A 56177-nucleotide genomic window follows, 5' to 3' on the forward strand; every position below is an offset into this window, starting at 1 on the left:
CATCTGCTTATGGTTACTTTATTTCATTATGATTCAGAGTTTCGCAAAATATATTTTTTAAGGAATTAATTTGTATTTTTGTCTGCATTTATTCTTTTAAAAGTCAAATAGCTCTAGAAGGGGAAAGAGTCTGGGGAGGGATGTTTTCACATTAATATTCAGACTTCGACTCAGTCTCCTGAAAGTCTATTTGCCCCTCTACCTCTTCACACATACCATCCCCTCTCCGACTTTTCCAGAAAAGATACAACTCCCTTTCTCCTATGAGGGTGGGGTGGATGGGCACCATGGATATAATTGCTCCATATGTAGACTCAGTTGTTCACCTCTTTATTCACCCACATCCCCTGCACCTCCCAGACTTCCACAGCGTCTCGTGTTTGTATTCTGAGCTTCTCAGGATTCTGCTTCTACTTTGCCAAATCCCTAACCATCCCTCTACCTGCTGTTTCTCTTCATATCTTGGGCTTCTGCACCACATACATTTACTGCTATAGTGGCCATGAGAAGGCTCTTCTTGTATCTCCCACTGCTGGGAGTGAGATTGATCCAGGGCGTGGTGGTCACCACTGAACACTGTTTTGACCAAGTGTTGTCCTGCTGGGGTCCACGGCCTCCTCTCTCTCCTGGGTATGGAGTCCTCTCTTGTTGCACACTGGGGCCTAGGAATTTATTTTTGGTGGCCGCCTTGAGCCCACACAATTCTACAGCTGTGCAGTAATCAGTGGCAAAGAAGGAAGGTTGCCTCGCTCCTTTCTGCATTCAGGCCAATGGGTTTCAAAGCAGAGTTACTTGGACCTAGTGGTTTAAGTTTAGAAGAACAGATCTTTCTTTGCCTTTCTTTTTTTTTTTTTTTTTTTTTTTACGGTACGCGGGCCTCTCACTGTTGCGGCCTCTTCCGTCGCGGAGCACAGGCTCCGGACGCGCAGGCTCAGCGACCATGGCTCACGGGCCCAGCCGCTCCGCGGCATGTGGGATCTTCCCGGACCGGGGCTCAAACCCGTGTCCCCTGCATTGGCAGGTGGATTCCTAACCACTGTGCCACCAGGGAAGTCCCTGAATGTCCTTCTTATATCTGCTGTTTCTTAAGTAATTTTAATTCAAAATAATCGATGGGCCAAAGTGGCATATTTTGGGGCTGCCTGCAATCTTTATATCACCCAAGACATTCCACACTCACTCTCTTCTTTTTCACATGGGATAAAGTCCAAACTCCTTGGACTTCATTTAGGGCCCTTCGCTATCTGGCTTCACCCCACTTTTTCAGATGAATCTCCTACTCTTCCTCTATGCGAACTCTACACTGACAGAATTGACTGCTCATAGACTCTCAATGTGCCTTACTCATTTTGTGGTCATACCTAGCTCAGAGTTTTCCTCTTTTCCCACTCCAAATGTTCTCTCTCATCTCCCTAGGTCAAGCTTAAGGCTGTTCTCTCAGAGCATCCTCAGTCTATTCCAATTCAGAGGTCCAGCTCTCTGTGAAGCATTTGATAGCATTTATGGTTGTAGCTTTCAGTTGAGAATTATACAGAGTCTTGCACTATTTCATGTATAGTGATACCTCAAAAAACAAATTCTCGGCTGACATAGATCTATTCTTCTGAGCACAGATCCAGCTAGAGGGAAGCTGCGGGATTCCTTGGTGCTAATTAGTAGTAGTAATAGGTGAGGAGGAACAGGTAGTGATAGGTGAGGAGGCGCTGTCTTGGATCTTGGAGAAAGGCCAGAACTGGCTCCTGTAACTCTGCAGAGCCAGCGCTTCCTGGGGCCTGGGCAGCCCTGGCACTGAGCCTAGGGAGCTGCTGTGTGGGCTCCACCTCTGTACAGCCCGTGGTCTCCAGTGGAGTTCTACGTCAAGAGAAGTTTCCGTTCTTTAGACTCACCTTAACCCTGGGGTCTTTGCACAGCTGCTTTCTCTGCTTGGAAGCCCCAGCACCCAAATTTTACCCTGGCTGCTCTTTTCGTTAGGGTCCCTGCCCGAATACTCCCACTTCATCCCTTTCAGATCTCAATTAACCTCATCCCAATACTCTTTACTGCATCATTCTGTTTTTCTTTTATTTCTCATAGCACTTATCTGAAATTACCAACTCTATTTAATTCTTTACTTGCTTATTGTCTGCTCCATGAGTTTACAGTGACCCTTTCAGTCTTGTTAATTCCTGAATTCCCAGCACTTAGAACAGCACTGGCATAGAGTAGGTGCTGAATACATTGTTTATGAAATGAGTGAATAAACTGCGGAAGGACCTTCGGGCAGTTTCCTACACTTGAGTAAAGAGAGTTGTAGCTCTTTCTTGGAAGATAGGGAGAGGAGGTTGTGAGTCACATGACTCCAACCAGTGCCCTGAACTCTGTCTTTTCTCATCCAGCATCCAGATTTCGAGAGAGAACCATATCCATGGCTACCAGGGCCCAGGCCACCTGCTGATCTTCTAGTTACCCCACTGCATGAGCTCATCCAATCAGATACCCCCTACAAAGTCCAAGGGAACTTAGGTCAGCTGGCCATAGTCATTGAAGGTGCTTCCTTAACTGCATTTGGGTGTGTAAACTCCAGGCTGGCAAGCTACCATGCTGGAACAGTGGTTCCTGAGTGAGTTTCATCTTTTTACAGTCTAATTTTCATATTTTTATTTTTGACTCTTTCATCTTTCTCATTGAAGTGTATCATGTAAAATGCACGAATATTAAGTGAAATTTTTACATCCGTACATGCCTAACCACCACCCAGACCAAGATGTATTCAGCATCCCCACAGGTTCTGTCATACTCACTCCAAGTGCTATCCCCCAAGGGTAACCTGACCTAGATCCCCATGGATTATTTTTGCCTTTTTTGGGAATGTTGTATAAAAGGAATTAAACAGCAAGTGTTTCATTTTTAAAAAGTGGTCATCTAACCTGACACTGAATGAATAGAAGTGGCCTAGAGCATTTGCAATCTGCCTCAGTCTGCAGCAGTGTGACTCCGGCAGTGCAGGGTTTGAATCATGATTCACTCCCTGTATAACCTAGAGCAGAGCTTATTTAAACTTTTTGACCCTTGGTTTCTTCATCTAGAAGATGGAGAGAATAATCATTCCTACGTTGGAAAGTGCTTGTTAGGATGATAATTATATGTAAAGTGCCTCACTGCAGTACCTGGAACATAGTGAGTGCCTGATAAATGTGTGTTGAATATATATTCTTGGCTATAGTCGGCATTCATTAAATATAGATTCAAAGACTCTATTAGCCATATTCCTGTTTGTAGTATGGATTTCTCTTGCCTTCTGTGAACTACCTTACACCTCCAGGACTTCAGTTTAGGTACCTTTTTTTTTTGCCCAGCGGCTTTCCGGATCTTTGTTCCCTGACCAGGGATTGAACCCAGCCCTGGCAGCGAAAGTGCCGAGTCTTAACCACTGGACCGCCAGGGAATTTCCCAGGACTTCAGTTTAGGAATGTGTGTGGGTGTGTGGCCAAGGACTTCTGCAAAGACTTTTCTTCGCACTTTCCGGCATTAAACGTTATGACTTTGGCTTCCTTCCTTCGGATTTTGTTAGCCAGAGTCAAATACCAGAGTAGGGGGTGGGGGGCAAGGATCCTTTCTCGGAAAATGGGCCAGAAGTGTTGATCTTTTTCAGACATTTCACTTTATTACAAGAAACATTTATGGAGCAAGTGCAAAGCTCCGTGCTTGTCATTCATGTTTTATTCGTTCCCTCACTCACTCACAAGTCAAATCCAATCTTCGCTGCATCTCACTTTCGTGGCATCGGTTCAGGATGAGGGGCGGTCCCTTTAAGGCCCTGGAAAGGGTCTCGGTGTTGGTTTCGGCGGGGAGGCCACGCCCCATCACGTGCGCGTGGTCTCAGCGGGGCGGGGCAGGCGTCTCTTTGCTGCCGTCACTTCCGTTTCTCTGTCAGTAGCGAGCGGGCGAGCTGGAGGCAGTTCGGCTATCGGAGCGGAGCGTGAGTGCGCGGACCCCGCCCCCACCCCCTCGAAATCGCCCTCGTTCGGCCCTCACCTTGCCAGCCTGGCCGCTGCGCGCCTGCAGCCCCGGTCCGTCTCATCGACGACGGCCGCGGGAAATGGCGGCGCTGCCTGATCTCCCCCCATGCTTCCTCGGCCTTCCCGGACCCCTCCTCATCCCCGACCCCGCGCCCCACGCGCTTCAGGCCTCTCGGCCCCCGAAGCTGGCCCCCGGGAACGGCCCAGGGGCGGCGGGGGAGGCGGCGCCGGGCGGGGGCGAGGAGCCGCGGGAAGGGGGCCGGGGCGCCCCCGGGACAATGCAGCGGCGGCCCGGGCGGGGGCGCGTGCGGGGCCTGCGTTTACCCAAGGTCTCTCCGGGGTCCTCATCCCTGCCGCCAGGAGCGGGGACCCGGTCAGAGAAAGGCAGGCGGTGCGGCGGGGGCGACTGGCGCTGGGGTAGTGAATGGCTGTTTGCTGGGGGGCAGTGAGCTCTTCGAGGGAAGAAAATGGCGCTTGGTGCAAGTCCCTCCTCTCCCACGCCGTCTCCTCCGCATTTCGCCGCCTCCCACGCCCCCTCCGACCGACCTGTCTCCCACCGCCCAAGGCGTTGTCAGCCCCGGGGTTCTGGCGGCTGCCTGGCGTCGCGCGGCCCCCTTCCTCCGTTTTGGTGCTTATCACCCTCGTGTTGTACCGAATTCGCGTGCCTTTTAGTCCTAGTTTATTTTCACCTCTTGTTTTCTAATCCCTCCTTCCCCATGCCTTCATCAGAGATCGGAGATTTTTAAGTTGTGTTTTGTATATATTCCACACCAGCGCTGTTAGTAGCGCCTCGCCAGAATTGCGAGCCTGCCGCCCCCGCCCCCGCTTTTTTCCCCTTGAACGGTAAAGGCTCATTAAGTAAAAGTGAAAATATATTTTGTTACAAGTTCAAACAAGCTGGCTTTAGTTACCGTTACCTTGTTTTCGTGTCGGATGGACGTATTTGGGTTAAACACGAGGTGGTTCTTTGAAATGATCTTAGGCCCCCCAGGAACCTTTCATGAACAGATGGTATAGTTATGCCTGACCGTTTCAAAGTGAAAAACAGGGTACGTTCAGTTGGATTACCTTTAAAAAAAATGCTTCTTGGCATTATTAGCTAGCATGAAAAACAACTAAATTGATTTTGGAGATAAGGTTGGAAAGCGGAGCAGTAACAGGATTAATGTGTAAAACGTGGCTATAAATGTTGCTTGCTCCCCTCTGAATTTACTACTATCGGCATCAAGAAAGTGCCAGATAAAATCAACATGGCTGGCTTGGGCATGGTTTGAGCTTTTTGAAGTTAGTGGCTAGGCTAGGGATGGCCCATTTCTTTTACCTTGACTTCCTGTTTCGGGATGCATTCAGTGCCCTTGTTAATGGCAAGTTTAGTCGAGATCTGGATTATTTATGGGTTTTTTGAAGTCTTTTTCTCCGCTTTTTTCAGCAAACATTATAGTGTATGTTGTGTATATTGGATCCTTTAGGGCATACAGAAGTTAATAGGACTCAAGTCTCTTCTGAGATGGAGGTGGAGAGAGCAAAAGATACTTGTTTTGAAAATAAGCATTTTACCACTTGGTATTATAAGTGCTTTGAAAAGAGGTACAGCGTGAAAGTCCTTGAATTTTGGGAAACATAGAAGCACAAGACTCTGCCTTGCCCTCAGGCACTCTGTAGACATCCACAGGGAAAGCAAGGTACTGGCCTATGTACCTCTGTCTGGGGGGACCTGGGGAACTAGGGTCATAGTAGGAGTTGGAGGAAAGGTTTTGCCCCTCCCATAAGCAGATTCTTCAAATTTTAGTTGTATTCCAGAGTAGAAAATCAGTGTAAAATGTAAATGAACTGTGGATTATGTATAACTTTGATTCAGTACTTGCTCCTTTGATTGGCATGGTCAAAAAGCCAAAAAAATTAAGAACATATACAAAATATGAAAAATAGGATTATAATGGTAAAATTAATTAAATATCGACATCTGTATAGTACAGTTGTTCACCATGCTGTGTGTAAGTTGATATCAGTTCTGGCAGTGAATAATTGTACATAAGTCTCCTCAGTGGCAAGTATAAAGCAGTACTGAGAATTAATTCATATTTCTTCTTGGTTTTAACAGGGATTGCTGTCAGTTGCCTTTTTGCAGTTTACCCTAAACATAAACATCTAACCCTGCTAAAATGAAGTATAAAAAAACCCCATTGACTTTGAGAAAGAGAGAGGTGTAGGAGTATGAGATGTGTATGACATTTAGTTCTTCTTGCTGGGTTCAGAACTCTTCACTTTGCATGTTATTTTCAACTTGGAAGAGCATAGATTAAGAGCATAACTTCTGTGCTCAGTGTAACAAGTCCAGTACCAAAAATGGTAGAAAGAACTGTGGAACTTCTTGAATCTTTGATTGGGGGAGAGTTAATTTGAAGGTAGTAGAGCAAATTATGAATTATTTACATAATGTATTTTTCTTTCAGAATGCCGAAGTCAAAGGAACTTGTTTCTTCAAGCTCTTCTGGCAGTGATTCTGACAGTGAAGTTGACAAAAAGGTGATATACACCATGTGATTTTTGTGATACTTAATTCAGCAGTATTGCCCACATCCAGTTCTGAAGGACTGCACAGCATATCAGAATCTTAAAATGAGAGCCTGGATGGATGTTTCTGAAAGTGCAGATGGCCCCTCAACCACTTGACTAAAGTGCCTAGGGTGCTTGTTGTGCACTCACACGCCAAGCCCCGAAGTCAGACTTGAGCAAGTCTTCTGACATTAACAAGCTTCCTGTTGTGGCTTTTTAGGACTCTAAGGCTTCCTAGGGGAATAGCACTAGATTTAGGCCAAAGCCACTATTTGCCATTATTTAGTAATCTTCCTAATCTGTAGGTATTCTGTGTAGTTGTTGAGCCAAGTTATCCGAAATCCTTGAAAGCAGATGTCAGTTTGACAGTCTTCTCAGCTTTGTTGTTTATCTAGCCTTCAAGGATTACATAAAATTTGGCTTGGTACATTTTAAATTAGAATGTTACTTACTCTGGTCCCCTCCTTTTAATTAAATCAGCACCCAGCAAAGCTAACATGAAAGTACCCATTTTGATAGAAGAGGCTTTTTCTGCGTTAGGTGATAATTGTGCTATAAGCTTAACTGTGTATTCTGCTTAACTGAGCATCTCACACTGTAGTCAGGGCTTCTTCCACGCAGAATTGTCCTTTATCTCCTAAAACCTTACATAGTTGTGTCTCTGAGCTCAGTTAGCAGTGTTAGTTAAAAGAAAAGAGAGCTTATATGAGAGTCTTGGAGGAGATGGACTTTTATAGGAAAGTACATAGTATAATATCACCTGGAAGGTTGAACAAAAACTTCGAAGAGCATGCATGGCTATATTCAAGAAGGGAATGTCTCTTATTAGTTTTTTAACTTGCACATAGTATAGCATTTGAATACATTGATTTAACAAGTTTTTTATTGAGCTTTTATGTGCCAGGTATGTGCCATTCCACAAGGACTATATAGACCCTGATAAAAAGAATAATTGCTTTCTGCTTATTGAGCTGAGGTAATTTTTGCTATTTATCCCAAATAATACTGTTAATCCTGTAAGGACTTATGTTAAATGAATCCAGTCTTTCAGTTTGTGTACGTAAATACATACATTATATCAGTATTTTACCTAGCATCACATAATTTGGTAAAACATTAATAGTTTATATACCTTCCACTGAGGAACATGACTGCCCTCTACTGTTTGGATTGGGAACTCTACTGGATTTCATGGACTGTTGGCTCGTTTTTTAAATAAATAAATAAAATTAATTAATTAATTTGGTTGCACCGGGTCTTAGTTGTGGCAGGTGGGCTCCTTAGTTGTGGTTCCAGGGCTTCTTAGTTGCAGCATGTATGCAGGATCTGGTTCCCTGACCAGGGATGAAACCCAGGCCCCCTGCATTGGGAGCGCAGAGTCTTATCCACTGCGCCACCAGAGAAGTCCCTGTTAGCTCATTTTGAGAATGAAGCTATATGAAAAACTTTTAGAGTAATGCTGCTTTTAAAACATTGTTTTGATTTTGAATGCTAGTGTAACACATTACTGTTTATCTTAAGTGATTTTTTTATGATGAGGAAGTTTTGTGATGAGTTGTTGACCTCTGGTGCCCAGTACAAAATACCTTTCTTAGCTTTGCCTACTCATAAACTTGCTAAGACAACTTAAGTCCTTTTTGGAATAGGCAGGCATAAATAATCATAAGTTGGTTGTATTCTTCCTAATTAGTACATTTTCTTTGTAAAAATAAGTAACTGACTAATTTACTAGAGTGGTTTCCAAAAGTTTAAGTTTATTCAAAAGCAGCAGCCCCCATACCTCCATCTTTTTTCTCTCCCAAAGGAATTTTATGAGGGATCCCAGTCTATAAATAACTGCTTCTCTGCTGAATACCACTCTAATGCCTGAAGTATCTTTTGGGTTTCTGAGAGCAGTTTGAAAACACTGCACTAGATAGCAGTGCTAGGTTAGTTTCATAGTTCTGTTGTCAAGTGAAACTTGCTTGTGTATATATTTATGATTTTTTTATTAATAAATGGAGTGTTTTGATCCTTTAAGTCTTGAAAAGTAATGGAATCTTTTGAACCTGAGATGTGTTTTGTTCTTATGCAGATTTTAACCATATTCTTGTTTTTCTTTCAAGTTAAAGAGGAAAAAGCAAGTTGCTCCAGAAAAACCTGTAAAAAAGCAAAAGACTGGTGAAACTTCAAGAGCCCTGTCATCTTCTAAGCAGAGCAGCAGCAGCAGAGATGATAACATGTTTCAGGTAAAGTGGGTTATTTCCTTAGTTCCAGAGGAATTATTACCTGGCTTGATCTAAAGAATGTTAAAAGTACCTTACTCTGATAATGCATAATAATCTTTTATGTATGTTACAATTCTCTTGACTAAGGATATTCCTTGAAATATAAGAACAAGTTAGTAGAAATGAAAGCAATTTATATGATGCTAGATGATTGTTAAAATCTAGAATTCTATAGTTTTGCTGTATTTAAAACAATGGGAATTTAAAAGTTAGAGAAATGCAAAAAAAGATTGAGAACTGCACGTTTAGAGAGCAGCTTGGAGGAGATAGGTCTAGTATTTGGCTGTGAAGTATGGATAGGATGTTACTGGAGGGGAAACAGCAGTATGACCTGCCCAGTTTTGGCTTGATAACAGAAAGGGTGAATAGGTTTACTAAAATGGGCCCTCAGTTTATTTGTTGTGGGGATTAAGGTTGAGTAGTGAGGTAAAGTGAGGGAAGTTCATTAGAGGGCTTTGATGAAATTACTCAGGACTGGCATAGCTTCTTTCCTTGGGTTTCTTATCTTCTTTTAGGGAGACTTGTTATTGGCATCATGGTACAAGAAGGATATATGGGAGAGGCAGTGGGGATAAATTATGTGAGGTGGTAAGGGCTTAGGTGGTTTTCCCAGAAGATGAAATAGTGATGATTAAGATCGCTGGTGAGGAAGAATGGACTAGAGGAATGAAGCAAGCAATGAAGACTGGTTTTAAATTTGAGAGACAATAGAGATGAAGGTTTCATTGATAGATAAGAGGAAAATAAGTTAGTTTTAATGGCAGAGGTGGTTAAGTTTGGCCTTTTGGATCTGATTGTAAGTGTGATAAAGAGTCTCTGCTTTAGAACCTAGAAGGCTTAGTTGGGAACTGTTCATGTGGGTCATTAGTATGGTTGACTGAAACCTTCCACTAAAGTAAGTATAAACCAGAGGGAGAAGAAGAGGTGACTGAGGACATGCCTTGTGATATTCAGGATGGAAGGAAAAAAGGATATAGGTTAGAGAAGGTGAAGGAAAATAGGAAGAGTACAGTAATGGGAGCAAGAAAAAAATAAGTGCTTTGTGGGAGCATAAACAAGGTAAGTGTTTCAAGGAGACATTAGTATTAGTCGAAGTCAGAAGGTTGGACAAAATGAAACTGCAAACATTTACTTGACTAGAAAGTAAGGCTTGTGTGTGTGTGCACTTTTTTTTTTAAAGCTTACTGATGTCCTTGAAAGACAGTACCAGGATTAATGTGAGAATGGGAAAATAGAAGTTTTACTCAGTTTTGTCTTGTTACAACTCTAGATAAAGAAATAGACACATGCTAGCTATGCTTAATACTGTATTGAACATTGGAGATGTACTAAGTAGATTTTCAGGCGCACTGATCATACAAAAAATGGTAAGGATAAGGAGATGATACGTTAGCTTGAGTGTAGTAGTCTTTCACTCGGAGTATGTATATTGAATCATGTTATAAATCTTAAATATATACATTTTTTAATTAAAAATTATGTAAAAAAAGTGACAAAATGCAGATGGATTTTTATGGGTTTTGGTCTTCTGAATATTTTAGAGGAACTAGGAGCAGATTAGATTAATTTGACAGAGAATGTGCAGATGCCTTGAAGTGCGAAAGAGCTTGGATTGTGCAGGAATTATGAAGCCCTTGTGCCTGGAGCCTAGAAGGTTGGCTGAGAGTGTAGGTAGGAGGTCTAGTTGATGAGGAAGGTGAAGGCCAGATCTTTCAGGGCTTTCCTGTTGGGAGACCAGTTTTAGGAGTTTTAGTTTTATTCTAAGTGCAGTGGGAAGCTATTTTAAGGGGCAGAATGAAATGTAAAATCTGCAAGAAAGTATCCCTTCCTTTCATAGACTTTCCTCCTATATAGAATGAAGGACTGCTTTGGAATATTTCAACTTAATGTTTGTACTAAAGGTAAAAACTTTCAAGTATTTGCTTGGCAGTTATCTTGGGCTTTTCTCTGATCAATTCTGTTCACTGTATGCCTGCTTGTACTTGGATAATAGAGCATCTGTGGTCTATTAATGGATTTCATCTTGTCTCCCTTACTCCTGATTGTACAGATAAAGAAACTAGGGCCCACATTTAGAGATTTTATTCTATTAGAGCAGTTTTGGGAAAGCAGTTCTTTTTTTATAGGGAGGTTATCTCACCAAAAGAAGTGAGTTCAGTTCTTAAGCCCTCATTTGGGAGGTTCCCAAGCCTCAAAGGCTGTTAGACTCCTCACCCTTTTGAAAGTGCCTTTAGGAGGATCATATAGGCCTGATTTTCAGAGTGACTTTTCACGGACCTAGTGAATATATTGGTTATGTAATTTAAAATGAGGATTTCATTTTTATTAGTAATAATGGTTTGATAATTTAGGAAAGACAGGTGAAGGATGGGGTTTTTGGAAGGAAAATCAGTTATGCTCATTGTGTTCTGTAAAGTTTTAAAAAAATCTATTTATTTAATTAAAAAAATAGAGATATATATTTCCTATATTTTTCATTTACCAAGAAAATGCCTTGAAGACAGCTCCCAGAGTGGAACTTTTTTAGACATTGCTAGTATCTTTAAGGACCTGGGTTATCAGGTATACTTTACCAAAGACAAATCAAATCTAAATTAAAGTTGTTTGAGTATTGCTTAGCAGCCATAAGACAGGGTTTTTTTTTTTTCTTTAACCTAAATACCCATCTCTTGAGAATAGAACTGGAGGAAATGATCTTAAATTTTGGTAAAGCAATGTGGATCAAACATAAGCAGCTCTCTAAATGTAAAATTTGAAGAGAATTGTGCCCAAGGAAAGTCACTATGCTAATCTTTTAAGCTGTAGAATGATTTGGGCAGATTCCTGAGTAGAGAGGGGATACTACTAGATGCTTGCTTTTGTCTGGTTTCTTCAGCTCTGAATTTTGAGAATTTGGTTCCGAAGGGATATAATTTACCTGAGATGACTTATGTGATGTGGATTGGAGAACTGTCTTGTAATTACTTAGTACCTGTGTCTTAAAAGGTCAGAATGATTGAGGCAGGGGACTTTGATCCCTATTCTTCTTCAGAGGGATCCCTATTCGTCTTCAAAATTCAGCACAAAGGATCAGTAATACTGCTTTAGTTGATTTGATGATTTTAAGGATAAACCTGTTACTTTTTTTTTTTTTTTTTTAAACCTGTTACTTTTAAATTATGTTATTACAGAGCCAGGTGTTCTTAACCTGGGGGTTTATTTTGGGAGTCCATGAAATTAATTTTTTTTTTGGATTTTTTTGTATTGAAGGGATTATTTATAACCATCAGTACCCCAAAGGGGACAGGAAATCAAAAAAATTTAAGAATCACTCTTCTGTATGACGTACATATTATTTTTCTCTTGTTAATCTCCAGATTATGTGTGTGTGAAAATACATGCATTCTGTTGTGTCATTGTTTTCTCCTATGACATGTAAGTGCAGTGATCTTTATTCTTTCTACTTTTAATTATATCTATACTACTACCTCCTCATTTTTCTGTGATAGTATTTTGGTTTTTTTTTTTTTTTTTTTTGGTAAGAATTTGTCAGCTTTATTTCTCCTCAAGGAAGAGGTGACTATTGGGCAAGTTCTTTTCTTTTTTTAAAAATAAACTTTATTGAGATATAATCCATATACAATAAAATGCACACATTTAAAGCATAATTTGGTGAGCTGTAAAAAACGTACATGCTTTTTAAAATTTTATTTTTGTTTTAATTTTTATTGGAATATGGTTGATTTACAGTGTTGTGTTAGTTTCTGCTGTACAGCAAAGTGGATCAGTTGTACATATACATATATCCACTCTTTTTATTGGGTTGGCCAAGAAGTTCTTTCGGGGTTTTCCTAACATCTTACAGAAAAACCCGAACGAACTTTTTGGCCAGCCCAAATAGATTCTGTTCCCCTATAGGTCATTACAGACTACTGAGTAGAGTTCCCTGTGCTATACAGTAGGGTCTTATTAGTTATCTATTTTATATATAGTAGTGTGTATATGTCAATCCCAATCTCCCAATTTATCCCTTCCCTCCCTCCCCCCCACTTGGTAACCATAAGTTTGTTTTCTACATCTGTGACTCTATTTCTGTTTCGTAAATATGTTCATTCGTACCATTTTTTTAGATTCCACATATAAGCAGTATCATATGATATTTGTCTTTCTCTAAACGTACATGCTTTTGTAGTGAGGCCGTTTCCATCACCTTGGAAAGTTCCCTCTAGACCTCCCTTTATAGTCTATTCCCTTTCTCCAGGTAAGCACTGATGTAATTTCTGTCCCTAGAGATTTATTTTGCCTTTTCTAGAGCCTCATATAAATGGAATCATACAGTCTGTATTGTTTTGTGTCTGACATCCTTTGCTCACCATAATGTTTTGAGATCATTCCTTGTTTCAAGTATCAGTGGTTTGTTCTTTTTTATTGCTGATTGGTATTCCATTGTATGATTGTACTACAGTTCGTTTATCCATTCATTTTAGGTGGACATTTGGGTTGTTTCTAGTTTGGGGATATTAGGAATAAAGCTGCTGTGAATATTCTTGTACAAGTCTTTTTGTGGACATTTTCGCCTTTTGGGTAAACACCAGATGTATTTGCTGGGTCATAGGCCAAGTGTATGTTTAACTTTAAGAAGCTGTCAGACTTTTCCAAAGTAGCTGTACCATTTTACAGACCCACCAGCAGTGTATGAGATTCCAGTTGCTGCACATCGTCACTGGGTATTACCAGTCTTAAAAATTTTATCCACTTTAATTAATGGATGTGTAGTTTTACTTTGTATTTCCCTAATGTCTGATATTTTTGTTTGAAGATTCTGTTCAGATCTTTTGCATATTAAAAGGTTGTTTGATTTATTGAATTTGAGGGATTTTAAAAAAATAGTTTAAATACAAGTCCTTTGTCAGATACAAGTATTGTGAATATTTTCTGAGTCTGTGGTTTACTTATTTTATTTAAGTATCTTTAAAAAGCTTTGATTTTGAAAATGTCCATTTTCATCAATTTTTCGCTTTTTTGGTTAATGCTTTTTGTTTCCTGTTTAAGATATAGTTCTCTACCCCAATGCCAAAAACAAATATTTTGCCAGTGTTTTTTTTGCTACACTTTTTATAGTTTTAACTTTCATGTTTAGGTCTCTAATCCATGTAGAATTAGTTTCTTCTGTGTATAATGTGAGATAGGGGTTGAGACTCATTTTTCACCCCTGTACAGATAATCGAGTTATTCCAGTACCATTTGTTCAAAAGACTATTCTTTTCCTGTTGAATCACCTTGGATCTTTAAAGAAAATCAGTAAATATACAAAATATTTATCTATTTCTAAACTCTGTTGTAGTCCATTGATCTCTATGTCTGTCTTTAGTACCACACTTTCTTAATTATGATTTTATGGTGAGTCTTGAAATCAGGTAGTGTAAGCCCTTTAACACTGTTCTTCACTTTCAGAATTATTTTTGCTATTCTATGTATTTTGTATTTTCATACACATTTTATAATCAGCTTGTCAATTTTTATCAAAAAGTCTACTGGGATTTTGATTGGGATTGGGTAAATCTGAAGATCAATTTGGGAAGAGTCGGAACTTGACAATATTGAAGTTCCTGTTCATGAATATAGTATCTCTGTCCATTTATTTAGATCTTTTTTGATTTCTCTGTTTTGTGATTCTTCTGGTATGTCTTTTGCTAAATTTATTCCTAAGTATTTTGTGTTTTGATTCTATCGCAAATGTATTTTCTTTTTTTTTGATTTATTTTATTTTTTTTAACATCTTTATTGGAGTATAGTTGCTTTACAATGGTGTGTGAGTTTCTGCTGTATAATAAAGTCAACCAGCTATACATATATCCCCATATCTCCTCCCCCTTGCGTCTCCCTCTCTCCCACCCTCCCAATCCCACCCCTGTAGGTGGTTACAGAGCACTGAGCTGCTTTCCACTAGCTATCTGTTTTACATTTGGTAGTATATATAAATCCATGCCACTCTCACTTCGTCCCAGCTTACCCTTCCCCCTCCCTGTGTCCTCAAGTCCATTCTCTATGTCTACGTCTTTATTCCTGTCCTGCCCCTAGGTTCTTCAGAACCACTTTTTTAAAATGTGTTGTTTCTTAACTTCATTTTCCAGTTGTTCATTGCTAAACAATATGTACGATATTACATAATGTATGTAAGTATACATATAATATATATTCTATATTTTATATATTTACATGTTATATATGTATTTTTTAGGACTTCTTAGATTTCTCTGTTGATGATGATTTTTGTTTTTACATCATCCTTTTCATTCTTTTTCTTGCTTTATTGCTAGTATTTCCAGTACAATATTGAAAAGAAGTGGTGAGAGCAGACATCCTTGCTTTATTCCCGATGTTAGGGGCAAAGTATCCTTCTGACTCTTCTTTTTCCTCTAGTGCCTCTATTGCTTAAACTCTGGAATGAATGTGCATACTGTGGATTTGGTGCTTTGGGCTGGGAGAATGAAAAGTCATGGGATAAACGTGGTGCCGTTTTCTGTAGGGCCCATCTTTATTTGAAAATTCACGTTAAAGCTTTTTATGCTAAAATGAACACTGGAGAAAAAAATTTAAAAAAAATAAAGTGAACACTGAATATATTAAGGGACAGTATACAAAAGAAAACGCACAGTAAGTTTTTGGTTACAATAAGGGGTTCAGATGTTGGTAGAGCAGCATCGGTCTGCGTCCTCAGGCTTCCCGTCCTTTCACCCCCACAGTTCTTTGGTGCTGGTGTTCCCTGAATCATTATTGCCAGATTTTAAGAGAGTCAGTTTATTGACCTATAACTTTTCCCTACTTTGTATAATTTCTTATTTATAATAGTCAAACACAAATTATTTGAAGAGTGATTAGGGACTTCAAATTGTAAATTCACAAAGTTTTAAGTATGTGGATGGTCAGTCACGTTTGGGAGAAAGAACATGCCTCTTTTTAAGTTCATCTGTAGCAAACAAACATTTATACACACGTCATTGAAATTGTGGGTGAGGAAGCTTGTTAGAAGTTTCTAGGGATCGAGGGTAGAAGTGAAGCTAGCTAACAATGTGTTGTGTTAACTGTATTGTACCATGCTTTTTACATAAAATAACTGAGTACTTGTTATTACTAATTTAAGACTGATAAAATGCCGTTCATATACTTACACTGTTTTTTAAAAAAAGGTTGCTTTCAGTCTTGATCTTTAACTTTTTTTCTAGTGAAATTTTAAAGTTGTAACCCTGTTTTTCTGCTTCTGGTTTTCTTTTTTTCTTTTTTGTCCATAGTTCAGGGACCTATAAAGGCTTCAGAATTCTCTTCCTGGCTTTTCAAGTCCTTTTCAGTATAGCTCCATCTATTCAGCCTTTTGAATCTCATCAGTATTGTATCTTTCTGCTTTCCTTGGTCTATGTCATCACTTTTTTCTCCCTTTTGCTTAATTAATGGCCTGTCATTTTTCAAGGTCAAATTCCACCACCCGAAGTCTCTTGCACTACTCAAGCCCACACTGAATGCTTACTTGACTTACCTAATCAGTATTACTCTAGTAGGTTTTCAGTGTATTTTAATTTTATCTATTCATCTGTCACATGGGCTTACCTTAAAAACCAAAATGAAACAATGTTCAGTTCAGTGCTGTAGGTGCCTAAGATACTTAAAAATCTGTCAGGTATTAAATCAGTGTTATAAATCACTATTGGGAGTTTCACTGTGATAATTATTTTGGTCTTATTTATTTAGTTCATCCATTAAAACAGTTTGCTCGGAACCCAGAATGACAGGCACTAGGGGACACAAAGGACTGTAAAAAATAAGCCGTTAAAAATGACAGTAAGATCACTGGTGACTTTAGCATAGGCATTGGGAGTTTAATCAATGGAAACAGCAATTCTTGCCTTTCAAAGATTAGCAATAAAGGGAGGAAGGAAACATGAGGAAAGTTATACAATGCTGATTAGGGAAAATGCCTTATAGAAAGAGGAGAATGAGCATGTTTGGAAATGGTAGATAAGAAACCAACAGAAAGGGAAAGAATGTACAGTTGACCCTCAAATAATGCAGGTTTGAACTGCCTGGGTCCACTTATACACAGATATTTTTCAATACTAAATACTGCATGGTTTGTGGTTGGTTAATCCTCGGACGTGGAGGGCCGAGGTATAAATTATACTTGAATTAACCTCTGAGTTGTTCAGGGGTCAGCTGTATACGCAAGAAATGGGATACAAAAGGTAAAGAACTTAAGAATTGATGAAGATGTGGGTAAGTACTGAGAAGAGAGATTTGAAGGCACTTAACCATACCTGATGGACTGTATTTTCTCCATAAAGCATGAGGCATACCAAGCAAATAGGGGGCACACCAGTGGGATGAGAAATTTGAGAACGAAAATGAACAAGACCTGAGACAAGAAAAAGCAGCCTGAGAGGACATAGGCAAGATGGAAGCCATAAATGTGTACTTGTATCAGCACAACTGTCCTTCTACTATAGCAATACTTGATATCCCAATAAAAGGGATTATTTAATCATTAAGGGACCCAGGTTTATAGGGAAAGCAACTTTTACATGATGATATGTTTCAAGCACAACATCACAGCTAGTATTTAAGTCAGGAAGATTGAAGAGTAGGTTTAAAGTGAGTCAGATAGGTAGAGGTAGAGGTTCAGATATACTGGAAAGTGCTTATAGACACTTGGTTGAGTAAGCCTTTTCCTTCCCTGTGCAATCTGTAGTTTGCATTAACAGCAGTAGAAGGTTTTTGAAAAATAGTTTTCTGTGGACAGTTTTAAGTTCTCAGTTTGCGACTGTAAGTGGAGTGTATTAAAGATGTTATTTGAAATGAATGTCTAAAAGGAAAAGCCATCTCATGTTACTGTTGACTGGAACTTTGGATTCTTATATTCAGAATGGTTGCTAAAGCAATGTAGCTAGCTGAGTCTATGGATTCCTACGGTTGTGGTTTGTGCAAGATTTTGCTTTGTAATGATCTTTATGGTAAAAAAAAAACACTTAACATAAAACTTATCATCATAACCATTTTTAAGCATACAGTAATATTACGTATGTTCACTTTATTGTGAAACAGAGCTCCAGAATATTTTCATCTTGTAAAACTGTTACATAACAACTCCCCTTTTCTCCCGATCTCCCCCCAGCCCCTGGTAATCATTCTACTTTCTCTCTTAATCTGACTATTCTAGGTACCTCGTATTTTTTTTTTAAAGCATATGAAATTTTAAAAAATTTATCTATTTTTTGGCTGCGTTGGGTCTTTGTTGCTGAGCGGGGGCTTTCTCTAGTTGCGGCGAGTGGAGGCTACTCTTTGTTGCAGTGTGTGGACTTCTCACTGCATTGGCTTCTCTTGGTGCAAAGCACAGGATCTAGGCACACGGGCTTCAGTAGTTGCAGCACGTGGGCCCTAGAACACATGGGCTTCAGTAGTTGCAGTGTGTGGGCTCAGTAGTTGTGGCGCAAGGGCTTAGTTGCTCCGTGGCATGTGGGATCTTCCTGGACCAGGGATCAAACCCATGTCCCCTGCATTGGCAGGTGGATTCTTGACCACTGGGCCACCAGGGAAGTCCCTAGGTACCTCATATTAAGTACTGGAATCATCCAGTATGTATCTTTTTGTGATGAGCTTATTTCACATAGCATAATGTCCTCAAGGTTCATCCTTGTTGTAAATAGCACGTGACAGAATTTCCTGCTTTTTTAAAGCTGAATAATACTTTGTTATGTATGTCCCAATTTAATGTAAAAGTGATTGGAAACGTGAGATGGGCTTTTTTCATCTTTTTAGAAAGATCTTAACAGTGATAGTTCCTTTGGTGTAGTTTTGATATTGAAAATAGTAATTATTTTTATGATTAAAAGTAGTGTGTGTGCAGCAAGTGTGAATATAAATATGGATGCCATTGTTGAACATCTTTTTATGTTTTGTTTCTTTTGCAGATTGGGAAAATGAGGTATGTCAGTGTTCGGGACTTTAAAGGGAAAGTCTTAATTGATATTAGAGAATACTGGATGGATCCAGAAGGTGAAATGAAACCAGGAAGGAAAGGTAAGATTTAATTTCCTGAATTTGGTCCTAATGTTGGGACTAAATTTAAAATTATCTAAGCTTGAAATTGTTTGGACTTTATTTGAAATTGAAATAATGTTGATGGTGCATAGGGCATGGGAGATCCTCCTTGAGTTGATTCTCTTTATCTTCTGTAGCCTTTTTTGTTTTTTTTTGTTTTTTTTTTGGCTACACTGTGCGGCATGCAGGATCTTAGTTCCCTGACCAGGGATGGAACCTGTGCCCCCTACAGTGGAAGTGCAGAGTCTTAACCACTGGACCACCAGGGAAGTCCCTGTAGCCTTTTTGGACAAGACACTTAACTTATTTTAATGAAATGTCTTAAATAAAAGCTTGTTGAAATATCTCCCTCCCTCCCCCCAATAATACCCCTAATATCACTTCAGTTGGCTGCTAATTTACTTGAATATACCTTTAAAAAGATTACATCAATTCTGAAGTAGAATGGGGGCACTGGGAAGGTGTAAAATCAGGAATGGAAAATCGTGGTTTACAGTGTTTCCTTTTGGTTCATCTCCAAACAGATATTCTTTAGGGTGGTATCCTTTAAGTGGGTCTTTGTCCTCCTTCCATTTTTGCTTCATCCAGTCCCAAGCATGTCATCATCACAGAAGCATGCTTTATTCATTCACCAAATAGCTACAGAACATTTGTGTACCAACAGAAATTCATATATTTGGCTGGTTAGCTGCTTTAGATGGATCCTTAGTTAATGAAAAAAATGCCTCCTTACTTTCTTCTACTCTGCCTGCATGTCATTTTGAAAAGTACCACTTGTTTGCTTCATGTAATTTTTGACTGTATTAAACTTAACTTTTATATGCTTTCGTACCCTTTTCTTCTTCAGGCTACTTCTGGATTGATCATTCAAGTTGTCCCAGTGTAGCCAATGCCAGATTTCTTTTCTTTTTCCTGCAAACATTTACTAAAATGATTTGATTAGCCCTTCCTAAGTATTGCCCTAATATATTCTCCTCTTTCCTCTCAACTTCATGGCCTCCCAGCAGTTTTCTGAGAAATTCATTAATCTTCCAATTCTAGTTTATTTCTGTGCTTATAAGGGTCAGGCATTAGAACATTGTAAGTTTAAAGCACAAAGTACTTTCTGTTCATACTTTTATGTCTTAAATAGGAACATGTCATTAGCTAATGTTTTAAATGTTTATGTGTCTGGTGATAGGCTGAGATTTTATTCACATTAGCTAATTTAATTATTCACAACAACCCTTTGAGTTATAAGCAGCATTCTACTGATGAGGAAACTGAGGTTTAGAGGTAATTAATTTTTTAAAGGCCATAGAGTTAGTGACAGTGAGGCTGGGATTTGAACCCTGGCAGCATGACTCCAAAGTGCACTCTTTTTTTTTTTAAGCAGAGGTCTTAGAAGCCCGTATGATTTAAATTTATTTCTTTATCTATTTATGGCCGTGTTGGGTCTTCCCTTCTGTGCGAGGGCTTTCTCTAGTTGTGGCAAGCGGGGGCCACTCTTCATCGCGGTGCACGGGCCTCTCACTATCGCGGCCTCTCTTGTTGCGGAGCACAGGCTCCAGATGCCTAGGCTCGGTAATTGTGGCTCACGGGCCCAGTTGCTCCGCGGCATGTGAGATCTTCCCAGACCAGGGCTCGAACCCACGTCCCCTGCATTGGCAGGCAGACTCTCAACCACTGCACCACCAGGGAAACCCCAGAGTGCACTCTTAACCAGTATGCACAGTCTAAGAAGTCCTCTTTGGATCGTGTCTCGGGGATTTTTCCAAAGTGAAGTGAGTGCTTCTGGAAGAGCTCAGCACAGTCATTCATGCTGAGTTCCTGTGGAAATTTTGAGCAAATGTTGGAAACAACTGGTGTAGAAATGGGGTGTCACATACCGAATCTGGGTCTGGCCACATAGCCTGCTAGTTTGCAAGCACTTGTGAGATAAATCTTCAAATCATCATTTGCGCTCACTGGGTATAATAGGCATTATGCAGGATGCAGTGTTGAAAGTAAAACTGGGTGTAAGATTTACCTGCTAAGGTAATTGTGATGAATGTGTAATTAACAAACGTAAGGGATTTGATTCTTAATGTACTATTGTGCCATTCAAAATGACAATTTAGATAAAACAGTATTTTATTTGGAAGTATGAAAATCCTCAAGAGAGCTTAAGTAGATATTCAATTTTTGATTTTTAAACTTTTTTTTTAGGTATTTCTTTAAATCCTGAGCAGTGGAGCCAGCTGAAGGAACAGATTTCTGACATTGATGATGCAGTAAGAAAACTGTAAAATCAGAGCAATGTAAAACCTGTACTGTTTTAGTTGTTTTAATCTGTCTTTTTACATTGGCTTTTGTTTTCTAAACATTGTTTTCCAAGCTATTGTATATTTGGATTGCAGAACAATTTGTAAGATGAATACTTCTTTTTAAATGCGCATTATTAAAAATGTTCTGAGTGAAGCTAATTGTCAGTTTTATTAAGGAGGATTGCTTTTGTGTCCACCACCTAGTGTAAAATAAAATCAAGTAATACAATCTTAACTGTTGTGGCCTTCTTTGATCAGAAAAGTTGGTACTATTTAAGGCCAAAAGTAACAGTTTATCGACCTTTTAGTTTCAACTCAGCTTTTACGTTCAAAAGGATTAGCATCGCATTGAATTTAGAAAATTTGTGAAATTCATGGTTAATCTGTTTCCTTCTAGTCAAATATCTGGAGTTGTTTGATTTTTTTTCTTTTCCCCCCACCCCAATGATATTTCACTTTCCCCTTTTTTTCTTCACTTCATTTTCCTTTTAATAACTTGTTATGTTCAGTTTTCGTTTCGCTTTTTGCTTTTTCTTGAGTATATTATGCTAATTTGGAAAGTCTGAAACTGTCAAAATGTTACTTATCTCAATAAGGTACTTGTAAGTAAAATATTATATGAGAACTACAATCACTAATTCTACTGTATTAAATATTAGGAGATATAGTTTGATAAACAACATGGCTTGTATGAAAACTCCGAGCAAGTAAATGTATGTATGTCATTACCTGTAGTGTTCTGTGTAGTTGTTATCTTATTGCTTAGTCTGCAGAAAATAATGACTTAGATGTCTGATTTGCTTTCACTTATTAAACATATTCACCATGGGATGATGTCTATAAAATCAGATATTGTTAAATTAGACTAGGATTTAATAAAAATTGTGAAAGCTTACTGGCCTAACATTTTATTTTATAACATTGAGTATGGATTATATATAGCCTGAGATGTCACTGACCTTAACTGTCGTAGATAATGTGGTCAGTTTTTAGGGGAAAGAGCACAAAGAGCACATACTTGTGTTTTTTAGCCTTTGCTTCAGTAGACTTGGTTCTTTTGCAGTTCATGTATGGGACTGTGGCATTCTAGACTTAATGTTACTAAGTTTTAGCAGGCACTCTGAAGTGATTTTCATTGAACCATAATGATGAAGTAGACATAGGTTGAGGCACAGATTTCAGGGGCTTTGCAGCAATAAATAGGACATGGTGTGCCTTAGGAGAAGAATGTAAAGAAACTATAACTGAAATTACAAAAGGTGGCCGTGAAGAGGAAGGAATTCTCTTCACACTAAATGATAACACATGATATCTTGATCACATTGATAGGACACAGTTCTAGATAGAATAGTGAAAAGAAAGGTTTAAAGACATGTAAAAAATTCTTGCTGACATTTGGTAGCTAATCTCAAATGGTTGCTACCATATCAGAGAGTTGCACTATTATAACAAGTTTGATTACTATGTCTAAAACATTTTATAGCAGAGTTGTCAAGGACTTGATTTCGAAACCATCTGCCAGACCACAGAGTTATCAGTTTTTTTTCTGGCAGCTGTTCTAAGTGTTTCTTTTACATTTTTAAGATTTTTAAAAAGTGTTTTTTTAGCAGTAACCCTAATATGTGCATAATTGGGGAAATAAATCCTCTTTTCTGGTATTTTAGCCTTCATCACATAATAGATACTAAAGTGTTCAGAATACGTATTTTAGACAAATCATACTTGTTTGAAAACTTTCCCCTTATTTGGGAACATATTAACTGAATTGGGTAGATTTGTAAAGTATTCCTTATTGTATGTACAGAAAGGGTAGTTAGAACACAGAACTCTGATTTTGGTGTAGATGAAGAGGGAGTAATGGGTAAATTTCCTAGGTTTATGTGAAATTACAAGGTGTATGCATTTTGAAACAATATGCTAATACAGAGATGTGCTGCAATCTGTTACCTAGGCATTTTCTAGCTGTTTAGTATTATGTCATTCAAACTTTGAAATAAGGAGTGTTTCTCTGGCAGACTTTGGTAATGTTCTTGGTTAATTCATTTCAGTACATTACTGGATATGTAATATACAGAAATTATTAATCTTGTGTGTGTGTAGAAAAGGATGAGAACTGGGTTAAAAGAAGAGACTTTTTAAAATAACTTGTGCTGGAAAGAAAAGATAGGGTATATTGTTTTCTATTTAAACTTTACCTTCTTGGTAAGATTTCTTCCAGGAAGAAAGTGTGACATTTTCAGGCAATGGTTTCTTAGCCTGGTAATGCCAAAATGAATTTAATTCACGCCAGCCCACGAATCTGTGCAGTAGCAGGGCCTTTCTAGTGGATTTTTGTCTTTTTAAAGTACAAGCAGCATTTGACCAATTTCTAATGCTCTTGGCGTTTAAAGAACAACCACTAAAGAAAAACTCATAATTTTATTCTTTTTTATTTTGCTTCATAAATGCTTAAGAACTTCTTTTGAAAGAAGAGTATTCCTACCTCATTAGCTAGTCAAGATGCTGTGATGGTCAGCCTATTCTTCATAATGTGTTTAGGAAAAAAGACAGGAAAAGTAAGTACGTTCTGGCTTGGCTATTGAGGGGAAAAGAGAAAGAACTGAGTATTAATTATTTACATGTTCCTGATGGCGGTATGTTAGAAGAGAACTATAAAAGTTTGAAATTTTAAAAAAGTGCTGATATTTAGGTATCTCTCCTTAAATTCTTTGCAACTCACTTTTTATGGAAAACCCAGTGAAACACTCAAAAGTTTTTGCTTTTTTTCTTTAAAGTGGTGTTTTTCCAGATAAACTCTAGGGGTAAACATTCACATAGTAACAAATATGTAATTCTGTAATTGTGGAATACCTGTCTGCTTTGTTTGGTACATCTTCCATGGAGATGTCAATGAATATACTGCATCTGTGAATATTTTAAATGTTGAAATAAAAACAAGAAATGTGCCCTGTGTGTCATCCCAGTTTCACAAACCCAAAGATGAATCGCTAAGTTATCTGTTGAATGGGTTTTATTAACAAATAGGATACCTTTCTTTGTGAATGCTTTGGAATGTGAATTAGCCTTTGAGTGTTAAATCTTCTGAGGACCTCTGGGACTGGGTGCTGTGGCCTCATTTTTTTCATCTACTTGATCCAAATGAAAAAATGCAGAGATTAAGCTGTACGTGGCCTCTTTTACTTTACCTGTATGAGTGCTTTGTGGTCTGATTATTCCTTGTTAAAATTAATGTATAAAGTCTCTATTTTTCCCTTCTTGATTAGTAGTTTTGCTTATTAGTTAATATTGAGATCTATCATTGTTTAAATTTCTATTTAGGGAAATTTACACAGGGATAGAGAGATCCATGGAAGGTTACTTATAACTCTTGTTTTGTTTCACTTTGAATTTTAGTGAAAGATATTGACTTAAAAATCTAGTCAAGAAGAAAATAGAACTGGAATTTATACAGTTAATCACTGACTTTTCCAATTTTGTTGTATGGTTCAAAGGAGTTAAGGGATGGAAAAGGAGTTTGAAAAGTGTGAAACATTAAAAAAATTATGTGAAATTATTTACTATATAACATTTTATTCAAGACTTATGGCCATCTGTGTCAAAGATCTTGCTACACAGGCATTCCCCTCTTCCCCCACTCACTTCGTGTAAATTCATCACAGAGTTCAGACCTTCCCAGACCTCCTTTTACAGCCATTTAGTCCTGGACTAACAACGACTTCCTGTTTCTGCCTAAAGTGAAGCACTCCTCTTATTTCACTCTTTGGCTCTTGATAGAGTTTAAATAGTGTATCTTTCTGCTAGATAACTTATTTTAGCATGGAAATGATTTAGGCCGCTTCCTTTTTCTAAACTCTGCTAGAAAAAAAAAAGCACTTATCTTGAATCTCAACAGTTGGATACTAAAACCTACCTTGGTAACAGAATGCTGTATGCAAGGGGCTTCTCCTACCAGCCAAGCCAGAACTTAACTAAAATTGTGTGTGTTTTGGAAAGTGGTGTGAAGTTCCAGTTTGGCCCTCTTCTAATAAGCCCAGTGTACTGCTAGCTCCCGCTCTGGCTTTGTTTCTCAAATGAGTTATTGCAAGAATGATACAGAGAATTCCCATATATCCCTTCACCCAGAGATTCCATTCAGATTTTGCCAATTGCTCCAGTAATGTCTTTATAACAAAAAGCTTCCAACCAATTTCGTTGTTAGTCTTCACTCTGACACAGTTCTTCACTTTTTCCCTTGCTTTCACAACACTGACGTTTCTGGTGTCTTGGAGGTTCGAAGGTCACGAGCGATGTTGACAAGGGTGGACAAGGCCTAGAAGCTGGTTGACTGTGGAGTTGGAGACTTAGCTGGGTTGTGAATGAAAAGTGGGATGGCAGCTGTGGAAGCATGTGGGATCAAGGGCGGGTGTCTGATTGAAAGAAACACAGTGTGCGCAACATCTGTGACATGCAGAGTTGGCTGCGTTCAGTACATGTTTAAATTGACCTTTGATGTCAGCTACAATTTCAATCACTTCCCACTTTTGTTTTCTGGTGACTTTTTCTAAGTGCCACCTGAACTGTGAGTACTTTTAATAATTTTTTTTCAACATTTAATTGGAGTATAATTGCTTTACAATGTGTTAGTTTCTGCTTTATAACAAAGTGAATCAGTTATATGTATGCATATATCCCCATATCCCCTCCCTCTTGCATCTCCCTCCCACCCTCCCTATTCCACCCCTCTAGGTGGTCATAAAGGACCGAGCTGATCTCCCTGTGTTATGCAGCTGCTTCCTGCTAGCTATATATGTCAGTGCTACTCTCTCACTTCGTCCCAGCTTACCCTTCCCCCTCCCCATGCCCTCAAGTCCACTCTCTACATCTGCGTCTTTATTCCTGTCCTGCCCCTGGGTTCATGAGAACCTTTTTTAGATGCCATATATGTATTAGCATACGGTATTTGTTTTTCTTTCTGACTTATTTCACTCTGTATGACAGACTCTGGGTCCATCCACCTCACTACAAATAATTCAGTTTCTTTTCTTTTTATGGCTGAGTAATATTCCATTGTATATATATATGCCACATCTTCTTTATCCATTCATCTGTCGATGGACAGTTAGGTTGCTTCCATGTCCTGGGTATTGTAAATAGTGCTGCAAAAGACATTGTGGTACATGACTCTTCTTGAATTATGGTTTTCTCAGGGCGTATGCCCAGTAGTGGGATTGCTGGGTCATGTGGTAGTTCTATTTATAGTTTTTTAAGGAACCTCCATACTGTTCTCCATAGTGGCTGTATCAATTTACATTCCCACCTACAGTGCAACAGGGTTCCCTTTTCTCCACACCCTCTCCAGCATTTATTGTTTGTGTATTTCTTGATGATGGCCATTCTGACTGGTGTGAGGTGATACCTCATTGTAGTTTTGATTGGCATTTCTCTAATGATTAGTGATGTTGAGCATCCTTTCATGTGTTCATTGGCAATCTATATCTTCTTTGGAGATATGTCTGTTTAGGTCTTCTGCCCATTTTTGGATTGGCTTGTTTTACTGATATTGAGCTGCATGAGCTGCTATATTTTAGACATTAATCCTTTGTCAGTTGCTTCATTCGCAAATACTTTCTCCCCTTCTGAGCGTTGTCTTTTCCTCATGTTCATGGTTTCCTTTTGCTGTGCAAAAGCTTTTAAGTTTCATTAGGTCCCATTTATTTATTTTTGTTTTTATTTCCATTTTTCTAGGAGGTGGGTGAAAAAGGATCTTGCTGTGATTTATGTCAGAGTGTTCTTCCTGTGTTTTCCTTTAAGAGTTTTATAGTGTCTGGCCTTACATTTAGGTCTTTAATCCATTTTAAGTTTATTTTTGTGTATGGTGTTAGGGAGTGTTCTAATTTCATTCTTTTACATGTAGCTGTCCAGTTTTCCCAGCACCACTTTTTTTTATTTTTAATGTTTGTAAAGCTTGTTTATTTTAAAATTTTATTTATTTTTAGCTGCGTTGGGTCTTTGTTGCTGCGCATGGGTTTTCTCTACTTGTGGTGACCGGGGGCTACTCTTCGTGTGGTGCGCGGACTTCTCATCGCAGTGGCCGTTCTTGTTGCAGAGCACGGGCTCTAGGCACACGGGCTTCAGTAGTTGTGGCTCATGGGCTCTAGAGCACAGGCTCAGTAATTGTGGTGCACGAACTTAGTTGCTCCGCGGCATGTGGGATCTTCCCGGACCAGGGATCAAACCTGTGTCCCCTGCAGTGGCAGGCAGATTCTTATCCACTGCACCACCAGGGAAGCCCCCAGCACCACTTACTGAAGAGGCTGTCATCTCTCCACTGTATATTCTTGCCTCCTTTATCAAAGGTAAACCCACACACATATGTTCGCCTTTTCTCTGGGCTTTCTATCTTGTTCCATTGATCTGTATTTCTGTTTTTGTGCCAGTACCATACTGTCTTGATTAATGTAGCTTTGTAGTATAGTCTGAGGTCAGGGAGCCTGTTTCCTTCAGTTCCGTTTTTCTTTCTCAAGATTGCTTTGGCTATTTGGGGTCTTTTGTGTTTCCATACAAATTGTAAAATGTTTTGTTCTAGTTCTGTGAAAAATGCCATCGGTAGTTTGATAGGGATTGCATTGAATCTGTAGATTGCTTTGGGTAGTATAGTCATTTTCACAATGTTGATTTTTCCAGTTCAAGAACATGGTATATTTCTCCATCTAAATAGTATCGTCTTTAATTTCTTTCATCAGTGTCTTATAGTTTTCTGCATACAGGTCTTTTGTCTCCATAGGTAGGTTTATTCCTAAGTATTTTATTATTCTTTTTGTTGCAATGGTAAATGGGAGTGTTTCCTTAATTTCTTTTTCAGATTTTTCATCGTCAGTTTATAGGAATGCAAGAGATTTCTGTGTATTAATTTTTTATCCTGCTACTTTACCAAATTCATTGATTAGCTTTAGTAGTTTTCTGGTAGGATCTTTAGGATTCTCTATGTATAGTATCATGTCATCTGCAAACAGTGATAGTTTTACTTCTTTTCTGATTTGGATTCCTTTTATTTCTTTTTCTCCTCTGATTGCTGTGGCTAAAACTTCCAAAGCTATGTTGAATAGTTGAATAATAGTGATGAGTGGGCACCCTTGTCTTGTTCCTGATCTTAGAGGAAATGGTTTCAGTTTTTCACCATTGAGGATGGTGTTAGCTGCTGGTTTCTCTTATGTGGCCTTTATTATGTTGAGATAGGTTCCTTCTGTGCCCACTTTCTGGAGTTTTTATCATAAATGGGTGTTGAATTTTGTTGAAAGCTTTTTCTGCATCTATTGAGATCATATGGTTTTTATCCTTCAGTTTGTTAATATGGTGTATCACATTGATTGATTTGCGTATATTGAAGAAACCTTGCATTCCTGGGATAAACCCCACTTGATCATGGTGTATGATCCTTTTAATGTGCTGTTGGATTCTGCTTGCTAGTATTTTGTTGAGGATTTTTTGTTGTTGTTGTTGTTGTTGGAGTACGCGGGCCTCTCACTGTTGTGGCCTCTCGCGTTGCGGAGCACAGGCTCCGGACGCGCAGGCTCGGTGGCCATGGCTCACGGGCCCAGCTGCTCCTCAGCATGTGGGATCTTCCCGGACCAGGGCATGAACCTGCGTCCCCTGCATCAGCAGGTGGACTCTAAACCACTGCGCCCCCAGGGAAGCCCTGTTGAGGATTTTTGCAACTATATTCGTCAGTGTTATTGGCCTGTAGTGTTCTTTTTTTGTGACATCTTTGTCTGGTCTTGGTATCAGGGTGTTGGTGACCTCGTAGAATGAGTTTGAGAGTCTTCCTCCCTCTGCTATATTTTGAAAGAGTCTGAGAAGGTGTTCGCTCTTCTCTAAATGGTTGATAGAATTCACCTTTGAAGCCATCTGGTCCTGGGCTTTTGTTTGTTGCAGATTTTTAATCACAGTTTCAATTTCAGCGCTTGTGATTAGTCTTTATATTTTCTATTTCTTCCTGGTTCAGTCTTGGAAGGTTGTGCTTTTCTAAGAATTTGTCCGTTTCTTCCAGGTTGTCCATTTAATTGGCATATAGTTGCTTGTAGTAATCTCTCATGATCCTTTGTATTTCTGATGTGTCGGTTGTTACTTCTCCTTTTTCTTTTCTAATTCTGTTGATTTGAGTCTTGTCCCTTTTTTTCTTGATGAGTCTGGCTAATGGTTTATCAATTTAGTTTATCTTCTCAAAGAACCAGCTTTTAGTTTTATTGCTCATTGCTGCTTTTTCCTTCATTTCTTTTTCATTTATTTCTGATCTGATCTTTATGATTTCTTTCCTTCTGCTAACTTTGGGTTTTTTTTTGTTCTTTCACTAATTGTTTTAGGTGTAAGGTTAGGTTGTTTATTTGAGATGTTTCTTGTTTCTTAAGGTAGGATTGTATTGCTATAAACGTCCCTCTTAGAACTGCTTTTGCTGCATGACATAGGTTTTGGGGTCATCGTGTTTTTAATTGTCATTTGTCTCTAGGTATTGCTTGATTTCCGTTTTGATTTCTTCAGTGATCTCTTGATTATTTAGTAGCATATTGTTTAGCCACCATGTGTTTGTATTTTTTACAGTTTTCTTCCTGTAATAGCTAGTCTCATAGCATTGTGGTCGGAGAAGATACTTGATGTGATTTCAATTTTCTTAAATTTACCAAGGCTTGATTTGTGACCCAAGATATGATCTATCCTGGAGACTGTTCCATGAGCACTTGAGAAGAAAGTGTATTCTGTTGTTTTGGGATGGAATGTCTTATAGATCTCAGTTAAGTCTGTCTTGTTTAATGTGTCATTTAAAGCTTGTGTTTGCTCATTTATTTTCATTTTGGATGATCTGTCCATAGGTGAAAGTGGTGTGTTAAAAGTTACTGTGGATTCCCCTTTTATTCCCCTTTTATGGCTGTTAGTATTTGCCTTATGTATTGATGTGCTCCTATGTTGGGTGCATAAATATTTACAATTGTTATATCTTATTCTTGGATTGATCCCTTGATCATTATGTATTGTCCTTCTTTGTCTCTTGTAATAGTCTTTATTTTAAAGTCTGTTTTGTCTGATATGAGAATTGCTACTCCAGCTTTCTTTTGTTTTCCATTTGCATGGAATATCTTTTTCCATCCCCTCACTTTCAGTCTGTATGTGTCCCTAGGTCTGAAGTGGGTCTCTTGTAGACAACATATATATGGGTCTTGTTTTTGTATCCATTCAGCCACTCTATGTCTTTTGGTTGGAGCATTTAATCCATTTACATTTAAGGTAATTATGAATATGTATGTTCCTATTACCATTTTCTTAATTGTTTTGGGTTTGTTTTTGTAGGTATTTTCCTTCTCTTGTGTTTTCTGCCTAGAGAAGTTCCTTTAGCATTTGTTGTAAAGCTGGTTTCGTGGTGCTGAATTCTCTTAACTTTTGCTTGTCTGTAAAGGTTTTAATTTCTCCGTCAAATCTGAATGAGATCCTTGCTGGTTAGAGTAATCTTGGTTGTAGGTTTTTCCGTTTCATCACTTTAAATATGTCCTGCCCCTCCCTTCTGGCTTGCAGAGTTCCTGCTGAAAGATCAGCTGTTAACCTTATGGGGATTCCCTTGTGAGCTATTTGTTGCTTACTGCTTTTAATGTTTCTTCTTTGTATTTAATTTTTGATAGTTTAATATGTGTCTTGGCGTGTTTCTCCTTAGATTTATCCTGTATGGGACTCTCTGTGCTTCCTGGACTTGATGACTATTTCGTTTCCCATATTAGGGACATTTTCAACTATAATCTCTTCAGATATTTTCTGAGACCCTTTCTTTTTCTCTTGTTTTTCTGGGACCCCTGTAATTCGAACGTTGGTGCGTTTAATGTTGTCCCAGAGGTCTTTGAGACTGTTGTCAATTCTTTTCATTCTTTTTTCTTTATTCTGCTCTGTTAGTTATTTCCACTATTTTATTTTCCAGGTCACAACCGTTCTTCTGCCTCAGTTATTCTGCTATTGATTCCTTCTAGAGAATTTTTAATTTCATTTATTATGGTGTTCATCATTGTTGGTTTGCTCTTTAGTTCTTCTAGGTCCTTGTTAAATGTTTCTTGTATTTTCTACATTGTTTCCAAGATTTTGGATCATCTTTACTACCATTACTCTGAATTCTGTCTCAGGTAGATTGCCTATTTCCTCTTCATTTGTTTGGTCTGGTGGGTTTTTACCTTGCTTTTTAATCTGCTGCATATTTCTCCATCTTCACATTTTGTTTAACTAACTGTGTCTTGAGTCTCCTTTTCGCAGGCTGCAGGTTTGTAGTTCCCGTTGTTTTAGGTGTCTTCCCCCAGTGTGTGAGGTTGGTTTAGTGGCTTGTGTAGGCTTCCTGGTGGAGTGGACTGGTGCCTGTGTTCTGGTGGATGGGGCTGGATCTTGTCTTTCTGGTGGGCAGGGTCACGTCCGGTGGTGTGTTTTGGGGTGTCTGTGAACTTAGTATGATTTTAGGCAGCCTCTCTGCTAATGGGTGAAGTTGTGTTCCTGTCTTGCTATTTGTTTGGCATGGTGTGTCCAGCACTGGAGCTTGCTGGCCGTTGGGTGGAGCTGAGTCTTAGCATTGAGATGGAGCTCTCTGGGAGAGCTCTCACCGATTGATATTACGTGGGACCTGGAGGTCTCTGGTGATCCAATGTCCTGAACTCAGCCCTCCTATCTCAGAGGCTCAGGCCTGGTAGCAGGCCAGATCACCAAGACCTTGTCAGGCACACTGCTCAGAAGAAATGGGAGAAAGAAAAGGAAAGAAAAAAAATGAATAAAAAAAATTGTTCAAATAGAAAATAATAAGAATAAAAAAGAGAGCAACGAAACCAATAAGGAAATCCACCAATGATAATAAGCGGTGAAAACTATACTAAGATAAACATAAGAATCAGAAACAAATCAGTCACAGACAGCAAACCCCAAGTGTATAATTTCTCCCAAAGTCCACTGCCTCAATTTTGGGAATGATTCGTTGTCTACTCAGGTATTCCACAGATGCGGGATCCATCAAGTTGACTGTGGGGATTTAATCCACTGCTGAGGCTGCACAGAGAAATTTCCCTTTCTCTTCTTTGTTCGCACAGCTCCTGGGGTTCAGCTTTGGTTTTGGCCCCTCCTCTGTGTGTAGGTCACCCTCAGGCATGTTTTCCTGCCCAGACGGGACGGGTTTAAAGCAGCGGCTGATTAGGGGGCTCTGGCTCACTCCGGCCGGGTTGGGGGCGGGGGAGGGAGGGATACGGTAGTTAAAATTGGAATGATGGGCAAGCCTGTGGTGGCGGAGGCCCGCGTGATGTTGCAACAGCCTGAGGCGTGCCGTGTGTTCTCCCGGGGAAGTTGTCCCTGGATCCCGGGACTCTGGCAGTGGCGGGCTGCACAGGCTCCTGGGAGGGGAGGTGTGGATAGTGACCTGTGCTTGCACACAGGCTTCTTGGTGGCGGCAGCAGCAGCCTTAGCGTCTCATGCCCATCTCTGGTGTTCGCGGTGATAGCCACGGCTCACGCCCGTCTCGAGCTCGTTTAGCCGGTCCTCTGAGTCCCCTCTCCTCGCGCACCCCGAAACAATGGTCTCTTGCCTCTTAGGCAGGTCCAGACTTTTTCCCGGACTCCCTCCCGGCTAGCTATGGCGCACTAGCCCCCTTCAGGCTGTGTTCACACAGCCAACCCCAGTCCTCTCCCTGGGATCTGACCTCCAAAGCCCGAGCCTCAGCTCCCAGCCCCGCCCGCCCCGGCGGGTGAGCAGACAAGCCTCTCGGGCTGGTGAGTGTCGGTCGGCACAGAGATCCTCTGTGCGGGAATCTCTCCTCTTTGCCCTCCGCACCCCTGTGGCTGCGCTCTCCTCCGCGGCTCCGAAGCTTCCCCTTCCGCCACCCACAGTCCCTGCCCGCGAAGGGGCTTCCTAGTGCGTGGAAACGTTTCGTCCTTCACAGCTCCCTCCCGGAGGTGCAGGTCTCCTCCCTATTCATTTGTCTCTTTTTTCCTTTTTCTTTTGCCCTACTCTGGTACGTGGGGAGTTTCTTGCCTTTTGGGAGGTCTGAGGTCTTCTGCCAGCGTTCAGTAGGTGTTCTGTAGGAGCTGTTCCACATGTAGACATATTTGTGGGGAGGAGGGTGATCTCCACCTCTTACTCCTCCACCATCTTGAAGGTCCCCTACTTTTAATAATTTTAAGGAAAAATTTATTACCTACTTTACCCTGTTTTAACATCAGGAATCTGATCATTTTGGTTCTCAAACCACTCCCTGCTACTCCCCAACACACACACACCTGCACTTCTTAATTTTAGACCATGGACTTGCCCAACACTGGGCAGCTGTGTGGTCATGTTTGGTGTGTGAGCCAGTCATGAGCCTCCCCAGTTTATTGTTTTTTAAAACATAAGCTCTGTTGCCTCTATTCACTATTGGCCTTGGAAGATAGAAAGAAAACATTTTCATTTATTCACACCTGAGTGATCCAAAAAGATGAAAGGGTAGTGAGAATATATATAGCAGAAATCTGAGGATTTTGAGGAGTTTAAGAATTTCAGCCCTCGATCTAGGATAGTGGTGGTGAGGTTTGAAGACTATTTAAAATTTTTTTTGTAAATATTTATTTATTTATTTTGGCTGTGCCAGGTCTTAGTTGTGGCATATGGACTCTTAGTTGCGGCATGAATGTGGGAACTAGTTCTCTGACCAGGGATTGAAGCCAGGCCCCCTTCATTGGGAGCGTAGAATCTTACTCACTGGACCACCAGGGAAGTCCCTTTTAAAATCATTAATTGAAAAATAATTTCAGAAGCCCTATGGTTTTCCTTAAAATTCTTGGTTCAGAAACAAAGGTCCTTTGGTATCCAAGCACTCATAAATAGGTTCTTTTTTGATCTGTAACTTTTTTTCTCCTGAATATGGAGAAATGCTTCTTGCTCACTGCAGAGTAGTTAACTGGTAGGCAGAGAAAGCTCTTAGAAACAATTGAGAACATTTCCAACACTTTGGAGTCCTGTAACAATGGTTCTTGAATTTTTAAGTTGAAAGAAAGCTATTACTTGCTGTAAAGAAGTATTCAAAACAGTGCTGTCAGCAAGCCACTTCCATTAGAAAACTGCCTCCAGAAGGTTAATGGGTGTGATAACTTTAAAAGAAATTAAAAAATACTTTATAGTCTGTGTTTTGCAGCCTTTTTTTTTTTTTTTGCGGTACGCGGGCCTCTCACTGCTGAGGCCTCTCCTGTTGCGGAGCACAGGCTCCGGACTTGTAGGATCAGCGGCCATGGCTCACCGAGCCGCTCCGCGGCATGTGGGATCCTCCCGAACTGGGGCACAAACCCGTGTCCCCCTGCATCGGCAGGTGGACTCTCAACCACTGCACCACCAGGGAAGCCCTCAACCTTTTTTCTTTTTAAATTTAAATTTTTAATTTTTGGCTGCGTTGGGTCTTTGTTGCTGCACGCAGACTTTCTCTGGTTGCGGCGAGCGGGGGCAACTCTTCGTTGTAGTGCACGGGCTTCTCATTGCGGTGCTTCTCTTGTGGAGCATGGGCTCTAGGCATGCGGGCTTCAGTAGTTGTGGAATGCGGGCTCAGTAGTTGTGGCTCGTGGGCTCTAGAGCACAGGCTCAGTAGTTGTGGCGCACGGGCTTAGTTGCTCCATGGCATGTGGGATCTTCCTGGACCAGGGCTCGAACCCATGTCCCCTACATTGGCAGGCGGATTCTTAACTACTGAGCCACCAGGGAAGACCTGGGTTTTGCAACCTTTTAAACTCTAGCAATCTCTAAGGGGGGAAAAACTAGAGTGCTTACAACTCTTTCCTATAAGTATTGGAAAGGATTTAGGTTAGACCCTCCCATGTTTGAAAGTTTTTTATCTTTTTTATCTTACTGTACTGTAAGTTTATTTAAACCATCCCTTATCGTAAGCTACCCAGTGGAATAATAACTCCCATTTGTTGAGTGCTGAGGTGGAGAAGTGTCGACGGTGGCAGATATTGGGAATTTTATTTATTTTTCCATTTAATATTCATCATCCTATGAGGGAGGTACTCTCATTACTCACATTTTACAGGTGGAAATGAAGGTTTCCAGGGAATAGTTGATTTGGTCAAAGCGACACAGTAAGTTGAAGCAGGATTGGAATCCACATCTGGCTGATTCCAAAACCTGAGGCTGTGTTTACCTCACTGTGTTCCTATGGTATATACCTTGGACAGTGGCAGAATTCTCTCGTGGTTAACTGATTCAGCAATGGACCCTATTGGAAGTAACCCTCACCCTGATTTCCCCGGTGCTCATAAGCTAGAATTAGTGCCTGACCCAGCACTTCTTGTTGAGTATCTCAAAACCATTTCCCCACATTCCCAGCAGCAGCAGAAGGGGCTGTTGTCCATACCTGCATCCTCAGCACCTGGTAGCGTGTCAGGGTAGGTTAATTTGCTGAACCCTTTAATCAAGGCTAAACTCTAAGAAAGTTGGTGTTGGTTTGCTACAGTTAGATTTTGCCACTGGCCACAACTCCTGAAACAGGTTGAATTCTTCTTGAGTATAGTGACTAGGATTTCCTTTTGGCCACCAACTTGAGGTACCACAGGCCTTGTGACTGTGTAGGAAAAGCTTAACTTTTATGAAGACACTGGGAAAAAGAAGAGAATTATGTAAAATCAGACTTGATTCTCTTTCCTCCCAACTTTTTAATGGTTGTAATGAAATTGGAGCCTAGAGGCTTTGTATACCATACGTGGGCTGTCTTCTGGGCACCTTCAGATCCACTCTCCACCCTCCCACTCTGGTTGGCTGGCCTGGATGGACATGGCAACAGGCTCCCCTGCTTTCTGGCTCCTGGCTGGCTTTGGCCAGTGTAGAGCCCCACTAGGAAATTGGAGAGATAGAGGAACGGAGGTCAGATATTTATTCCTCTGGCTCTCTCCTTTCAAGGTCACCTTGGGCTGGCTGTGTCCCTCAACTAAATATGGCCTCTTAAGGGGGCCTCTACCCAATTCTCTTCTGATTTCCAGTAGTCACTCCCTTCCCTGTCCCTCTGAGCCTAATGTATTAACTATCCCTTTGGTTTTCCTATACTCATATTTGTAATTGGTCTCATAAAGTCTCCTCAAGGGCTTCCCTGGTGGCGCAGTGGTTGAGAGTCCGCATGCCGATGCAGGGGACACGGGTTCGTGCTCCGGTCCGGGAGGATCCCACATGCCGCGGAGCAGCTGGGCCCGTGAGCCATGGGCGCTGGCCGCTGAGCCTGCGCGTCCGGAGCTTGTGCTCCGCAACGGGAGAGGCCACAACAGTGAGAGGCTGGCGTAACGCAAAAAAAAAAAAAAAGTCCCCTCAAGTCGTGATTTGTGTGCCGTCTGCTTCCTGTTGATACTGTGACTGCTACAGTAATAGGCACCAGAGATGGCCCCAGGAAACGTCAGAGTGGGCCAGTGGGACACTAGTAAACTGTGGTATATGGTGGTGTCAAAACCACTTAAGCTAATTGGTGTGGTAGCGTGGAAGGCTTCCAGTTGGAGGGCAAGACTTCGATAGACCAAATGGCTGTGGCACCTCGTCACTATGGCTAGTTGTGACTCTAAAGATTTTGCAGACACCTCGCTGTTGACAGTCCTGAGAAGGCACCTGGGGAACGAAGAAGTAAAAGCTGTGAACATAGAAGAAGTATAGAAGAAGTAAGACACATGAGGAGCTAGAGAGCCCCTATGGCAGCTTTGAAGGGGTCCCTCATGTGTGGTCACAGCAGTTCGGGGACAAGCCCAGGCTTGGTAGCAAGGGCTGCATAGTTGTAGCACCAATTAAATGCTCAGTCCTATGAGACCTCTTAAGTGCGCTAGTTGGGAAAGGAGGTGGCATTTGGGCTCCAAATCTCCCTGGGCCTCTAATGCCTGCAGAGGCAGGCCACACTACCCCTACTGCCTCTAGTTCCATAACTCCCAACATGTCCCGGTTAGACTTACAGGGCCTGCTCCCGGAGGAGAACCTATAAACAGAGGAAGACATTTGAAGATTTCTCGTCTACTGGAGGAACCTAGAGAGCCTTTGTGGGAGTAGCTGCTAAGTGTGTGAGATCAGGGGGGTCATAGGTGGGAGTGGCTCCTTACATCTAGTGACCACTTGAAGAGTGTTCCATCCCAGTGACCTTAGACTTGAATATCTCCCTCCACATATTTTATTTTGAAACTTTTCAACCTACAGAGAAGTCGAAGAATAGTAAAAGGAACACCCTTATATCCTTCAAGTATTAATTGGCAACATTCTGTTTCCCTTTTTGCTGGACCGTTTGTAATGATGTTTGGGTTGCAGTATGTGAAGAAAATTCAGCCTCCCAGAAATATGTAGTTGGAAAAGGGAGGAGTATTTTAATAGACTTTTCAGATAATTGTGGATACTCTTTGATAACAACCACAGAACTTGACGAGTGGTAGTTTCTCAAAGGTCAGTTGCACTATGTAATTTTTGCTCCAAAGCTTGAATTACACCATTGGCAACAAATGCTGTCAGTTGTTTTCCTTGAAGTGAGGAGTTCAGTTTGTTCCTTTTTGAGAAATGTCTGCTAATTCCACAAGTCAGAGTAATCATAGTTTGTCAATTGTTCTTGCAAATAAAAGTGGTGCTCCGTAGAAAGAAACAGTAGTTCAGTTCATGTTCCAGACAGCTGTGTTTTCTTTTCCTGTGCTTAGGCTTAGGCTTTTTCAGCCATTGAACTTCAGTGTCTTTCCCAAGAATAAAGACATTCTTCTACTTAATCTATTAGCACAACTTGGAAAAATTCAGTAATCATATCTAATAATCAGTTTGTATTTAAATTTCCCCAGTTGTTCCCCCAAATGTTGTTTCTTCCCCGATGCAGTATCTAATCAAGGTTCATGCCATTCATTTGGTTATTAGTCTCTTTTAATCTAGAATAATTACCTACTCTTTATGTTTTCCATAACATGACTTTTTAGAGTCCAAGCCAAGTATCTGGTAGGATATCCCACATTCTGGATTTGTCTATTTCCTCGTGACTCAAGTCAGGTTAAATCTCTTTTGCAAGAATACTACAGAGGTGAGGTTCTGCACTTCTTGCCTCACACCGGAAGGCACATCAGGCCAGGTTGCTTCACTCTGTTTGATCACTAGGCTAGTTAAGGTGGGGATTGCCAGATCTCTCCATTTTAAATTAAGATACCTTCTTCCTTCATCCTTTTTATTAAATTCTTTGAAGAACATGTGAGTTTTGGGGACTTATGTGGAGGGGAGGAATGGTTCCAATGAATTGGCAGTGGAGATTACCCGCTGGCCGTCTTGTGCTTCTCATGCCACTGACTAATAATAGGCAGAATAGGGAGGTTTTGTATAGATTGAATTGATTGATCTTGATTGTCTCGAGGAAACTAGGCTGTGGAGAACTATGTTTGGAAACCAGGGATTTATTGATCTTTTATTTTATACTCCCTTGACCAGTTGTCCTGGTGAGTAAAAGACTGCAATGACTCACAGAGAAAAGACTTCCAAGAACACAGACACTGTAGCAATGAAGAGTTTGGACTCCCCATCTGGTAAAGAACCCTGGTCCAGTCAAGATGCTGGGAGAGGTTAAGGGGCAGATGGAATGGGCAGTGGGAAAAGCCAGCAACAATGACCAACACAGACCTTTTGATGTCAGGAGTGTCACAACAATGTTTTATGTAACTTAATTGTTTCTTGTCTCCCTCCCTTTCCTCTGAAATAAGTTATATGGATAACAGCAATGCTGGCAAAGTTTTAGGGTTTTGTTATTTATTTAGGCTGCACCAGGTCTTAGTTGTGGCACACGGGATCTTTAGTTGAGGCATGCAGGCTTCTTAGTTGCGGCATGCGTGAGGGATCTAGTTCCCCGACCAGGGATCTAACCCAGGCTCTGTGCATTGGGAGCGTGGAGTCTCACCCACTGGACCACCAGGGAAGTCCCAAGTGTTAGGTTTAGATGGGAGTATAAGAAAATTGATACCAATTTGGTATCTGACATGGTAGCTGATAGAACTTCATGCCCACTCTGTGATGGGGGCTCAATCTTTCCATTAGATGAAGGACCAGAAAGGATGCTGAGGGCAAAAAGGCGTGGGTGGTATCTCTAGCTCTAGCTCTGTATCTCATATCTATCTACCAATCATCTGTCTATACTGTGAAGTGTATACATACATACACACACAGACACACAGCACACACACACATATGTATATGTAGATATGTTCTATCTCTCCAGATCCATTGTACCTGTTCTATGTCCTGGGAGGCTGCTATGTATAGATTACATCAGTGGGCTGTGCCCTCTCATTTCTGGTTGGGATTGGTCCACGGTGAAAGGAGACTGAGGTGGAGTTTCGGTCACACCAGTCTCCTCCTATGTGAGTATCTTGTGTTGGGCTCCAGTACCTGCTCCTGTCCTTCACCTTTTGGCTGTGGAATGGTGACAGTTCCTCCATTATTAGTAGTCCAGGGTTATAGCATGGTTACCCTTTGGTTTTCCTGACGTTTACCCACACTTTTGTAAATAATCTATTTTAATAAACATACTCCTTGAATTAGCTTAATTTGAGTATATCTTTTCAAATTGGGAAACTGGTAATTGGCAAATAGAATTAGCAGAGAGAACTGTTTTCGGGAAGAATCTCTGTTGCCTGGCCCTCTGAGTGTGTCTTCAAATCTCTGGTCTTAAAGCAAAAAAACTTTGTTCACTTATTTTTAGAGTATTTGTTCCTCTCGTGCTATGTGGCATCTAAAAACAGTCATATATTGGGCTTCCCTGGTGGCGCAGTGGTTGAGAGTCTGCCTGCCGATGCAGGACATGGGTTCGTGCCCCGGTCCGGGAAGATCCCACATGCCGCGGAGTGGCTGGGCCCGTGAGCCATGGCCGCTGAGCCTGCGCGTCCGGAGCCTGCGCTCCGCAACTGGAGAGGCCACAACAGTGAGAGGCCCGCGTACTGCAAAAAACCAAAAAAACAAAAAACAACACAACAAAAAAAACCAAAAACAGTCATATACATGACCATAAATATCTCCTAAAATCATCAACCAGAAATCAGTCCAAGAAAGAAGAGTTTTTCAAAGTTTAGTCCCCTAATTGAATTAGGCAAACTTCTCTCTACTCCAAAGCTACATATTCTCTTTGGCCCATCTCAGTACCAGAGAGAATCACAGCTGTCAGGGGGAACACGAGATTACTGGCAATCACTAGGGTGACTGCCTGCTGTCAGGGATGAATGCCAGGGGCTGCCATTCCACTGTACACGTCCCTTGACCGAGAAGCGGTTCCCAGCATGTTCAGCCCCCAAGGTTGGTTGCCAAGTGGCTCAAGCCAATGTGGTCAGAGTTAGATAGGGAGACGATGACGTTTCTGAGTGCTTGAAAGGTGTGGGAGATGTTGGCCATCTTGAAGCATGGCCAGAGTAAATCCCCAAGGCGGGCACCCAAGTCAGACATCAGAATCCCAGTCTCAAGTGGCAGACCTGGAAGCCTGGATAATTTATTACATGAGGTGATGTCAACTTTTGGCCGCAGACAGGTTTTCATTCTCCTTGTCTGCCACATGGGTACAAGTCTTTTTACAGGGGAGGAATGTACTGAAAGCCAAGGCTTTGGCAGTTTGTAAAGCCCAGCATCCTAACCAATAGGCCACCAGGGAATTCCTACAGCCCTGTATTTTTAAATACAGGAATATTCTGTGAGTGGCTTCTGAGGGAGTGGCAGTAAGTGTCACGGGGAGCCATGATGACAGCTGTTTTAACAGCTTTAGTGTATAGATACGTTCCTGTGCATGCGGGAGTCCTATCAACAACTGGCGAAACATATCTATATGAACATCTGTATCTTCCTTTGTATCAGTCAATCTCAACATTTACAAATGTCCCATGCAAGGGTGACTGAATTGCCTTCTCTATGGGCTTGACAAATAGGAAAGTTCTGACAATTGTGCCAGGCTACACTGGAAACGTTTGTAGCATATGAAGTGCCTTTTTACTTCTCCATTGGAGGTGACGTTCCAGAGGTCACGCAAGCAGTCAGGGAGAAGATCCTTGGTCACCACCTAGTGGCCATCTAGGGAATGTCGAGGGTGATAGCAGTAATGCTCAAATTATCTGCGGTCATTTCCAACCGGTCGTGGACCAATACTTTTGTAAAATACAACAAAAAATTGTTAGGAAAGTTATGTAAAAAATACAAAATGCAAATTGCAATCTTTTATTCGATTCAACACACAACATTTTAATAAATGTAATCAGAACAAACAAAACACAGGGAAATGAAAATAAAAACTACATGTAGTTCATTGCAAGTGTAAACAAAACTAAACAGTGAAACAGCTCTTTCCCCATGTTAAATGCCTAAATGCAGTTCTGAACAAACACTATTTGTACCAACGTTCAAGTTTTCTACCAAGTATTTGATGTAAATATGTATCAATGTTTGTTATGTAGAAAGAATAGGTTTTTAATGTGTTAAATGAACTTGTTTCTCACTCAAAATTAATCTAGATTGCATTGATGACAGTGTTACTGATGGGGGTAATGTATATATAAACTGTTTCTGTGTTTTGTTTTAATAACATATGTAGTAGAGAAACCAGTTCACAGGGACAGGTTCAAGATACTAATTTTTGACTTTTATGTATAATGAAGCAAGTGAGGCTATATTTCCAAAATTGATCTTTAATTCTTCATAAGTAGTCAATTCTAACAATTTATTCTGTATTGTTGCAGTTAAATTGTATATTGACACGAAAGAGATGAATTCAAGCTACATTTCCATCTTTTGATGAAAAACATAATTAAAAACATTCTATCCTGTATCTAAACTATTGATTGATAATTGTTGTTAAATTATGGTAATGTTATTACAGTCTATATAAATTTTGTTTTCCCAAATTATAACCCTTAGATCTTATTTGCCATTGAAAAACATGTTGCATGAAAGTATTAAAAGTACTGAAGCTATCAGGCAAATAAGTAAACATGGCTGTTCAAATTGTATCATTAAGGGCTTCCCTGGTGGCGCAGTCGTTAAGAATCAGCCTGCCAATGCAGGGGACACAGGTTCGAGCCCTGGTCCGGGAAGATTACACATGCCGTGGAGCAACTAAGCCCACACGCCACAACTACTGAGCCTGTGCTCTAGAGCCCACGAGCCACAAGCTACTGAGCCCACGTGCCGCAACTACTGAAGCCCAAACGCCTAGAGCCCGTGCTCTGCAACATGAGAAGCCACCACAATGAGAAGCCCGTGCACTGCAACGAAGAGTAGCCCTGGCTCACCGCAACTAGAGAAAGCCCGCGTGCAGCAACGAGACCCAGTGCGGCCAAAAATAAAAATAAATTAATTAATTAAAAAAAAATTGTATCTTTAAAAAGTAGAAACCAACTTTTTTTTTTTTTTTAGTACGCGGTCCTCTCACTGCTGTGGCCTCTCCCGTTGCAGCTCCGGACGCGCAGGCTCAGCGGCCATGGCTCACAGGCCCAGCTGCTCCGCGGCATGTGGGATCTTCCCAGACTGGGGCACGAACCCGTGTTCTCTGCAACGGCAGGCAGACTCTCAATCACTGTGCCACCAGGGAAGCCCGAAATCAACTTTTAAAATTAAGAGTTTGTTCCTGAGTTCAAACATTCCTATTTCAGTAACCACCATACTTTAGCAAACAGAAATAGTTGTTTATGATCAGCTTCTATATTACCACATAATAAAGGTAATATTCTTGATGTCAAAGCATTAGCTCTTACGTCATTCACAATTTTTGCTTTGTCAATAAACATACTAAGAACATCTGACTTTATATATGTATACACACAAATTTATAAAGTAAACTGGTGAAATATTAAAAATTGGTGAATCTAGGTTAAAGGGTTTATGGGAATTCTTTGCACTATTCTTGCAACTCTTCTGAAAGTTTGAAATTATTTCAAACTAAAAAAAAGTAAAAATAAATGATTATTTGATTGGAGAGTAACCAAACTGCTAAAATTTTGTCTACTATCATGACTGTAAACATTATTAAATCCTTTAAAATAGTAAATCCTTTAAAATGGTACAAGCTAATAACATAAATTGCTTCACTAGTTTAGGTGGTAATGTAAAAACATAAATTGAAAAAAATTAACCTGATTAAAAATTAACATTGTAAAAATTACAGTTATAAAAAGAAATGCTTACATTTTTTAGAATCGTATTGGGTGGGCCAAAAAGTGCCTTCAGTTTTTTGGGTTTTTTTTTAACATCTTTATTGGAGTATAACTGGTTTACAATGGTGTGTTAGTTTCTGCTTTATTAACAAAGTGAATCATCTATACATATACATATGTCCCCATATCTCCTCCCTCTAAAAATATGGAACGCTTCACGGATTTGTGTGTCATCCTTGTGCAGGGGCCACGCTAATCTCTATCGTTCCGATTTTAGTATATGTACTGCTGAAGTGAGCACATGCCTTCAGTTTTTTAAGTAAAAGTAAAAGGCACATTTTTCATTTTCCCAAGAACTTTTTTGAACAACGACATACCCTTTTGTTCCACTACCTTCGGCCATTTTCCAGGCAACTTCATAATTCCATCTTCCCAAAACTTTTTATCTTGCCAGGTAAGAACTCTTCCAGGTGCCTTTTACAGTCTTCCAGGGAATTGAAGTTTTTTCCACTAAGAGAATTTTATAAAGACCAAAATAAGTGGAAATCGAAAGGTGCAATGTCTGGTGAATACGGCCGATGAATCAGAACTTCCCAGCCAAGCTGTAACAGTTTTTGCCTGGTCATCAAAGAAACATGTGGTCTTATGTTATCTTGATGGAAGATTATGCATTTTCTGTTGACTAATTCTGGACGCTTTTCGTCAAGAGCCGCTTTCAGTTGGTCTAATTGAGAGCAGTACTTGTTGGAATTAATCGTTTGGTTTTCCAGGAAAAAAAAAAAAGAATTTTTGGGCTGGGACTTTGGGTAAATAAGCTGTAATTTGGGTACTTGAATTCAAGATTTCAGAGGTGTCTGAGGAGATGCAGAAAATTTGCTCTAGATAGGGAAAGGAGAGACTAGGATATCGAGTGGATGAAGTCATCTTTGATAGTGACCAGGAAGTCTGTAACTGACAGTAACGTGGAGGCTTGGTGAGGGCCTTGCAGACTGCAATCTGTAGCTTAGAAACCTTTTAATTCTTTCTGAAATAATTTCAGACTTTAAAAAGGTACAAAAACAACACTAAGGATTTCTGTAAGCACTCCACTCAGATTCTTACAGCGTTAATATCTGATACAACCGTATGATTATAAAAATCAGGAAACTAACATTGATACAATACAATTATGTAATCTTACAGACATTATTCAAATTGCACCATTGTCCCACCAGTATCCTTATTTTTGGTCCAGGATCCAATCCAGGATCACACATTACATTTTTCGTCATGCCTTCTTGGTCTCCTCTAATTTGAAACACTCAATCCTTCTTGACCTTGAAATTTTGAAACATACTGGCCAGTTATTTTGTGCAGAATGTCACTCAATTTGGGTTGTCCGATGTATGCTGATAAGTTCAAGTTCTGCATTTTTGGCAAGAATACCACAGTAGGGATGTAGCTTTCTCGGTACATTTTATCAGGAGGTACATGATGTTTATTTGTCCCATTACTGGTACCAAATTTGACAGCTTGGTTAAAGTGGTGTCTGCTAGATACTGCCAGGTTAGTTTTTCAAGGGGCGAGGAAGGAAATGTGGTGTGACAAGGGGCATACTTTGGAAGGAGGAAGGAGGACCTCTACCCAGCCTCTTGCCTCCAAGCTACCTGGCAAGTGAGGGAAAACCCCAGCATCAGTGAGGAAGGCTGCAAGGTCGTTGTCCTCAGGGGGGCACCACATTCTCACTTAAAATGATTCCTCCCAGATTTTCTGCTTGTTTTCTTGGCCACCATTTTGTTCTTTTATTGCCATTGTTGAATATTGTGTGTTAAAGACATTTTAAAAAATTCATTTCTTTAGGTATTGGAGAAGAGAGAGTCTGTGATCTTGCATTCCTCTTCTATCTTTGCCTTTTAACAGCTTTTTTTTGTTGTTGTTATGATAGATGTGGGTGAAATAAATATACAATGTAAAGTAAACCAAACTATGGCAACTCATTCTAATCAAAGATCATAAGATGTTCATTATTTTGCCAGAAGGTGGTAGCAAAGTTACAATCAGACCTTGGGTAAAAATTTTCAAACTGTCAACACTCAACAAAAAACAAACCAAACCAAATGAAAACAAACAACAAGAACAAACTGGGAAAACAATGAAATGTCACCTACTTATTTAATATTTGATTTTTATCTTATAGTCCTGTTGTAGAACTCAGTATTATTAAAAGAGAAAAAGTTATAAAGTAAATACAATTCTTACATTGTAAGTTTGATGAAACAAATGATTATTTAAAAATTCGTCAGGAGTCAGAGGATCTTTATCAAACTAAATTTTCTTTCTTTTTTTTTTGGTTGTGCCATGTGGTTTGCAGGATCTTAGTTCCTTGACCAGGGATTGAATCCAGGCCACAGCAGTGAAAGCACCGAGTCCTAACCACTGGGCTGCCCAGGAATTCCCCCAAACTAAATTTCTGCTTTGTCGGTAGTACTCTCCACTGAATTAAGAGGTTGAATATGAAAATGAACTTAATAGTAAACCCATAAAATTCACTGCATTTTATACATTTTCACAATGGTATGCTATTTGGTGTCAGATTATAATATTGAACATGTTCCGCAACAGGAAAAGGTTGGGAAAGAAATTAAGATCTAGTAATTAAAATGTTCTCTATGGAGACTATCATAATTAATTTATGAAATATTGGAGTAGAGAATGTTGAGAAGAACCTAAACAAATATGTTGTTTTCTTGCTCCTATTTTCTGTCCAGTTCAGGCTACTTTAAGCATTCCCTTATCTCCTTTTCCACTGTTGCCCATCTGATGAATCATTCATTCATTCAAGTCAGTCATTACTTATTCTTTATTTAAAAATATTTTTTTAAAATTTTATTTATTTATTTTTGGTTGCATTGGGTCTTTGTTGCTGCGCACGGGCTTTCTCTAGTTACAGCGAGTGGGGGCTACTCTTTGTTGCCGTGTGCATGGGCTTCTCATTTCGGTGGCTTCTCTTGTTGCGGAGCACGAGCTCTAGGTGCACGGGCTTCAGTAGTTGTGGCATGCAGGCTCAGTAGTTGTGGCTCATGGACTCTAGAGCACAGGCTCAGTAGTTGTGGTGCACGGGCTTAGTTGCTCCGCGGCACGTGGGATCTTCCCGGACTAGGGATCAACCCGTGTCCCCTGCACTGGCAGGTAGATTCTTAACCACCGCGCCACCAGGGAAGTCCCACTTATTCTTTATTGAGTTTACTATATGGTAGGCAGTCTTCTAGATGCTAGAGAAGTCTCTGTGACAAAGAAAATAAGGACCCTGCTTTGATGGCGCTTTCGGTCTAGTGCAGCGCTACCCAGCAGAGTTCCCTGAGGTGCGGGTAATGTTCTCTGTGCGTCCATCACAGCAGCTGGCCACATGTGGCCACTGAACACTTGAAACGTGGCCTTTGTGTTGGACAGATAAGTTCTAGCGCAAGCTGATAAACAAATACACTGGAGAATTTTGGAAAGTGATAAGCAGTACAAACAAACTGGTTAATGGGATGGAAAGCTGGAAAGGAAGACAATGTTAGTTTCAGTGGTCAGAGAAGGACTTCATATGCACAACAACTGAGGTAAGACCTCATGGAGAAGCCAGTCATGAGATAGAGAGAAAAAGTGTTGTAGTTCATGAAAAGGTGCTGGATGGAGGGATAATCTTGTACCCAATAGGAGTCACTCCCACTTCCTCCTCTCCCCTCAGCCATCGGCAACCTTTATGTTTGTTGATTGTCTCTCCGGGTTTGCTTATCTTGGGCATTTCATATAAATGGAATCACACAAAATGTAAACTTTTGTGTCTGTTTTTTTTTACTTGACATAAAGTTTTCAAGTTTCATTCATGTTGTAACATTTATCAGTACTTTATTCCTTTTTATTGCAAAATAATATTCCATTGTATGGATATATGCCACATTTTGTTTATTCATTTATAAGTTGATTGACATTTGGTTTGTTTCCACTTTTTGGCTATTATAAATAATGTTGTTATGGACATTTGTGTGTAGGTTTTTGCATACATGTATTTTCAGTTCTCTTGCACTTATACCTAGGAGTGGAATTGTTGGGTCATAGAACTCAATGTTTAACATTTTGAGGAAATGCCAAACTGTTTTCCAAAGTGGCTGAACCATTTTATGTTCATGTTAGAAATGTTACGTGGATTCCAGCCTTTCCACATCCTCACCAACACTTGTCATCTGTCTTTTTGATTATAGTCATCCTAGTGTATTACTGGTTTTTAACAAAGACTAAAACAGAAAAATTTAAATCTAATATTTTCAGAGGATAAGCCTATCACCTAAAACTTTGTGTTAACTAGACTTTTAGAATTTTGTGAAACCTAGTCTCTTTTTGCTGTCAATCAACAAACAAGCTCCTGTTGAAGGCATGATTGCATTCCTCTGTGCTCTAGACATGAATGCAAGAATCAGTTGCACACAGGGTCTTTCTTTCCTTTTCTGTTTATGGTTTTTCTTCAGAGCTGACCATGTAGTCATGGGGTTAGGCAGAGAAGCATCCTTTCATCTCGGTTCTCCTCACAGCCCACATCCTCACGCACTGAAGAAACCTCACCCTGTGCACATGCTCGGAAGTGTGCCATGGACTATAATTTACTTTCTGAGGATTTCCACGAAATTTCCTGACTCTAAGACTTGTGAGACGTTGAAAATTGAAGCTCTGTTGCCAGAGGCATCTGTGGAGCAGACATTGGGATGAGAAATGCCTTTAAGCTCAGTAAGGAGAAACAAGTCTAGTTGTCAAGAAAAAAAGTGGGCTAGGACTTCCCTTGTGGCTTAGTGGTTAAGAATCTGCCGGCCAATGCAGGGGACACGGGTTCGAGCCCTGGTCCAGGAAGATCCCACATGCCACGGAGCAACTAAGCCCGTGCACCACAACTACTGAGCCTGCACTCTAGAGCCCGTGAGCCACGACTACTGAGCCCACGAGCCACAACTACTGAAGCCCGTACGCCTGGAGCCCTGCTCTGCAACAAGAGAAGCCACCACAATGAGAAGCCTGTGCACCACAACGAAGAGTAGCCCCCGCTCCCCACAACTAGAGAAACGCCCTGCGCAGCAACAAAGACCCAATGCAGCCAACAATAAATAAATAAATTAAATAAACTTAAAAAAAAAAAAGTGGGCCAAAGTTTTAGAACAATCTATCTCAAAGGATTACTTTTTAAGACGTACTTTTCTAGCTCCAATGTTCTCTAATTTATGTAAGGCACTTACAGGCCAACCAGCCAAAGCTCTCACCTAACCCAGGGATCCCTTCTCTTACCTGCCTGTCAGATCTGTGTTGCTCTGGAACGTTTGATACAACGGGAGGCCGCTGTGACTTCATGACACAATTCTGTCTTTGGAAGTGGATGCGTCTAAGTAACTCTCTGTATATCAAGCTGAAGTTTCTTGCTCGATGGGGTCACCTAGTTTTATGCTTTGAGATCTAAAAAGGAAGAATCTATGCTTCTTTTGACATGAGGAAACCCATCAACACCCAGGTAAAATCCACCCGGGGGTCCCCAGAGTTTGTGCGGAGGGAGTCTCCACAGGATACTGGCTCCATTGCCCGTGGCTTTCTCCCTAGGGACCCCCTTACTAATTACAGCATCACTACCTCTTTGGCCATATGGGAGGTTGTGTCCTCCACTTATTGGAGGGGGGCTGTGTCCACCCCAGCACTTCAGTGCTCCTGTCCATGGCCCTTATTTCCCCGCAGTACAGCCAAGACCAAGAACAGGTCCCTCCCACCATTCATAGGTTTTTGGTAAACACAATGATTTAGCTGGGTTCGAGAAGACGCGGTGGGAAGCATGGAGGCCAACAGCAGGTCCGTGGCCGGGTCCTCCCCCCCTTCTCGGTCACATCCCAGTTGCTGTTTCCTTCTCTTGATTTGTCAAGGACAAGGTGAAATCTACTTAGAAACCCCATCACGGCCTAGTTGCTGGTTCCAAAAGGAAAAGAATGAAAAGTTGAAGAAGAGAAGTGAGTAAAGGAAATATTTATGTATTTTCTTCTTACACATGTCTCTCTGGGGAGTGAAAGATCCAGAAGGGGCAGCGTGTTAGGTGCTGTCAGTAGAGGTTTAAATTCGGGCCTGCCTTGGGCGGGAGCAGACTCGGAAGGTTTCTTCTAGCCTGAAAATTCTGTCATTCTATTTCCACTGGACAAAATTCCACAGATGCCTTTGGCAACAAAGCTTCAATTTCCAATGTCTCACAAGTCATAAGAGTCAGGAAATTTTGTGGAAATCCTCAGAAAATCAGTTACGGTCCATGGCACCCTTCTGAGCATATGTGCACAGGGTGAGGTTTCTTCAGTGTACGGAGATGAGAACCCAGGAGAACCAGGGAGAGGCTGTGAGAGAACGAAGAATGAAAGGATGCTTCTCTGCATCTAGGAGCTCATTAAATGTGAATTCTTTTTTTTTTTTGCGGTACGCGGGCCTCTTGCTGTTGTGGCCTCTCCCGTTGCAGAGCACAGGCTCCGGATGCGCAGGCTCAGCGGCCATGGCTCACGGGCCCAGCCGCTCCGTGGCATGTGGGATCCTCCCGGACCGGGGGACGAACCCTTGTCCCCTGCATCGGCAGGTGGACTCTCAACCACTGTGCCACCAGGGAAGCCCTAAATGTGAATTCTTAGCCCAGCGGTTGGAATGCTGTAAAGGAAGGAGGAAAATAAAACTGAAAATATGAAAAATAAAAACTTGGAGAACTGCACATGCTTTGCTTCAGAGTTACAGGCCTCTCTGAAGTCTATAAAGGAAGACTTATCTCCAGGAACTGATTGTGTGGTGCAACCAGCTGTATTCCCTCATGCACCAGTGTGCACAGGCTTGTCCTCCACCTTGGATATCGGTTGGATTTTGTGTTATAACCATCCAGCAGGGTTTGAGAGGAGAGGTTTGGGTCATGTTTAGAAGCAGAGGGGGAAGTGGAGAACGAGCTTCTGTTGCAAGAATTTGGACAGAAGCACAAGCACTTGGACAGAAGCACAAGCACTGCCAGCTTTAGGAAATCATAGCAGCCAGTCCAGACGGAGTCATAACGCAGTTCTTCCTTTGATCTCCTCACCTCCCTAAGCAGCCCTCTACGCCTTGGGGGCCGTCCGCTCCACTGCCATTGCTCCTTGAGGGTCTCTGCCTTCACTGGCATCCTAAGGAGGCTCTGGGCTCTCTCAGGAAAGGCCTTAAGATCAACCCATCCTCCATTCGTAGAAAACCTTTCTTTCAAGGGTTTACTTTGTTTTCCAAGCTGGTCCGTAGAATATGTATTAGCACAGTTCAGCCCGGCAAGTGAGGAGGGGCCAATATCTATGCCTCCCAGTTCCCTTCTGTGCTTCCCATGGTCGGAGGATTTGAAGGCAAGAGGCAAGAGGTAGAGAGGGAAGGCTCTGAAGATTGGTCACTTTTGTCTCCTCTTAAATTTCCACACTTACGTGACATCCTAGTGACTTTCTGTGCACTGACGATCGGGAGTAGAAGAGAGAGGACGACAGCCTGGGGACTGAATCGTTGGGCCTGATCAGCTTCTGTGCTCAGAGGCGGTGATTTCCTTGTGCTAGAGATGCGCTAACGAACGAGCGCCTGCAATGAAGATGCCTGCTCTGATCCCAAGGGAAATAATAATAGACCAGCACTTGCATGTGGGTAACGAAATCTTTCAATCTTATAACCTCTCTTGGTCTAGACCTGCACTGTCCAATATGCTATTATGTTAAACAATTACGAAAAATTAAATAAAAATTAAAGTTTGTTTGTGGCCACATTAGCCACATTTCAAGTGCTCAGTGAGGCTAGTGGCCGTTGTCCTGGACCACACAGGTTAGACTGGCCACCTGCGAACATGGGAGGGCGTTATCGTTCTCACCTGGTCCGCTAACCAACATTGGATGCGGATAAGAGGCCACAGACTCAAAGGCTTTTGGGAGCCAGACAGGGAAGGAAAAGGAGTGGGGGGGCCGGCTGTCCTAGGGGAGCGGTGGGGACAGGCAAACTGAAGAGTGGACGCGTGGTCCAGAAAGCGGCTGCTGCTTGACTTTGGCCAGAAGTTGCCATTTGAAAATGGAGACCCAGGGGCGCCAGATCTTTCCTTTTTTTTGGACATTGATAATGACTTTTTAGAAATTCGATGTTAGATGAGCCCACAACCCCCCAGATTTCAAATTCTGCAGATGGACCAAACACCTGAAACAAACAACTTTCGTGGAATCACCTTCTGTGTGGAGAGAGGAGACTGTAGGAATGTTGTCTGTAAGAGTCCAGAACTTGGGCATGAGCTTCTAGAAATGGGCAGACTAAATAAAGGAGATCGTGGCAGGAGAAAAAAATCCCAAACCCTCAGAACAAAAACACAAGCTGCTCTTTTTTTCTTTTTAAGGATCAAAAGTCAGAGAAGTTTCCAGTGTTTGCACTGGCTGATGGAGAACAATGGGGATCGGCCTCCAAACATCAAGGAGCCCGAATTATCATTATTTATTTATTTTATTTTTGGCTGCGTTGGGCCTTTGTTGCTGGACGCGGGCTTTCTCTAGTTGTGGTGAGTGGGGGCTACTCTTTGCTGTGGTGCGCAGGCTTCTCATTGCAGTGGCTTCTCTTGTTGCGGAGCACGGGCTCTAGGTGCGCAGGCTCAGTAGTTGTGGCGCACGGGCTCTAGGTGCGCAGGTTCAGTAGTTGTGGCGCACGGGCTGGCTTAGTTGCTCTGCAGCATGTGGGATCCTCCCGGACCAGGGCTCGAACCCGTGTCCCCTGCATTGGCAGGCGGATTCTCCACCACTGCGCCACCAGGGAAGTCCAGGAGCCTGAATTAGAGGTGACGACTTTCCCCACTGACCATAGCTTTTATGTGTCAACAGTTTCCATACCCCAGTGTAGACAGTTTTAGTTGCCTGCCACACCCTGCAAATCTTCATTGTACGGGCTTCAAAATCATAGTACAGGAAAACAACTCAAAATAACAATACAGACATTTCAACAAAAGGAGTGGATGAGGGGGAACAATTTAGTTAGTTATAGAGACATCACTTAACTAATGATCATCGTGCTGTTATGTGATGAAAGTTATTGCATTTCCAATTCAGCCCGTTGTTCTCACTTACAAGGGTTAGAGACAGCCTTCAAATTATCAAAAGTAAAGCGCATCATACAGAAAGTATCTGTTTTACGAATTCAACACTGCAGAGAAAAAAAGCTGTATGTTAAAGTTCCAGTCTCTTTAACCATCTGTATTACAAGCCTGTGTTTACTATGTGTTTCTGGTTCGGAAAATTTAAGAAAAAAATGGTTTATTTGCATTTCAAATTCCTGGGTTATGTCTTAGTTATGACTCAGATGTTCTGCTGATTGTCTTAAGACTGCTGTTTTATAATGTTTTTCTGACACCGTGCCAGGAATGTTGCAAAAACCAACCAACCAACCAAAAAAAAAAAAAAAAAAAAAAACCAGATTGAGAAACCTGAGGCAAACGAGCAACCTCCTCCGAATGTGAAAAGAACGAGCAGTTTTCACCAAATATTTCAAATGGCTGGGTGTTCGTTTTGTTAAATGTCAACGTGTAAGCCAACGTTTATTGAGCCACAATTGCATACCCTCTATTAAGGGCCCTGGGGATGGGACATAGGGATAAATTCAACACTCTCATTCCTGCCCTTAGCAAGTTCAAGATTCAGAAATGCACTCATAATATTTTCTTCTGAAGTTCAGTTGAAGTTGACGAATAATGACTGAGGGTCTAGCATGTTCCAGGCAACATGCTAAGCAGTTGAAAGTCCCTACAGGATGCAGACAGGAATACGTAGCTTGCTGACTAATGCTGTAAAAAGCCACCACGGTGTTTACAGATACAAGAATTGATGGTCTCTCAAAATGTGGAGGTTTTCTGGAAAAGGAAATGCTGTTAAAGCACAAAGATGCTATCGTCTTTGGATCATGGAGTGCCTTTTCCCCTGGGAGCCTTGGAGCATGTACTGCACTTTGTTCAAACCAGTAGCAAGTTTGATAGTTGCCTCTTTTCCAGGTCCTTGGAGAACTTACATTATCCTGTGAAGATGTCAAGTTTTCACAGGCACCTCAGCAAAAGGCAAGGCTTGTTCCAGGAGCTAGGGACCTTGTCTTCTGAATTAGTCTGCTTGGGCTGCCACGGCAAAATACCACAGGCCAGGTGGGTTAAACAACAGAAGTTTATCTTTCTTTACAGTTCTGGATGCTAGAAGTCTGAGACTGAGGTGCCATTGGGCTTGGTTTCTGGTGAGTCTGCTCTTCCTGGCTTGTAGAAGTTGCCCTCTAGCTGTCCCCTCACATGGCCTCTTCCCTGTGAGCCCGTGGGAGAGAGATTTCTGGTGTCTTTCCTTTTTGTAGAAAGACAACAGTCCTATAGGATCAGGGCCCCACCCTTATGACTTCATTTGACTTTAATCACCTCTTAAAGGCTCTATCTCCACATACAGTCATAGCGGGGGTTAGGGTTCCAACATATGAGTTTGGGGTTCAGTTCAGTCTATAACAACTTCTTTCATTTTCCATATCAGATCATTTCATCTAGGAAATAGTGTCTGTACGTAATTGTCCCCCACCCCCAATTTTGTTAAAAAAAAACAAACCAAACCCAATAACCAGATCATTCAAGGTGAACCCTGGAGAAGAGGAACAGCTGGATCTTATAGCTCTGTTGTTTGTCCCCACGTTCAACTGTCCCGGGGGGATCTCTCATAGGCAGCCCCAGCACCACCAGCGCCCCCATGGGGGTAGGGGTGAAGGTGGGGAGTATCATTTCCCCTTTGACAAAACTGGCCTCAACAGGGAAGCATGACCCTTCCACTCATGCTTGATAGCACAGCCGAGGTCATGTCACTGGAGAGAGGCTTTCCTAAGAGCTAGGACATGACAAAAGGCAGAGGATCACTGATTGCAACAGGAAGCACCATAGTCCTTTGGCCAAGTTGTCCCTGTTTATGGTCCACTGGAGTGAGCTGCCTTGTTCCCTGATTCTCAGGGTATGAGAGATAACTAAAGCTTCCAAATTCTATCCCACGAGAGAATTCTAAGCTCCATTTTTTCTATTTCCCATTGCCCCGCCAGCTGGCTCTCCCAGCAGTGACCATCCCTCTGCAGAGGAAGTCATGTTGTGGAAATCCCCTGTCAGGAGGCCCCTCAACATTTTGGAAGAGGATGGCCCTTTGCTGGGAGTCGTCACCCCTTTGTCTCCGTGGATGTGGCTCCATGGTGTCTCAGCTATACCTCCCCAGTGCTCCAGACCAAACACCATGATGTGCCAGGCACCCTTTATGGACTACATTGCTCAAGTGTCATCTTTCTCTCTGGGTCCTAGATAGTCACCACTTTACTCCATCTAAGTCACTCTTGCATCATCCTTCCTTCCAAATGACAGACATCCATGTGCACAATACAGATCTTGCTTAGAGAGTTTAGTTTTCATAATTACTAAACAACCTCAGATAACATGAAAATCCACCCTAAAATCCCTATAGGCTCCCCCAGAGTTGCATGGCAATCATGAAAGGACTAAAAACATATATCTATACCTAGACATTATGTGAGTCTAATCTTTGTGACAACATTCAAAAAAAAATACTGATTTTTATACATGCATTTTAACTACCAAATGAAAATTGAAAGAAAAAATTTCGTCTTGTAAAGGAGAGTTTTAACAGCAAACCACCAAGGTTTCATTTATTTTCCTGAATCAGTTGAAGCTATAATTCTCAGCCTTCTGATGTCACTCTTCAAAGCTGGTCCCCGGTCTGAGATCTGGGAGATGACGCCAATTCCCGATTCAACTCCTGACTCTCGTGCACAGGAGTCTTCTTTGAGCATTTTCTTGAAGAACTTAAACTAATTTACTTTCTTAAAGAGAAAATTACAGAAACTTAGAGCACTGTGTTGTGGTCTTAGTTGAGACAAATGTCCCAAAGGAGTTTTTGGTGGTGGTGGTTGTTTGTTTTTATTTTTATTTTTAAACAGACAATGATAGAAAAGGCCAGGAAGACAGACTCAGTTTTTCTTCGAAAATGTTTAATTTCCAGGTCTCCGGTTTTGAGTATTTGGGCCTGGCGATAGCTATGGGCGAAACCTTTTCAATGCGCTAATGTCCTTGAATTAAAACAAGCCTCTCAATCATTCATTTTTACAGTAAGCATTTATCAAGGGCCACCTGTATGGGTAGCAGTGTACCAGGTAGGTCCTGAGGGATGCAGAGTGGGAAGGGGTGCCCTCCTAGCCTTCAAAGGGTAAACTGTCAGGACCTACGGTGGGGTGAACAGTGCCCTGAAGGAGCCCACTTCAGTAGTGTGGCCAGTTTTGTGGCCTTGGTGGGGAGAAGGGTGGCTACCAGGTTTAGAGCAGTTTGGAATGATGTGGGGTTGTGTCCCTTAGGACCTGAGCTGCTGGCTGATCCACAGCACTATGAAGCAGGATGTGAGGTTGTGACTAAGCAGGGCCCTATGGGGGCTTCCTGGAACAGACACCCACCCCCCATGTCCTCCACATGCCTCTTGTCTGTAGGAAAACTTTAGCCTCCTAGGCCTTCCCTGAGTTTCAAAGAGTACATTTAATCAAAGAAGTGAGAAAAGGCAGAAGGAAAGGAAAACAGTCAAGCAAGACAAAATAATAATAATTTAGCCATTAAGCAAAGTCAAGGACATTTAGTTCCTTCTCAATGACTATAGATAATATTCTGAGCCACATCCTTTGAGCTGTTTTGCAGAGACTGAAGCCCTCACCAGGTGGGAGAAGTTAACTGTCTGCTGCCCACAAGCATGTAGACCCTAGACCAGTTGGAACCAGAAGGTTGAACACATTGACTCCCGATTACCTCACCACCAACCAATCAGAAGAATGTCCACGAGCTGATCACACACCCCACAACACCCTCCC

At 41.1% G+C, this 56177-nt stretch overlaps 1 protein-coding gene and 1 non-coding gene across 3 annotated transcripts; one reads left to right on the forward strand and one right to left on the reverse strand.

The window, feature by feature from the left end:
• The first annotated feature begins 3872 nt into the window (after positions 1-3872).
• Positions 3873-24119, forward strand: SUB1 (SUB1 regulator of transcription). 2 transcript variants are annotated; one of them, XM_060146929.1, is made up of 5 exons: positions 3873-3958; positions 6452-6524; positions 8660-8782; positions 18760-18868; positions 21077-24119. In XM_060146929.1, the coding sequence occupies exons 2-5, from the start codon at positions 6453-6455 to the stop codon at positions 21154-21156; spliced, it is 384 nt and encodes a 127-aa protein (XP_060002912.1). In that variant the 5' UTR covers positions 3873-3958; position 6452; the 3' UTR covers positions 21157-24119. The 2 variants fall into 2 exon arrangements, with proteins under 2 accessions (XP_060002912.1, XP_060002913.1); XM_060146930.1 differs by lacking the exon at positions 3873-3958 and adding an exon at positions 5535-5680.
• Positions 24120-43473: 19354 nt separating this feature from the next.
• Positions 43474-43575, reverse strand: LOC132518892 (U6 spliceosomal RNA). Its single transcript, XR_009540016.1, has one exon. It is a non-coding gene; the product is annotated as a U6 spliceosomal RNA (small nuclear RNA).
• Positions 43576-56177: the final 12602 nt, after the last annotated feature.

The sequence above is a fragment of the Lagenorhynchus albirostris genome, chromosome 3 (assembly GCF_949774975.1).
Source record: "Lagenorhynchus albirostris chromosome 3, mLagAlb1.1, whole genome shotgun sequence".
Taxonomy (NCBI): Eukaryota; Metazoa; Chordata; class Mammalia; order Artiodactyla; family Delphinidae; genus Lagenorhynchus; species Lagenorhynchus albirostris.

Bases quoted from the DNA above. Each gene is read 5' to 3' on its own strand.
- SUB1 (XM_060146929.1), top strand. From the start codon at position 6,453: ATGCCGAAGTCAAAGGAACTTGTTTCTTCAAGCTCTTCTGGCAGTGAT. The intron at 6,525-8,659 runs GTGATATACACC...TTTTCTTTCAAG, and splicing joins ACAGTGAAGTTGACAAAAAG to TTAAAGAGGAAAAAGCAAGT. The intron at 18,869-21,076 runs GTAAGATTTAAT...CTTTTTTTTTAG, and splicing joins AATGAAACCAGGAAGGAAAG to GTATTTCTTTAAATCCTGAG.